This window comes from Neltuma alba, unplaced genomic scaffold (genome assembly GCF_004799145.2).
Source record: "Neltuma alba isolate B1F8T4 unplaced genomic scaffold, ASM479914v2 tig00003988_pilon, whole genome shotgun sequence".
Classification (NCBI taxonomy): domain Eukaryota; kingdom Viridiplantae; phylum Streptophyta; class Magnoliopsida; order Fabales; family Fabaceae; genus Neltuma; species Neltuma alba.
In genome coordinates this window covers 593,616-654,563 of record NW_021633509.1, presented here as the reverse complement: position 1 = coordinate 654,563, position 60,948 = coordinate 593,616, and the positions used below count along the sequence as shown (strand labels likewise).

General features: G+C 34.7%; 5 protein-coding genes across 5 annotated transcripts; all 5 read right to left on the bottom strand.

Moving 5' to 3' along the window:
- Positions 1 to 4,935: 4,935 nt before the first annotated feature.
- LOC114743242 (hydroquinone glucosyltransferase) lies at positions 4,936 to 10,204 on the bottom strand. Its single transcript, XM_028931435.1, has 3 exons — positions 10,193 to 10,204; positions 6,147 to 6,681; positions 4,936 to 6,045 (listed from the first exon to the last, which is right to left on the bottom strand). The coding sequence occupies exons 2-3, from the start codon at positions 6,667 to 6,669 to the stop codon at positions 5,144 to 5,146; spliced, it is 1,425 nt and encodes a 474-aa protein (XP_028787268.1). The 5' UTR covers positions 6,670 to 6,681; positions 10,193 to 10,204; the 3' UTR covers positions 4,936 to 5,143.
- On the bottom strand, positions 9,569 to 11,212 carry LOC114743293 (uncharacterized). Its single transcript, XM_028931495.1, has 3 exons — positions 11,081 to 11,212; positions 10,862 to 10,976; positions 9,569 to 10,111 (listed from the first exon to the last, which is right to left on the bottom strand). The coding sequence occupies exons 1-3, from the start codon at positions 11,210 to 11,212 to the stop codon at positions 9,924 to 9,926; spliced, it is 435 nt and encodes a 144-aa protein (XP_028787328.1). The 3' UTR covers positions 9,569 to 9,923.
- Positions 11,213 to 19,643: 8,431 nt separating this feature from the next.
- Positions 19,644 to 21,769, bottom strand: LOC114743292 (protein ACCELERATED CELL DEATH 6-like). The gene is made up of 3 exons (XM_028931494.1): positions 20,776 to 21,769; positions 20,159 to 20,700; positions 19,644 to 20,036 (listed from the first exon to the last, which is right to left on the bottom strand). Exons 1-3 carry the CDS (start codon positions 21,767 to 21,769, stop codon positions 19,644 to 19,646), a joined length of 1,929 nt encoding a protein of 642 aa, XP_028787327.1.
- A 7,595-nt stretch (positions 21,770 to 29,364) lies between these two features.
- Positions 29,365 to 31,623, bottom strand: LOC114743291 (protein ACCELERATED CELL DEATH 6-like). The gene is made up of 3 exons (XM_028931493.1): positions 30,795 to 31,623; positions 30,179 to 30,717; positions 29,365 to 30,051 (listed from the first exon to the last, which is right to left on the bottom strand). The coding sequence occupies exons 1-3, from the start codon at positions 31,621 to 31,623 to the stop codon at positions 29,365 to 29,367; spliced, it is 2,055 nt and encodes a 684-aa protein (XP_028787326.1).
- Positions 31,624 to 42,443: 10,820 nt separating this feature from the next.
- LOC114743290 (protein ACCELERATED CELL DEATH 6-like) lies at positions 42,444 to 44,676 on the bottom strand. Its single transcript, XM_028931492.1, has 4 exons — positions 43,749 to 44,676; positions 43,135 to 43,673; positions 42,577 to 43,011; positions 42,444 to 42,491 (listed from the first exon to the last, which is right to left on the bottom strand). The coding sequence occupies exons 1-4, from the start codon at positions 44,674 to 44,676 to the stop codon at positions 42,444 to 42,446; spliced, it is 1,950 nt and encodes a 649-aa protein (XP_028787325.1).
- Positions 44,677 to 60,948: the final 16,272 nt, after the last annotated feature.

Sequence of the window (60,948 nt, the reverse complement as noted above, 5' to 3'; positions counted from 1 at the left end):
CAGACCACGTGAGCAAGGATCGTGGGAACTTCACAGAATTTCGTCGGTTACCAGCAAGAAGCAGATGGCTTTATGTTGGGAACAACGCGAGAGTAGAAGTCAAAGGGATCGGTACTTGTGAGCTGACCCTGCATGGAGGAAAGACCCTAGTCCTGCAAAATGTCCTCTACGCTCCGGAAATCCGACGAAATCTTGTGTCTGTTATTTCCTTAGTTAGATTTCATTTCAATGTCTTTTTTCATGATTTCACAGTAGACATTTCGTATGGGACCAATTTTTCAGTTTCTGGTTATGTTTCGGATGGTTTCTTTGTTTTAGAAAATTTCAATGATAATTTTTCTAGTTCTTGCTATGCGCTTTCTTCCGATGTCAATTACGATATATGGCACGCTAGATTAGGACATATTGGTCAAGAACGCATGACCAAACTGGCAAAAGAGGGTTTGCTAGGAAACGTGTCCAAAAAGGAAATGTCTCTGTGTGAACATTGCCTTGCTGGCAAGAGCACAAGGAAGCCTTTCGGAAAGGCAACCAGGGCTAACCATCCTCTTGAGTTGGTACACTCTGATATTTGCGGACCAATGAGTGTTAGGGCACGTCATGGAGCATGGTATTTTATTACCTTCATCGATGATTCTTCCCGATATGGCTATACTTACCTGATTTCCCACAAATCTGAGGCATTAGAGTGCTTTAGAAAATATCTCAATCTAGTGGAAAATCAGCTAGGTTCAAGAATCAAAGCCTTAAGAACTGACCGAGGCCGAGAATACCTCTCTGATCAGTTCAAGGAGCTCTGTGAAGAAAGGGGTATTGTTAGGCAACTAACAATCCCTGGCACTCCTCAACAGAACGGAGTTGCTGAAAGGAGAAATAGAACTCTCCTCGATATGGTTAGATCAATGATGGCACAAGCTGAGCTTCCAACCTCATATTGGGGAGATGCTCTTTTAACTGCCACATTCATACTTAACCGAGTGCCTTCTAAATCAGTCACCACAACCCCTTATGAATCATGGACAAACCGCAAACCGGATCTAAGCATCCTAAGACCATGGGGGTCAGCGGCCTATATTCGTGATTCTTCCCATAAATATGACAAGCTAGAACCAAGGGGCAAAAAGTGTATCTTCATAAGATACTCTGAGAACTCTAAGGGGTATGTCTTCATTGGTGAAAATGATGACGGCTCAGTGACTGAGATAGAGTCAAGGGACGCAACATTCATAGAAACCGAATATCCTAGCAGAGGGAGTATTGATCGAACAAGCCGTCTTTATGAGGATGATGGCAATGAGGTACAACAAAGTGTTCCTCAGTCTACTGATCCGAGTGGGAGGGTTGAACCATTTTCACAACAAGGTTTAACCCAGTCACAGGAAGTAAGTCCTACAACAACCCCACTTAGGAGAAGTAACAGAGAAAAACTCCTAAGAGACGCTTCTCAATTGAAGGAGCAACCTTCATCGTTAGTCCAGAACACGATGAAGAAGACCCCGTAAGTGTTAAAGAAGCACTAACAGGACCTGCTAAGGAAAAATGGCAGAAGGCCTTACAAGAGGAAATGGATTCCATGGAATCCAACCAAGTATGGGAATTAGTTGATCTACCACCTGGCCGAAAGGCAATTGGGAGCAAGTGGGTTCTCAAGTACAAACGTAAGGCTGATGGATCAATTGATAAACCCAAAGCAAGGTTAGTTGCCAAAGGGTATACACAACGGGAAGGAGTGGATTACGCAGACACCTTCTCACCCGTTGTATGTTTCAACTCGATACGACTGATACTGGCTTTAGTAGCAAGTTTAGACTTAGAGTTACATCAGATGGATGTAAAAACCGCTTTCTTGAATGGAGAACTAGATGAGGAAATCTATATGGAACAGCCTGAGGGCTTCATACAGAAAGGGAACGAACAAAAGGTTTGTAAACTCTTGAGATCCATTTATGGACTCAAGCAATCATCTAGACAGTGGTACTTAAGGTTCCACAAAGCCATAAGCTCCTATGACTTTGAAATGATCGAGGAAGATCACTGTGTTTATATCAAGTGGTTTGGAGACAACTTTGTCATTCTATCCCTCTATGTTGATGACATACTACTGGCTGGTACCAATCTTAAACTAATCAAGATGATCAAAGAGTGGTTATCCTTGAACTTCGAGATGAAAAACATGGGCGAAGCAGAATATATCTTAGGCGTTAAGATAAGAAGAGATCGTTCTAGAAAATTGCTGTCATTGTCACAAAAGGCATACATAGCAAAGATTCTTGAGCGTTTCAATATGAGAGACTGCAAGCCTATGGATACCCCTGTGGTTAAGGGACATAACCTAAGTGAGGAAATGCGCCCTACAAAACAATGCGATATAGAACGCATGAAGAGAGTCCCATACTCAAGTGCCGTTGGCAGCCTAATGTACGCCATGTTGTGTACCAGGCCAGACATATGCTTCGCAGTCGGACTTGTGAGTCGATTCCAATCCAATCCAGGAGTCAAACACTGGGAAGCTGTAAAGAGGATTATGAGATATCTAAAAGGAACCATGGACTATGAGCTATGCTATCAAGGAAATGGCCTTCGTGCGGAGGGTTATTCCGATGCTGATTGGGCAGGAGACCTGGACGAGCGACACTCGACGTCAGGCTATGCTTTCCTACTGAATAACGGAGCAATCTCCTGGAGCAGCAAGAAACAAACGTGTGTGTCTCTTTCATCCATGGAAGCAGAATATGTAGCCTGTTCTGCAGCTGTCCAAGAAGCTGTGTGGCTCAAAAGATTCTTAGTACGATTGGGAATCCATGGTGGGAGTGAGGGACCAACTCTGATTCACTGCGATAGTCAAGCAGCAATCGCCTATGCAAAGGACCCTAAGTACCACAATCGTACTAAGCATATAGACATAAAGTATCACTTTGTAAGGGATATGATCGCTAAGAAACAAGTGACAGTTCAATACTTGTCCACTCATAAGATGTTGGCAGATCCCCTAACCAAGCCTATAGCTAGAGATCCTTTCGTTAAGCATGTAAAGGCCTTGGGCATGCGTAGAGCATGATGTATTGAACTCCTTTTTCTTTTTGATCCTTTTTGTTCAAATACGCAGGCACAAGGCATGTTGTACTGAACCTTTTCCTCTTACTTAGTAATTCAATGCATTTTATCCAGTTCAAAGAAATTTTTCTTGTATATTTGTGTATTTATACATGCATAGGCACAAGGTATGCAATACAATTATGTCATACAGGTCACAAGGTTGGCTCACTCACACGAGCAACCGCCTCGCTATGTTCTCATGGGATATAGAAGGTTAGACAGCAGATGATCACCATGAGATGGTAGAGAAGAATCACTGCACAAATGTCACCTCAGCTAGACTGAGATGAGACCCATAAAAGTTTGGGCCGAATCATGGATAATGTGTCATCCATGAGACCTGTAGCCAGACAAGGAACTCTTTACTAGTGAGACGTCATATATAGTTGTGATGAAAGAGCTCCTGGTTCAAATGTTGGAGTACATTTGGAACTTAAGTCTGTACGGTGCTATTAAAACCAAAAGCGACATACTCCACTTAGTGGATTGAGCACCGTAACATGGAATTCATACTGCATGAGCTCACTCAAATCCGCAACAAGGGACGTAGATGGAAGATCCCTGATCCATTACGATGTGAGTCCCAGAAAGGAAATAAACCTTTCATAATGCCCTTAAGACTTAGACAACATCACAAGGTTTTGGTTTAGTGGCAGCTACTCTAGCCTAAACCCCATGGTCAAGAATGATACGATCTAACGGGTCAAGACTGAGAAAGCGACTATGCCAAATCTAAATGATGAATAGTCAGAAGGAAGGTTTATCCTGAAATACACATCTACGTTGGTGTCTGTGACATGTCCCTTGCAGGTTGAACAGAACAACTAAGCAAGTGTGGATACCATACGTATGAAAAAGGCAATCTGAGTAAACAAAACAACTCGAGAGGGATTAGATATGCCACAAGTAAAGTGTATGGATAAAACTAGGGCATTTGAGGCAACAAGCATACAATTTGCAGGTATACCAAGGGTGTTCTTGTGTGCTGGTCCTGCATAAAGGATTCCTAGTGCACAGGCGCCCGAATCGATGACGTCATGCCCACGCGGTCACGGCAGACACCCAGTATGAAGCAATGAAAGATTTAGCTATCGCACGATGGACAGCCCATCAAGTGCGAGTGGGAGATGTTAGATTTTTGGGCTTGGATCCGCCCTTGATGGGCCGGATTATTTGACCCGGTATAAAGAGAATATATCAGTCAAATATCCAAGCAATATCATGATATGTTTGACTTGGTCAAACATCCTGAATCATATCCAATCGGTTACGATATAAATCTAATTAATTTATATTGTATAGATTAAATATATATTAAGTATATATATTTAGAATTAATTAAGATTGATTCTGGATTTGAATTCAAAATATCATGATATTATGAGATAAGGATATATTATATCTTATCTCAGATTTTATCTGATGGGCTCAGTGGATATTTTTATGCTACCCAAAATATCCCTGACAAAAGCTATAAATAGAGGCTTCCCCCCATCAGTTTAAATCACTCCAGTAGTAGAGCTTTCCTACTATCTCTCTCTCTCTCTTAATTTTCTTTCTTGCAAAAGTGGTGCTCTGCTGTGCACTTAAAAGCTCAGACTTTTATAGTCTAGCTTAAGCGTGAGCTAAGGAGATCCGACCGACCCGACCCGAGATCCGACCCGGTATGTTTTCGATCCATTCTCCAATTTTTCTTACAATATTAATAAAATATAAATAAATAAATTTAAACTGTTAAAATTTAATTTGGACAGTTTATACCCATAGTATAAAAAAATTTCGTTTATAAAATATTTTAATAATAGCTATATAAAATATTGCACGTCAACCATCCATTGTTTTTATCTAAAGGTGGATAGGAGATTTTGACAAGAAAAGAAGAAAGAAAATTACATTGGTCCAATATAATGTAATGTAGCCGCATCGGAAGGTAGTCAGCATTTTAAGTCCACTATGCAGATGGCTCATTTATATAACGGACCCATTATTGACGCCGACAAAATGATCATACAAAAAAAAGATGCCAAATAACTGAATTAAACATATTCTACTTGCTACTCAAATTTGTCCATTCTTGTGCTAAAATAGACATGGTTCTCGTAGATGAACCATCTTCACTTAGAGCTTTCGCAGCAGCATCTTTAAACACTTGAATTTTTCTTTGAAGTTCTCTGCCTTCATCACCTTCCATTAATATTTTCACAACTCTATCAACTTCATCTCTCATTACAGTCCCATTCTTATTCTCATCACCCTTTGGCCTCACTGCAACCTTAAATTGCTCAGTTAGCATCACTGCGTTCATCTTCTGCTCTGCAAATAATGGCCATACAATCATTGGTTTCCCATGGACGATGGCCTCAAGTGTTGAGTTCCAACCACAATGAGTTAAGAATCCACCAGTAGATTCATGCTTGAGAACTTCCACTTGTGGGGCCCATGATGGGACCACAAAGCCTTGACCTCTGGTTCTCTCTAGAAACCCTTCGGGCAAGAAGTCAAGGGGGTCCTCCTTTTGTGCACTCAAATAAGCCGAATTGGCCACTCCACTGGGAGCCCTCAGGACCCACAAGAACTTGTGGCCACTCATCTGTAACCCAAAGGCTAGCTCATCAAGCTGCTCTTGTGATAATGTTCCGCCGCTCCCAAAAGAGACGTATAGAACTGAGTTTCGTGGCTGATTTCCCAACCATGTTAAACACTCTAAATTGGACTCATTTATGCTTATCGATCTTACCTGTATAATAGGCCCCACATGATAAACCAAAGGATGGTTATAACTTTCCTGTAGAGCTATTGTTACCTCTCGTTCCAGATCTATGAAGCTGTTCACTAAGATACCGTCTGGTAAAAGAAGTTTTTTGCATGCATGAAGAATTGTTTTGTAGCCTCCACTCGATCTTTCTTGAAATGGGTCTGGGAGATCCTTGCCTTGAAAGCTTATACAACCTGCAGAGATTTTTAGATGTTAATACAATATTCAATTCAGCTTGAAATATTTCCACATATGCAGAGCAGAGTGAGAATTCAACATAAATTTATTTTGCAACCTGGAAGTTTCAGTGGTTGTGACAACTCTCGAAACCCAGCAGGAAACATCTCGTGATCCTCATCAAGCTCTGGAAAATGGAGGCACAAAGATAGTGAAGTTGTTGCTGAAGGAAATAAAAGATATGACTTGAGTTTGAGTTCTTTTGCGATGTCTATTGCATCCATTGAGAAGAAATCAACAACCGTAGCCACAAGGTGATGAGTTGGAGAACTGAATGAGGTCAAAGAATGACGAAGAGAAGAAAGAGAGAGCGTGACAGTGTTGTAAACTTGTGTTGCTGGGTCTTCATCTTTGAGGTCTTCCAAGTTGATTTGTGGAAGAATAGTGAAGTCTATCTGTGGTGGGAGAGATTCCAAGATGGAAATCGTAGTTGGAGAAGGAGGGCCAAGCGTAGGGATGAAGAAGATGAAGTGGAAGTGAGGTTGACGAAAGATGAGTCGTTTTGAGAATTCAATAAGTGGAAGGAGATGGCTAAAGCCTGGAGCTGGAATCATGGCTATGCAGGGACTCTTTCTCTCCATGTAAGACTGATAGCGGGGGAGCTTGGAGACTTGCTAGCAACTAGACCACACTCTTTTCCTAATGATGGATGGATTTCTTTTGATGGCTTTTTATAGGATCTATTTAGCTTTCCTTTTGTTCCCATTTATAAATAATTTTAAAAAGAATAATTTTTCTTCGTGGTAATATTGATGTCGATGATGCATATTGTAACATTTGGACTTTTTGAATAAAAACTAAATGCATAATTAACAGTTTGTTGAGGGATAAACAAAATATTAACCTCAGAAGATAAATTAAAATTTAAAGTAATTTACTAATTATAGAATTTTAAAGGGATAAAAGTGATTTCAAAATGAAAAAATGACAAGAAAAGAAGGTGAAAATTTCTAAATAACAAATAAGGAATGCCAACAAAAATTTATTGTTATTTGCAAATTCACCTAAGTGATTAATGCTGAAAAGATTTTCTCTAGCAATACTTTTGCCGCTCCATATGAATAATGTTCTTAACATCATCACCTGTGTCGTTGAAGGGGTGGTGACAGTCGCGTGCTTCTGAAACCTTGAATTGCAGTTTATATATTCTTTAATTTGAGACTAAAGGTGGGAATATGTGCTGGCTCAACCCTACAACACCAGCCTTGTAGGGTCGATGGGCTTAAAAGGGTCGATTCTATAAGGTCGAAATTTTAAAAATATCTCAATTTGTTAAGTCGAACTCTTAGGCTGATGGGTTTAAGGCCGACTAGCGGGTTTTCAGCCCGTTTAAGAAAAAATACTATTTTTTTATCATTTTCATATTTTTTATCCAAAAAAACCAATGAAATTATTAATAAAAGATATAAATATGAATAAAATTAAGTCACAAATATAAAATATCATCATATTTAAATATTCATCAGTATCCAAGAATATTTAAAACGAATTACCAACAAAGACAAGAACATATAAACGTTCCATCAATAATACAAATGTGTAATAGACAAACACTATCATTAATTTTTTGAAACTTCATCATCACTATAATCAACTGCTCTTCTTTATAAGTATACTTTTCTTTCGTAGCAAAAATATCCAGTTTTTTTTCTTTATAAGAATTTCACTTTTAAATTTTACAATCTAACTGTTATTTTAATTTAGTTTGAGAAGCGTTATTGTTAAAAACTCATAAATTTCTTATTCAAATTATAGAATTACAAGTTATATAAATATAAAAATACTCTCTTATAAAATATATATAATTTTAAAATATCAACATATATAATATAAGTCAAATTATTATTAAAATCCAAATTAATCCATTTTTTAAAATTTGATTGGACAAAATATTGTCTAAAACTAAATAAATCAAACTATTCTTTGAAATTTAATTTTAAAATGATAATAATAACTAAATATTTAAAATATCATTAATAATATGAAAAATTAATAAAATCATAATTATATAAAAAAATTAAAAATAAAAAAAATTATAAAATAGTCTAAAATAACCTATTTAAGCTCTCAGCCTGACAAGGTCAATCTTTTTGTCTCCTGTTTGAAGAGGAAAATTTCAACCCCAACTCTCTTCATTTTTGAGCCGGCTCTAGGTGTGACACCTGTTGAAAGTTTTATACATAGAAGAAGGGACAAAATATATGGGACCCACATAAAGTATTGATAAGTTGTGTCAGTCATAAGTATCTTTCGTTCTCTTGCATCAAGATTTTTTGGGTCTTTCCTTTGCCTTTCGTTTCTAAAGATATTTTTATCCTTAAAATATGTCATGAAGAGCGATTGATCTCTTTTAAGTACAAAAATAAGCTATGTTCTTGAATGTGCCCTAACCCACTCTTAACATATTTTGAAAGTTAGATTGAATCTCTTTCTTTCATACAGACTCTTTTTTACCATAGTAGTGTGTTGTGAAATTTTATAATCATCATTCGTTTTCTATTTAACCATGATATTCTTCGAACACTGAGTTTTCTTTTTGTTTTTTTAAGCTTAAAGTCTTTATTACTCGGGAGAAGGGAGGAGTTGGATGTGGATGGAGAGAGGTATTAAGATTTTTTTTTGGTGGAGTGCAGTGTATTGAACCTATCCAATCAGTCAACAAGATAATTGAAGACATGAGCAAGACGTGTTAAAAATTGAAACCTACTCCATGCTGGGGCCACCAATGACGTGAAGGCTTGAAATCTGTATGCCAAGTAATGGCCAAGCAATAAGCTGCGAGACGAGTTAGTAAAAAGATATTTTGGGTCTGTGCGGGGAAGTTTCCAAACTCAATGCTTAGTTGCTTTGATGAAGGAAATGAGGAAGACTAGAGCAGCATAACAGCAATTTGAAAGATAGCTTATGTGCTGAGAGATAGTTTTTGAAGAGCTCTTTGTTTATGAGAAGTACTCAACAAATAAAACAACGTAGAATTTCATAAACTCATCAAATAATGGCCAAGATTTCCTCGCATGGATAAAGCTAGGAGAAATCACCATTTTAGTCGCAAGTTGACATCAAACCTCGTAATGTTTTCCAAGATCATGACTTTCTTCCAAAAATGCATGATTTTGGATCTGTCTAACCGTGTGTTGAGAATCAAAGCATGCATAGGGCCAATGGCCTATTATAACAAATAATTCCTGCACTCATATAAGCAACTCTCCTCCACGTAGAAATAATTGAGCACTGTCATTTTTGACAAATTTACATGTGGGCCAATCAGAAATTCTGCAATACGGAGAGAAAACAATTAAAAGTTAAACAGTATATCCTTTAGTAACTCTGTGAGGTAACATTGCAATATTTTCAAATCCATTGTCACTGGCGAACGTTGTCCTCATGGCCTAGGTTCTAATGCTTGAAGCTGGTCTCCAGGTTCCAAGTTCATTTGCTGGAATCTTTTTTTCCCCCCAATAAAAAAAAGTCAATTCTCACTTGAGTAAAAAGTCTTGTTCCAATGGGTTTCCTCAAGCATGATGGCATTCAAGTCTGGAGTTAGTTCTGCAAAACCTTATCTGGTAGAAAAAATACAAATACAAATCCAAGGAGGGGTAATCCTATTTCGGCTTACAGCAGCACAGAATAGACAAATTACACATTTGCAACAACGCAGGGATCAATCAACAAAGTTTATGCTTAACTCACTGTGAACAAACTGGGGAAATGCCTCCTCCTTCGATATTTTGAATTCCTCGTCTGACTATGAGGAAGATTTTATCCGCAGACATGAAGTGTGGTTCCAGTCCCAATCTATGCTTCCTAACTATCATGTTTTGCTGGCTTCAATGGTTTAAGCACTCGGGTGGATATAACCAATGCCGGTTTGACCAGAACGAGTAAGCACTTCAAACCCTCCAGCAGTAAAAGATTGATCTTCCTTGAAAATGGGTCGTTTAAGCTCTACATATGCGCAATAGTCTACTTCATATACTATGGCATTCTTTAAGAAAGCAGCAAGAGCCACTCCAACTCCTTCCCCTGCAAAGAGCACAAATAATTTACAATTCCAATTGGAACTCTTCCCAAAAAAAAAAGGAAGCTTATCTAGATGACTGATTTGCAAGTTCCAACTCCCCCCCCCCCCCCCAAAAAACAGTTACGATCTATCCCTAGTTAACTTGGTCAGTAATCAGTTTACCTCCCAGCAGCAGAAGTGTATTTAGGCCCCTATGTTATATATATATATATATATTTTGTCAAAAGGCCCCTATGTTATATTTAAACACCCTCTGGTATTCGGCTCTAACAGATATAATCGTGTGCATGACAAAGTGAAGAACAGTTAGATTGTCAAAAGGATATTCACTTATACATTGAATAGTGTCAGTCTTCTGAAGCCATGTAGGTGATATTTGGAAACACAGTATGAGCATAGTCCTAGTTTTAGTCTCACAACATTATAAATTGTTTGCAATAGACTTCTAACGCTCAAACTATTAATTTCTATTTAAGAATCACAAGAGTAATTTCCTCAAAACCTCGGTGTAATTAAATAATAACATAGATTAGAAGAGGGTTCAATGGCACACAAATTTAAAGCATAAGTGGCAAACCAATTTAGTGCCAAATTAAATGGGAGAGCAAACTATAATCCACCCTTTTTGTTTTATTAAAATCTTCATTCCCATTGTAAACTCTGTCATGCAAGGGGAAAGGTAAGAAGAAATTTGTTCATCATCAAAAGGTGCCTTTGCCATAAGTTGAACATAAAAGAAATTAGAACCTTACCATGTGTGACAAGCAGCAAGTTCTCGGTATGATAATTATCTGCAAGGTCCTTAATCACTTGCTCATATCTAGCTCTTGCACCCAAAACTGGCCCTTCCCATTTGCGCAACTGGTGCTTATCAGGCAAAAATTCCATCAGTCACAATTAAAATCTGTAATTGCATAAACAAGTAGCAGCCAAAAAATTGAGTTGAAAAATATCTAGTCCTCAAGCCGTACCTCTTTATACATCTTTTTTGCATTCTTATCCACTGTTCCAGCTGGGAGAATTGCTTCACGCTCTGCGATATCAAAACCCCAATTACCATCCTTAGGAGCCAGTGCAGGACTGATAGCTTCTCTGCTTATCATCTCACATAATCCAAGTTCAACAGCGACCCAAAGTTGGTTAAGACCAATAAGAGAGATAACTTTAGCACCTTATTGTTACCAGAAATTATTACTCGCATCATAAGTATATAAAATAAACACACTCTCAATTCTAAATATTAATCAAACCCATGTTCTATGACGTATCCAAGCACATTTAACCAAGAAGCCAAGTCTGAAATGTTACCTGACTATGTACAAGTATTTCGCGCGCGCGCGCACATATAAATTATAGTAATTTATTAGAATGCAACAACCAATCAGAGGTAAATCTGTGCGTGAGCACTATTCTAATCAGCATCTGGATTTTCTTCATCTAAGTAATCATCTAGCAGTGACTGCAAGAACCATGCTGGAAAACCTGTGGCCAGGAAGTTCAGGGCATTATGGTGAACTGAAATTTACACTCGTGTTGTAGGTAGAAGAAACAGAAATCTCTGTAGTGCCATAGATGGCACTAGGGTCACTTCATCATAAATTCATCACTCAGTGAACATTCTCTTTAAAGAGCATCGTTTATGAAGAAAAAGTGAGCTAGAAGTCAAGGATGTCATCCTTGCTTAATCCACAACGTGGAGGAAAAAGGCTAAAGGTTCATTGAACCTCTTTTCCGAACTAGTAAATATATAATTGCAATGCCATTTTCAGATTAAAAACTCATAAATCAGAATATAGCATAGCTTAAGTCCCAACAGATAATTTGTAAATTACTTTTAACACATGCGAGACCAAAGGAAAACTGTCAACAACAAAGGACTAAGAACTACCATGATAATACCCGTAAGCCAACAAACCCGCAGTACATCTACTGTAGTTTAAGTTCATTATATTTTAGACGTGTTTGCTCTCAAATTTCAGAAAACTAAGACTAATTCTGAAACTTCTTTTGTTAAGTAAATTCGGCTTATCTTATAACCCTAGAGTTAGATTTTAAGCATAGTAAAATCCTCAGAACTCTGTTCTAGCAAAAGCCATTACCTTTTTGTTACTGCTGCTTCTGGAAACATGGTCAGAAATGCTTCTAGTTGTAAATCCTATTTCAATATGCAGAGAGAAGATTCCTTAACAAAATTACAACAAAAGGACCATTGGAGATATCTGTTTATTGCAACATCTAATGGCAATGGAAACGTGTTATTTTTTTGCAGCACTTTTTAAGGTTAGCAAAGAAGTATTAACACTGACATAGGTCATTGAACAGAATATAAACAACACTACGTAACAAGACATCAAGCACGTATTTAGCTTTTCTTTATTTAATGAGTCAATTAACTTTAAGGAAGATTTCACCTAGCTAGCCAATAGTTAAAAAGATCTATTCTAATATGAACGCATATTAAATGCCATTCCTGAAACTTTAAGGTTATGTTTCGTGTCTTCGAAAGAATTTTAAGGGAATGGAATGAAAAGGAATATAAAAAAATAGGGTCCGGTTTGCATGAAAAAGGGAGGTGAACATTTATTTTAACGATGTTTGGTATAATAAAAACGGAAGAGGATTGGAAATAAACAAATGGAAAAAGACAGAAATGTTTTTCAATTGGGACCCATAGAAGAATGACAGAATCAACGGTGGAAATGTACATAGCAATAGGGTTCAAAGCCGTGAATATTTAGAACAGTGTTTGATCTGCCAAAAGTGACAAGCCTTTTTGTTTTGTGATTAGACCATCCGATGAATAAAACCCACCTGAGACTGCGAAACCAGCTGAAAATGTCATTGTGGCTATGAGTATGGCCACAAGTGTGTTGGTTGCTTCCTTCCTTCACATTCCATTCTTTATTGGTGGATGTTATGCTTTGTTTGGCTAGCATATTTGCCTTTAGGGGCACGCCAGCATTATCTAAAGTTATGTCTGCTAGAGCTAGTACTACCTCTATCGGTTCTTAATATAAAAGTTAGTTGATAGTTAAATTTAATCCTAAATATAAAACTTTAATCCACTTTGTCTCCTAACTTTTTTCAAAATATTCCAATTGACTGTAAGAAATTCCCACCAAGGATAATTACAATCATCCAATGCACATGATTGATTAGGATAGTTTAGGGATAACAACACACATTTATGACAAGTAACCAGTTTAACTAATTTTCTTAATATTCTAATATAAAAGCTAGATAAATAATTTGGAGAATTTATAAAAATTAATTAAATTAGTTATTTATCACAAATGTGCGTTGATCTCTTTAAGCTATCCTGTTTAATCCTGTGTATTGGGACCACCTTTTGGTGCTAATCCCCTACAAAGACAAAGAAACTTTTGAATCAAAACTTTTTAGAAAATTGACGAGAAGAAGACATAGATGCTTATAAATCATACCTCTTGTCATGTCATTGCAATTCTACGTTGCATCCGAACAACATCTCAAGCTGTTAAATCTTGGTTATTGACTAGGTTGACATTGATCATTTTGTTTTGTGATAGAAGGAGTAGAGTCCAAAGACACAATTCTCCTGAAGCCAAATGTAAGGAAGTATCTCCATTTAAATTTACATCTCTATCATTTACAGTATCATGATGAATCTTGGGGTGCTTCAACCGATATTTTATCACATCAATTCATCCCTTCATTGCTGCAATGTGAAGACTGTTCAGACCTTTATTATTCGACCAACGTCCAGCATTAGGCCGCTCTATTTCAAGCAAGTTTTTGACCACTTTAACACTTCCCTTTTTGCAACCGGGATGAATTGGAAGATTGCCATCTGAGTTTTGTTGAAAAGAAATCATGGCAGAAGTTTCTAACATTATACAAACTCCTTCCATGTAACTGAAGTATGTTGCATAATGAAGAGGAGTATTATTGTTCTTCTCATCTCTTTGATACAATAACTCTTCCTTTGTATCAACGATCATCTTCAATAGGTCTTCACACCAAAAAAAAAAAGGAAAGGAAAAAACAAACATATATTAGGCAAAAAGTAAAACAAATACAAAATTAATTACCACCTCAATCTTTAGTATAACACTCAGTTGGCTAATTTAAAAAAATTCAGAATGCTAAAAAATTACTTAATTATATTATACATTACATGTCCACTTTAAAATACTTATATATATATATATATATATATCCTTAGATTATATATCAATTTATAAGTTGGGCAAATTAGTTTAGAGAACAACGATGAATATAATACTCTTCTGGTCCTTAATGTAGGATCAAATTGATGAGTTGATGTTGATTTCATATGTAAGACCTATTTCACATATTTATCAATTTTATCCAAATTAATCCTATTGATATTCCCCTAACGATAATTAAGTAGGAGAGAGAGGAGTGAATTAAGGAAAGATGCTTTAGATGTTTTAAAAAAAATATCACATTAACTAATTTAACTAACATCCTTAATCTACTCAAATTAGTTAATTAGGTCTTATATAAAGGATTCGAGGAGTACTTTAAACCAATTTATTAAGTTTCATAATCTCCTCAAATTAGTCAACTAGTTCTTATATTAAGGAGAGAATATAATATTTCAGGAGTACGCTTACTTTTATTTCATTATGACATTGCAGCATAAAGTGGGGAGCCGCCACCTGAAACAGCCTTCCCTGAGGGGATTGGAATTTGACTCAAGAGAAGATGAACAACATTCTTAGCGCTTGTTAGGACTGCTAAATACATTGGCGATTTACAACCATAATAATAGTTCCAAGTCCAATAAGAGGCCAGACCACTTTGCTTATGTTCAGCTAAAAAGGAATGAACCACAGAATAATCCTTTCTCAAAACAGCTCCGTGCAAAGCTGTACTCCCATAATTGCTGCATCACATTAATTATAAGCTCCACTTTGTCCATAGGTTCAGCCTCCTCTTCAGATGTCTTGAAATGCCTATCCAAGTCCAGAATTTTCCTAACCGCGACAAGATTCTTAGCTCTTGCAGCAACATGAAGCGGAGAATCACCATTGATATTTGTCTGTTACAAAAGCTTAGGATAGTGAAAAGCAATAGGCCATACAACTTGTTCACTCCCATGTTGGGCTGCACCGTGAAGCAACGAATCACCTGTGGGAGTGACAAGATTGAAAATGGCGGCCAAGTCAACCTTAATTTTTGTACATACTTGTTCTAGTACGTAAACAAATCTATCTGCATCTGCATTTTCATCAGAAGCCACCTCGTACAACTCATTACATAATGTGCACCATGTTGTCACAAAATGGCATATCATCTGCCAGTTCACGCATCTTTTCGTTGCCACGAAATCGTGCATCATCAACTGATGAGCTGGACTTCATTTTCATATGCTTTTGGAACTCCTTTTCCATCCCCTCACTTGTCATATGTTCATCTAGCTCCTCCAAAATACGTGTAGACTTTTTCTTGGGCTTCATCTCGTCATCATGAAAAATTAATATATCAGTGCAACCCAAATCAGCCATTAATGCAACTAGCTAGCAGCGTCAATTATCAAATGCAATTCAGAACGATAACTCGTCATTGATTTTCTTGTTCAACTTAGTTTCAGCATTAGGTAAACCTTTATGCTATATATGCATTAAACAGTTCTAGTCAGTGTTAACTATCTAGATAAGACAAATGATGGTTTGTTAGATGGTAAGCTTAGAGATTAGAATATTGTGTGGTCAATATGAATTTATTTAGTTATCTTATGAATTCACGTTTTGAAGACAATATTCTGTCATTTGCACTAAGAAAATGATTTTTTGACCCGTTCATGTCCTTGAATTGTTTATCAATGAACCGAATATTCAATATTATTGTTTTTTTACTGAAGATCTACAAATGAAAGCATTCAATTAACAGCAAAAATAAAGAAAGATATTTCTTTGTGTGTTGCAGTTTGTGTGCATCATTCTCGCTATATATTTATCTGCATTGATCAGCTTTTTTATTTAGGCATTTAGTCATCGTTACAATTCCTATTTCCCCTTCTATTCACACTTGTTTTTACGAATAGACAGTAATAAAAATACCCTTTTCGACTTCTTTTTTTCATGTTCGTTCTTTGCAGAACCGTCAAAAACATTAAGTCTTCTAAATAAATTTGGTTAAATTTTTTCATGGCAGATTATATCTGAGGGGAGAAAGGAAGAAGAAAATTTTAATGAATTCGATTTAAAAAATTAAAAAGATAGAGTTAAGAATTTTAATTAATTTTTTTACTGTTTTATCTCACATATTTTCTTTACCAAAATTTATAACCCCATTTCTCCAATTTTTCAAATCAAACTCATTAAAAAAAATTTCCCTTCCTCTCAATTTTCCTCATATCAAACATGGGGTTAGAATTATGATTTCCATGTCAATTATATATATTCCTTGTGAAGTTGATGTGAAAATTACACAGGTTATAAGAAAATATTGAATTTTTTTAGGAAATAAAAAATGAAATTTTCATCACTTGATCTTGGGGAATTGAGATGAAAATTATTTATGTTATCATGATTTGGTCATTAAACAATAAACACACTTACTTTCCCAATCTAATCAATATGATACTTTTCATCGACGACTACATGCTATCAGTCTTTCCTTTATTCTTAATTTCACGTCAATACGAACATGGAAGACCAACCCATTCATAATTTAAACAAAATTGTCACAAATAATTTATAATACTAACCATCAATAAAATATTATAACACGTATTAGAGCTCGTTACTTTGAAAGCTTAACTAAACAATTTTTTTTTTTTTTAATTTTGTGTCTAGATTATTCATCCAATGGTTTTAAAGTCAATATATATTCTACGTCATACGAGAGAAGACACATCATATATTAAGAAATTATTAGCTACAGCTGGCGGCCACACTACGTTGGTTTAAAACTCAATTGACAAAAATAATAAAACATTTTACTATGTCATTTGGTCCTAATCCAATTTCCCAATTTTCTTTGACTGAACCAAACTTAGAAATGGAAAATATCATCCTAATATTCTCTAATTTGAATAAAGTTTCTCACAAAGCAGTTTAATCCATTTGTGTTATTTCTGCCGTTTGACTAAAGAAGATGAAATGTATAGGCAATCCACTGTTTTAAGTTTTGTAAGTATCTCTGAAGCTTAAAGCACAGCTTCTTCCTCAAATGTGAGCCAATGAACTGAATTTCTGGATTAATCAGATGTAGAATACATGGGATTTTTTACTGTGTACAGTTAGTGCTCTTCTTAGCCTTTGTTCTTGTCATTAATCTCATCACCGCAACATGTAATGTCAGTAGGGTAACAGAATTGTTGTGGCTGGAACTCGTATGGATTTTTGGTTTGTGTGCAAGAGTTAAGGGCCGATCATTTATTGATAGTGAAACCTTTCGTTTGATGGGTAAGGAGCGTGCACTTGTCATCTGCAATCATGGCTCACCATTCTGGTTGCCTTGGAATCACTCTAGCTGTGATGGGAGGGGGAAAAAAAAAAGGGGAAAAATGCTGCGATGGTCTCGTTCACCAATTATGGGTCTTCTACAAGTTGGGTTTTGGCATCAAGTGCGACGGTGGAATTGGGATTTGAAGGACAGCTGCAGCAAGTTTGGGTTTTAATGTCCATTATTTTTTTTTCTCCTTCCAGTCTTAGCAACTTGTGATTAAAAAAAAAATCGAAAGCCTTACCCCACATATATGTTTTAATTTCCACTTTTGTGCAGATCCTTGAGGACAAGGATCTTTTGTTGGGGGGAGTATATTGATATGTGGTAAATTGGTAAAAGTATTAGTGAGGGCAATAAGGTAAATAGGAAATGGGCGGTGAACTAGTGGTCTATAAATAGGATGCTGGATATTGTGTTGAGTTTCGATTGAATACATATCTTTACTGTTTACTCTCTGCTCTCTCTGTTTACCTCTAACACACCCAAGTTCATACTGTCGCAATTTTACTTGGTTTGACTGTGTCCAACAAAAATATTACCACTGCAACTGCAGAATTGGCCAGCTATCGATGGCAGTTGACAACAAGCGCTGGGTTGCACAATATAGAAGGCTGCCCTTAAGCCTCCAACAATTAACTGTCATGATAGATAACATGATTTTATATATATATATATATATATATATATATTGATATCAGATGCATAACCAGAAAAGCACAGAAGCCCGCCCTTTCATCTGTTTCGATATCTCATGGAATGAAATAAGAGGATCTAATAGCATTCTTAGTTTTAAAGCACTTTGAACTTTTGAATTAGCCAGTGATTGTATTTTAAGCCATATGGTTTCCGAACCTCAGGTATGAACATCCTGAAAATGTGAATGGGTTCTTCCGATTACGGTGCACGCCCCTCCATCTAGGACTTCTGGGACAAGAAGTGAGAAACCTGTCTCTCTGAATCCCTTGTGGGTGCATAATTAAAGGCATAAACAAATGTTTGATTCACTCTGAGCTGTGTACAATTGGTGCTGAAATTCAGGATTATAGGAGTACGATATTTTTATTTTCTGTTCTATTTCTAATTTGGCTTTTGTAGTTGGATGTCTGTTATGATTCGACTGGTACTTCATTTTGATTATGTTGTGAATCAACATGGATATGATGGTTCCGGCTCATTTATTTTGCTTTATACTTGGATCAAGGCTGAACAGGGTGGACATGAATAAAACAAATTAAACTAGGATTCCACCTAGAACTTTCTAAGTGTTCTCTCTTTTTCTTTTAAATTAATTGTTTAATATAATTAAACACAGATGCATATACAAATATGTTAATGCCAAACTTGAATTTGGGATCTCATCCAAGTATGGGGAGTGGTGTTGTGACTAGGGCCGCTAACCTTTTAACCTTTTTACCGTGCTCTTGTCTATTATTACTAGTAACAAAATCTGGTTCGCTTTATTTGAACCTAGTTCAAGAAAAATTGAACCAAATATACAATAGTAACTATTTACCAAAAACGAATGTTAAAACAACAGTACTTTATTCTCCAACTCGGTGACAATGTTAAAACAAGATGTTTTTATTCATACACATAAAATTACTCTCAGATTACATGAACTAGTTGACATAATACACAAATCACACCCAAGAATCACATAATTTTAGATGAACATCATGATACTAAAAGCACGGGCAACGATGACAATTAACATTTGTAACTGGATCTTGGAAACTATTGGCTGCAACCTCATCATTGATATCGCTTTGCAAATGCTCGCTTCATCATTTGATTTGATTTTTGGCATCATCTTGATCGACTTGGCTGACTTTGCTGACAAAATCGCTATACCAAGTATCATGGCATCCATAGCCTAAAACAAGAATGATCCTAGTAAACAAGCCTATGATCGGACGAAGCACGGGACGACGACTATCAAGTCGAAGCCATCCTAGACAACCAACAAATATCATTACGAAAATGGAGATGAATCCAATCACACTTATGGCGTGTGCAACTGTACTGTTATTGCTCACCATCAAGTGTATAGCAGCCAGAAACGCAACGGCATTGCTATAATGGCCACAAAAATAACAGAGCATGCTTATATGCTCGTGTTGCAGTACGATGATCTCCAATTGGGACCCACAGAAGAATGATAGAACCAATAATGGAGCTATACATAGCAATAGTGTTAAAAGCCATGAATATCTTGAATAGGGTTTGATCGGCCAAAAGTGCCATGCCCTTTTGTTTTGGGATTGGGCAATCCGATGAGTAAAAACCACCTGGTACTGTGAAACCAGCTGCAAAAGTCATTGTAGCTATGAGTATGGCTACAAGTATGAGTGTGTTGGCTGCATCCTTTACATTCCATTCTTTATTGATGGATGTTGTTCGTGGCATGCTCAGCATATTTGCCTTCACGTCCACACCAGCATTATATAAAATTACATTTGCTAGAAGCTGCAAAGTAGTCAAATCAAACAGGTTTGCATGTTGATTCTATTACTAAGAAAAGAAGTCTTTAGAATCAAAACCTTTTAGAAAGTTAATAAAAAGAAGACATAGATGCTTGTCAATCTTACCTCTTGACGTGTCTCAGGAATCCTATGTTGTGTCCAAACAACATCTCGAGCTGTCAAATCATTGTTATTGACTAGGTTCACATCGATCCTTTGGTCTTGTGATAGAAGGAGTAGAGTCCACAGACGCAATTCTCTTGAAGCCAAATGTAAGGGAGTATCTCCATTTACATCTCTCTCATTTATAGTGTCATGATGAATTTTGGGGTGTTTCACTAGATTTTTTACCCCGTGAGTTCGTCCCTTCATTGCTGCAATGTGAAGAATGTTTTGACCTTTATGATCCAAGAAAAGTCCAGCATTATTAGACCAATCCATTTCAAGCAGCTTTTTGACCACTTCAACATTGCCCTCTTTGCAGGCGAGGTGAATTGGAAGGTTGCCATCTGAGTTTCGTTGAAAAGCAATCATGGGAGAAGTTTCTAACATCATACAAACTCCTTCCATGTAAGTAGAGTATGCTGCATAATGAAAGGGAGTGTTGTTGTTCTCATCTCTTTGATACAGTAGCTCTATTCTTGTATCAGCAATCTTTTTCAATAGACCTTCACGTATAAAACAAAATATATTAGGGAAAAGTGAAACAAACATGAAGTTAATTATTTCAAGAGTATGCTTACCTTTAGTTCGTTCTGATATTGCAGCATGAAGTTGAGAGTCCCCATTTGACATGGTTTTGCCTGAGGGGATTGGAATTAACCTCAAGAGAAGATAAAGAATATCCTCGTCCCTTATCAGAACTGCTAAATACATTGGCGATTTACAACTAAAATCATAGTTCCAAGTCCAGTAAGTGACCAGATCACTTCGCTTCTGTGCAACTAAAAGGAAAAGAACCACAGAATAATCCTTGCTCAAAACAGCTTCGTGCAAAGCTGTCCTCCCATCATTGTTGCGTAACATGATAAACTCCATTTTATCCATAGATTCCACCTCCTCAGATGTCATGAAATGTTTATCCAAGTCGAGAATGTTCTTAATCGCGAGAAGATTCTTAGCTCTGGCAGCAACATGAAGTGGAGTATTACCTTTCATATTTGTCTGGCACAAAAGCTTAGGATAGTGAAAAGCATTAAGACATAAAACCTGTTCACTCCCATGTTGGGCTGCAACATGAAGCAACGAATCACCTGTGGGAGTGACATGATTGAAAATGGCGGCCACATCAACTTTATTTTCTGCACAACCTTGCTCCAGTATATAAACAAATCTATCTGCATCTGCATTTTTATCAGAAGCCGCCTCGTACAACTCATAACACATAATATGTACCCTGTTTTCATGAAATGGCATATCATTAGTCGATGAACAGAACTGCTTTTCCATCAGTTCATGCATCTTTTCGTTGCCACAAAATTGAAAACCATCAACTGATGAACTTTCCAGCATTTTGATCAGATTACGCATCTTTTTGCGGCAAACAAATGCCATATCATCGCGGAAATGCATTTCTATCAGCTCACTCATCACTTTGCCGCTAAATGCCCTGGACTGCCGCTTTGTTTCTCTGCTCATGTTCTCTTCCTCCTGCTCCGAATTATCTCGCATATTTTCATTGGGGTTCGCTTCAGTAGCCACATCTAAGGTTATTTCAATAGAGTCCGAATCGGCCATTGCAACTAGCTAGCACTTCAATCAAAGCCAACCCAAAACGATAGAAGTTTAATAATTAGAAGTTGAGGTGAAATGGGAGTGGAGAGAGATTAAAGTTCTTTGATAATAATCATTAAAAAAAATGTTTAATAATTAAATACTCCCTTCGTTCTTATCTTTAAGGTCTCAACATTAAGTACGTTTTTATCAATTTTATCTCTAAAAAATTTTCTAATCTCTCTGTTCATTTTTTTTAATTTTTCTATCATTTATCTCATTACTGATTTTTTTCTCTTATTTAAAAATAGATTTAATTTTACTGTTTTTAATTAATTTTAACAAATTTTTAAAATCATGTAATTTAGTTATTAAAGTCCAAAGGAATAAAATAGAAAAGACGAAGGAAAGAAAATCGGAGTGCGGCGAACCGGGGGAACATAACAACGGTCAAGGAACGCAGAAAGTGCGGCAGAAGAAAGTCGCCCAATATCCTTACCAAAAGGACAGCGTTCTCGAAGTCTGAGAAAGTAGTAAAATGGGTCAAAAGAAGAGCGAACAAAGGGGCGGCGGGGAAGAAAAAGAGACATACGAGAAAGAAGCGAGTGTAAAGGAAGACAAGAATAAACCTAGCAGAAGTCCTAATGGGCCTAGTCTGCAAGGGCCAAATGTTGAAATAAGTGGCAGTGGAAAAACTGGTGTACGTGGGCCGAAAAAGGACCAAAGGCCCAAAATTTTTTCTCTTATTCTGGAAAAACAAAAATAAATTATTAAATTATGCCAAAAAAGCTTACTAAAAAAGCTTACTAGAAAACCTTCATTTTGTCAGTTCATTTAAAATTGCACTTGCTAAGATGGATTTTAGAAGCAATACCCTGATAAATAATTTTCATGGTGCAGTATCCCAAATAATTAATGTTATTTTTTTATAGCATTTGGCTCAAAAAGCTATTTAAGGATTTAATTATTAATACAACATAGATACATGTAGCTAACTCCATGTGATAAGATAATACTATTGTTGTAGGGCTAAAATAAAAACTTATTAACAGAAAATGAAAGGATCAAAACCCTAGGAGATGATAGTGTCGTTTAAGCAGCCGAACTAACAAGAGACACTGAGAATAATGGTTTCCACTTTCCAGTGCCAGCAGTAATATTTAAAGAAATAGAAACATGGATCATTAAGAAGAAGAAGAAGAAAGCAAGAAAATACAGAGCTTATTTCTATTCAACACCAAATCCAGCAAAAAGAAGCTTCCATTTCTTCAAAAACGACGAGAGAGAGAGAGAGGACTTACGAACCTGGAAGTAGTCTCTTCTCAGAAAATGGCCTATTATGTTAGATGAAAAGTCTGGAATCTAAGTCGCAGGGACTAATTTCCTTAACCCTGTAGGTAGGTAGAGAGAGAGAGTGTGAGTGTGGATCTTTAATTTGTTGGAGAATACTGAGGACGACCCCGTGTGGCTCCTGGTCATTATTATATAGATCCATCTGGTAGAGATAATGAATACTAAATTATTTTCGAGTGGGGAGCCCCAGATAAAGAATATTTAAAGAACTTTTCTTTTCTTGAAGGAGGAGAAATATAAAAAAAAGGGGGGGGAGAAAAGAAAAGAGAACATGCATGTTTTTTAATTTGATTCGGCAAATCATGTTTGAGATGGGAAAAAAAAGAAACATAATGAGGTTAAATTTGTTTCCATATGAATGTTTAAATAACGAAATGAAAAGAGAACATGCATGTTGGAAATGAAATGAAATTCTTAATTTGATTCAGCAAATCATGTTTGAGATGTAAAAAAAAGAAACATAATGAGGTTATTACCAAAAAAAAATAACGAAATGAAATTTTTACAATAAGAAAAAGAAAAATGAAACTCCTGGTTTGAAAATAATCTTCCACGAGTTCAAAAATATTAGCTTCTCTTTTGCTTGATGAGTGTAGTTCGAATTGATATTGAGGAAGAGAATGAAAAAGAAGGTGAATGAAAAATATTTCAGTTTGTCATTTGGAGCTCGATGAAGTAATAACAATAAGATAAAATGTGATTAGTTATCAAGGTTTTAAATTCTTTTAATGAAATAAAAAATTTATTTAAATTTAGCATTTGGAGTTTGTAGCTAATTCAACTCAAGATTTTTAAACTTGTATACAAATAAAAATTGTATAGGAGCCTAGCTGATTCCAGCCTTCCGGGGGGGAAAAAGGGGGAGGCGTAGCTAATTATTGTTGTATTATTAGTACGAAGGTATTCTTTTTTTTTTTTTAATACTCCAACTAATCTTTAATATAGGAGTTATAAGAAATGTTGGATTCTATTCTAAATATAAAATTTTAATTCCCTCTATCATTTATATTCATGAATTTTTTTCTGAAACTATTTATATTGATTACGCATATTAAAAACAGTTTTAACATGAACTATTTTTACTTCTGTGATATGGTAATAAAAATCATGTATGGTTTGTTACCAATTTTGCTGAAGCAAACGTTATAATAACCAATCCTGAACAAGTTCATGTTACAGACGGGTGGGACTCTAGCTTTCTTTCATGAGGAGAGAGCTAGGAGATGGCTTGAGGTTAGTCTACAAACTGCGGAGCTTTAAGCTTACTATGTTGTGGTTGATGCTTGAGATTTTTCAAACACTATTATATTTGCTTATGCAGGTCTCAATAACAATCGAAACTTCAGAAACTGTAAATCGGAGATTTGTCCACCCTTCTGGAAAGCATTCCCCCACAATCACAAAGGTTTTTACTTTTTGGCCTATGGAGTGCTAACAGCTTTAATTTAGTTGATGAACTGCACATTTTTAATTTCTCATGCTTGATGCCGCTAACGCAACAGTCTTGAGAATTTCATTATTTTCTTGGAGGAAGGTCAGATTTTGTAGATAGCTCTTTCTTTTTTTTGGTTAAGAATAATTGGCATTTTTTTGAAGCCTCTTCATGTTGCCTTGGCTGAAAGATTCGTTCATTTAGTAGGGGTTTTCCGCTTTTCCCCACATCGTGGTGAAAGTTCATCTAGTGTCTTTGTTGCCTTTGCAATAGAAACGTTAATTTAGTAGTTTTTTTTCTACTTCTTGTTTTCTTCTTGCTTTTTTCCCCCTTAAAAATGAAATTTCATTTAGTGTCCTGTGTCAAGTCTTTGTGAAAAATTGAAGATGAGAGCTGACTCACGATATCACCATTAAGTTCTTTCTAGGAGCATATGCTAATGATGTTGGCTTCTGATACATTTGTTCTCACTTGTTTTTCTTAGGTCCAGAGTGACCATTATGAAGTTGTTGCAGATTTGGTGCTGACAAGTTTTCTTTTCTCTATCCCCGTCAATAGTCCAATGTCATTCTCCACTCCTCGTGTGCCAGTGCAATGGGTTCTTAGTTTTGAATTTTATGCCACTCCAAAGAATTTGGATTGGACCAAGTATGCATTTCGACCTTGCCTTTTTTTTCTTTTTTTTTTGGTTAAGCCCTAAAACACAATTTTCCATTCCTTTATGCATCTGGTTTCTACATGCACTAGTCTCTACGGCTGGACCCATTTTTATCAATCAGTCTAGGCATTGTGTTCATGTGATGTTGAACCATCAATTTTCACATCTTTATGTAATGTTGAGCCTTCATGTTTTAAATTGTAGTTGGCAGCACGCCCGGCACCCTTGTGATTAGGGCTTCTGGTGCCAGCGCATGCCAACTTTGCCAGTGCAATATTCATTGGAGACTATAAAAGGACATATCCCACACCCAACGATTTAAACTGCTACTAAAACTCAACCATTTTCTATATATATGTAGACGACATGAGGTATTTCTCACTTTCTCATGTTCCTCACAAATTCACAAATAATAAAATGGCACAATCCACATGCAAAGAGTATGGAAAGTTGTCAAGTCTCTGTGCTTCTGTGCTACATAAATTGTTCAAAGAGAAAAGAAGGATAATAATGATGGGAAAACGAGACTTGATGTGAGAGAGAACAAAAATACAGAACAGTGGTTGGAGTTGCTGCCTACTGAAGGGAGGACATAATCAGAAGGATGGAAAGGAATAATAAGGGATGAAATACAAGAAGGAAAAATTAGAGAAAATTACACACAAGTCCCATAGAAGACAATTAATTTAGAAAAATTCCCTTGAAATTCTCAAATATTTCCTAAGCCCCCAGGAACCTGTGTGTAATAAATTGTAATTATAATATTACCTATTTATTCCCATTAATTTACAACCTCAATAGTGGTTAAGGAGAAGCGGTTAACAATCTCGACAATACCCCTGACAACTCATCTATAGAGTTGTCAGGGGTACTGCCGAGGTTGTTAACCGCTTCTCCTCGAGTTATCAACAGTTACTGTTGAGTTTGTCAATAAATTGCATTGGATTCAAATTAATGAGGGTAAATAGGTAATATCACAATTACAATTTATTACACATAGGTCATTGGGGACTTAGGAAACATTTGGGGATTTCGAGGGACTTTTTTTGAATTAATCCTCTTCTATGGGACCTGTGTATAATTTTTCCATATAAGAAAGTCAGTTTTTTTTGGGGGGGGGTGTGGTTGGTGTTGTGACAAAGGGCTGGCTGAATGAATGGAGAAAAATATTTTTGAACCCTATAAAAATACCGAGAAACACCTAAGTTCATACTGTCACAATTTTACTTGGTTTGACTCTGTCAAACAAAAATGTTAACACTGCAACTGTAGAATTGGCCAGCTGTCTATGGCAGTTGACAACAAACGTTTGTTTGCACATGTAGAAGGCTGCCCTTAAGCCCTCAACAATTAACTGTGTGATGATAGATAACATATGATTATATATATTGATATCATGATGCATGGCCAGGAAAACACAGAAGCCTGCCCTTTCATCTGTTTCGATATCTCATGGAATGAAATAAGAGGGTTTAATAGCATTCTTAGTTTTAAAGCACTTTGAACTTTTGAATTAGCCATTGATTGTATTTTAAGCCATATGCTTTCTGAACCACAGGTATGAACATCCTCTTCTGATTGAGGGAAGAGAAAAATGTGAATGGGTTCTTCCGATTACAGTGCACGCACCTCCATCTAGGACTTCTGGGACAAGAACTGAGAAACCTGTCTCTCTGGATCCCTTGTGGGTGCATAATTAAAGGTATAAACAAATGTTTGATTCACTCTGAGCTATGTACAGTGGTGCTGAAATTCAAGATTATAAGAGTACAATATTTTTATTTTCTGTTCTATTTCTAATTTGCCTTTTGTAGTTGGATGATTGTTATGATTCCATTGGTACTTGATTTTGATTATGCTGTGAATCAAGATGGATATGATAGTCTCAGCTCATTTATTTTGCTTTACACATGGATCAAGGCTGAACACGGTGGACATGAATAAAACAAACTAGAATTCCAGCTAAAACTTTCTAAGTGTTCTCTCTGTTTTTTTATTAATTGTTTAATATAATTAAACACAAATACATATACAAATATGTCAACGTCAAACTTGAATTCGGGATCTCATCTAAGTATGGGGAGCGGTGTTGTGACTAGGGCAGCTAACCTTTAACCTTCTTACCGTGCTCTTGTCTATTATTACTATTATTACCAGCAACAAAATCTGATTCTCTTTATTTGAATCTAATTCAAGAAAAATTGGAGCAAATATACAATAGTAACTACTCCTCCAATCCTTAATATAGGACCCAATTTTTGAATTGGTTTTGATCTTAAATATAAGACCCATTTCTCATATTTATCAGTTTTTTCTAAATTATCCCCATAGATACTTCCTCAACCATAATCAAGTAGAAAAAGAAAAGGGGTATTAAGAAAGATAATTATGGTGTTTTAGAAAAAATGTATCACTTTTCTTATAATTAACTAACTTACCTAGCTTCCTTAATCTAATCAAATTAGTTAAATGGGTCTTATATTAAAGACTGGAAGAGTATTTATCAAAAACGAAAAGATGTAATAGTAAGCATACTAATAAATCCAGTAAAACAATCTTTTTCATCAAATGTTTGATACCGTAACAAAAAATGATGGATATTGTAATTTTCTCTTCTATCATTTCAACTTGATCGTTTTCATTACATAATTTGTCATAGAATTTGCAAATAAGATCCCTTTGCCTATGCAATGTAATGGAATGCAATGCTATGCAATGCAATGTTAATTACCATAAATTTGTTTGGTTTGTTTCTAAGAAGGGGTTAATTTTTGTATTTAATTAAACAGACACAAAAATAGAAAGACCAAAGTAGCCCTATCTAAAAACAATTCCTTAGCCCCTCCTCTTTCCTGATCAGTAGATCAAGGAACATTTTTGCAGAAAATTTCCCTCTGTCCTCATTAGCAGACCAATGAACAAAATGTAAAACGAGTGAATGAAATTGGAAAGCAACTTTCATCATGAAAGGATGATCAAGGAGACCAATCTTTGCCCAAGAAAAAAAAGACATTGGAGGCTCTCAACAACTCTTCCAATCCTGTTCCTGAAAATCTAATTAATCTGGCTCTTCACAAATAGAGAGGTGTGATTCAGAAATCTAGTCCCACATGACAAAACATGGAGTTAGAGATGGGGCAAGGACGTGGCGGCTAGGTATGATGGCGACGACGGCATTCATGATGGTCAAGTCTTCGCGGGCAATGGGGGTGTGGTGCAATGAGCGGCGAATTGTAAGAGGGGGAGGAATGAAGGAGATGACTGAAACAAATGAGACTGAGTGCAAACCAGACTTTTTCGTACATATAATGGATGGTAATGGGTATTCATGTGGGGGAGGTATGAATGAGGATTACCAAAATTTTGGTAATAAGCATTACCATGGGAAATGATATTACCATGCTAATGACCAACCAAACATCCCTCTCCTGGTAATACAATACTGATTACCATTGCAGACCTGTAATGGGGTTAAACCAAACAGGCTCTAAGTTTTTTTTTTCTAATCCAATTTTGTTACTCCTCTGGTCCTTAATACAAGACTCATTTAGCTAATTTGATTAGATTAAGAAAGTTAGGTAAGTTAGTTAATTATAAGAAATGCGATACATTTTTCCTAAAATACCATAATCTTCTTCTTAATACCCCCTTTTCCCTCTTCTCTACTTGATTTTGGTTGAGGGATATAGGGATAATTTAGAGAGAATTGATAAATATGATAAATGGGTCTTATATTTATGACTAAAACCAACTTAAGAATTGGGTCCTATATTAAGGACAGGAGGAGTATCATCATAACGTGATTGAACAAAAAGAAAATTTGTGTATTTTTTCTCAATTGTTTTCCCCCTTATTTTATTTGTTCCTCTCAATTTTAATTGCCGCTTTACTGAAAAGCGAAATATTTAATTGGAAAGAAGGAACAACGGTACTTTATTCTCCAACTTGCTGACAAATGTTAAAACAAGATATTTTTATTCATACACATAAAATCACTCTCAGATTACATGAACTAGTTGACATATAATACATAAATCGCACGCAAGAATCACATAATTTTAGATGAACATCGTGAAACTAAAAGCACGAGCAACAATGACGATTAACATTTGCGACTGGATCTTGGAAAATGTTGGCTGCAACCTCATCATTGGTATCGATTTGCAAATGCTAGCTTCATTTGATTTGATTTTTGGCATCATCTTGATCGACTTGGTTGGCTTTGCCTACTAAATCACTGAACCAAGGATCACAGCATCCATAGATTAAAACAACAATGATCCTAAGAAATAAGCCTACGATTTGCTTAAGTACGGGACGGCGACTTCCAAGTGGAATGAATCCTAAAATACGAATAAACATCATTAAGAAAATGGAAATGAATCCAATGACACTGATAACGTCCGCAACAATAGTGTTATTGCTCACAATCAAACGTATAGCAGCCAGAAATGCAACGGGCATTGCTATAAGGGCCACATAAACAAAGAACTTAGCTTGGATGTATGCTAGTGTTGCAAAACGAAGATCTCCACCTGGGACCCACAGAAGAATGATAGAGCCAATGGTGGAGCTATACATAGCAACAGTGTTAAAAGCCATGAATATCTTGAATAGTGTTTGATCAGCCAAAAGTGCCATACCCTTTTGTTTTGGGATTGGGCCATCCGCTGAGTAAAACCCACCTGGTACAGTGAAACCAGCTGCAAATGTCACTGTCGCTGTGAGTATGGCCACAAGTATGAGTGTGTTGGCTGCATCCTTTACATTCCATTCTTTATTGATGGATCTTGTGAGTGGCACGCTCAGCATATTTGCCTTCAAGTCCACACCAGCATTATATAAAATTAGACGTGCTAGAAACTGCAAGGTAGTCAAATCAAACAGGCTTACATGTTATATTCTATTATTAAGAAAAGAAGCGTCTGGAATAAAAAGCTTTAAGAAAGTTAATTAATAAAAAGAAGACATAGATGCTTGTCAATCTTACCTCTTGACGTGTCTCTGGAATCCTACATTGCGTCTGAACAACATCTCGAGCTGTTAAGCCTTTGTTATTGACTAGATTCACATCGATCCTTTTGTCCTGTGATAGAAGGAGTAGACTCCAAAGACGCAATTCTCTTGAAGCCAAATGTAAGGGAGTATCTCCGTTTACATCTCTCTCATTGATAGTGTCATGATGAATGTTGGGATGCTTCAGTAGATATTTTATCACGCGAGTCCGTCCCTTCATTGCTGCAATGTGAAGAATGTTCTGACCTTTATTATTCAACCAAAGTCCATCATTAGGCCACTCTATTTCAAGCAACTTTTTGACCACTTTAACATTGAACTTTTCGCAAGCGAGGTGAATTGGGAGATTGCCATCTGAGTTTCGTTGAAAAGCAATCATGGGAGATGTTTCTAACATTATACAAACTCCTTCCATGTAACCAGAGTAGGCTGCATAATGAAGGGGAGTGTTGTTGTTCTCATCTCTTTGATACAGTAACTCTTTTCTCGTATCAACAATCTTTTTCAATAGATCTTCACACATAAAACAAAACATATTAGGAAAAGGTGAAACAAACATGAACTTAATTATTTCACTATAGTATGCTTACCTTTGGTTCGTTCTAATATTGCAGCATGAAGTGGAGAGTCGCCATTTGACATGGCTTTGCCTGAGGGGATTGGAATTAACCTCAAGAGAAGATAAAGAATATTCTCATCCCTCATCAGAACTGCTAAATGCATTGGCGATTTACAATCATAATAATAGTTCCAGGTCCAATAGGTGGCCAGATCACTTTGCTTATGTGCAACTAAAAGGGAAAGAACCACAGAATAATCCTTACTCAAAACAGCTTCATGCAAAGCTGTCCTCCCATAATTGTTGCGTAACATAATAAACTCCGTTCTATCCACAGAGTCAACCCAGTGGGATGTCATGAAATGTTTTTCCATGTCCAGAATGTTCTTAATTGCCAAAAGATTCTTCGCTCTTGCAGCAACGTGAAGCGGAGTATCACCTTTCATATTTGTCCTGTACAAAAGCTTAGGATAGTGAAAAGCAATAAGACATAAAACTTGTTCACTTCCATGTTCAGCTGCAACATGAAGTAACGAGTCACCTGTGGGAGTGACATGATTGAAAATAGTGGCCAAGTCAACATGATTTTTCTCACATATTTGCTCTAGTACATGAACAAATCCATCCGCATCTTCATTTTCATCACGAGCCGCCTGGTACAACTCATAATACATAATATGTACCATGTGGCCACAAAATGGCATATCAGCAACCGATGAACCAAACTGCTTTTCCATCAGTTCACGCATCTTTTCATTGCCACAAGATTGTACATCATCAACTGATGAACTGCCCAGCTTATTCATCACATTAGGAATCTTGTTGCTGCGAAGAAATGCCATATCATCACGTAATTGCATTTCCGTGAGCTCACTCGTCACTTTGCTGCTAAATGCACTGGACTGCGGATTTGTTGCAGCCTAATGGAGTAATATTGGAAGCAAGACAAAATAAAGGAACAAGAAGAGAGCATAGTGACGGAGGCACAGACAGAATATTGTATAATGCTTCTTGTATATTTGTGTACAGTAACCAACGCTATATATAGAGGACATTGTCCATTACAAATGAAACACGTGTAAAGGTAAGACTCAGATACAGATGAGCATTTCTATCTACTTGACATTGTGGGTTTGCTTTTGGGCCTTGATGGATGGGCTTCAATACTCCCCCGCGAGTCAAGCTGGGCTGGAAGCACAGTGAGACTCGAACGCAGAGTAGCAAAGCGCGAGGCGGGCAAAGGCTTGGTTAGAATATCTGCAATTTGATCTTTGGAAGAAATGTGTAAAACATGAATAAGACCAGCAGCAAGTCTTTCACGAACAAAGTGATAGTCAAGAGAGATGTGTTTTGCCTTAGAGTGAAAAACAGGGTTGGCAACGAGATAGGTAGCACCCAAATTGTCACAGTACAGAAATGGTGCTTCAGGGAGATAGATGTGAAGTTCATGGAGTAGGTGTTGTAGCCAGATAACCTCACTGGTTCCTGTGGCAATGGCCTTGTATTCAGCTTCGGTGCTTGAGCGAGCAACGGTTGGTTGTTTTTTTGAACTCCAGGCAATGAGATTTGGGCCAAGGTAGATGGCAAAGGCCCCTGTTGACCGAGAGTCATCCGGGTTGCCGCCCCAGTCAGCATCAGAGAAAACAGAGAGAGTAATAGAATTGGAGGGCTTGATATGAAGGGCAAGGTGAGATGTTCCTCTAAGGTACCGTAAAATGCGTTTCACAGCAGTCCAGTGGTGTTCTTTAGGATCATGCATATATTGACACACACGGTTGACGGCAAAAGTAATATCGGGGCGGGTAAAGCTGAGGTATTGAAGACTTCCAACAATGCTTCTATAGTGGCTGGGGTCAGGAAAATTAGGTCCAAGGGAGGCAGTGAGGGTGGAACCAGATGCCATAGGAGTGGAGACAGGGCGAGCTTTAGACATGTTTGCTTTTTCAAGTAGATCCAGTATGTATTTTCGCTGGGAAAGAATGAGACTAGATGAGGATGAGATGACCTCAACTCCCAGAAAATAGTATAGTGGACCAAGATTTTTAACAGGGAAGGAGAGACTCAGTGCAGCAATCAGGGCTTGTACAGCAGAAATGGATGAACCGGTAATAATGATATCATCAACATAGATTAGAACATAAATGGTGCATTTGGAGGTATGGCATATAAACAAGGACGAATCAGATTGAGAGGAAGAGAAACCGAGTTCGGTGAGTCGGGTACTCAGTCGAGCATACCAGGCACGGGGTGCTTGCTTGAGTCCGTATATGGCCTTGCGCAGTTTGCAAACATGGTTTGGGTAGGTAGGATGAACAAACCCAGGAGGCTGTTGCATATAGACGTCTTCGGTGAGAAATCCATGAAGGAAGGCATTCTGAATATCAACTTGATGGATGGGCCAGCCCTTGGAGACGGCAATGGCAAGGATGAGGCGAACAGTGACCGGTTTAACAACTGGAGAGAAAGTGTCAACAAAATCAACGCCAGGCTGTTGATGAAACCCTTTTGCAACGAGTCTTGCTTTGAATCGGTCAAGAGAGCCATCAGCAAAGTGTTTGGTCCGAAATACCCATTTGCAACCAACAATGTTCATTGAAGGGGAGGAAGGTACTAGATCCCATGTGTGGGTGGAGAGAAGAGCTTGATATTCGGCCTGTAAAGCTTGTCGCCATGCTGGTATTCTGATGGCCTGAGAAACAGAGGAAGGTACAGGAGGTGCGGATAACGAGGCGCAGTGAGCTCGTGGAGGTATATGAGAGATAAAGTCAGGAGGGAGGGGCTTGGGTTTGAAGATGTTCGCTTTGGCTCTTGTGAGCATAGGATGGGATGGCTGGGCAGGTGGCGGTGTAAAGGCTGAGGGGGCAGTAGAAGACGGCGATGGTACAGAGGAGATAGAAGGAGACGAAGAAGGTAGAGGAGACGAAGAAGGAGTAGGGTTTGGTGAAAGGGTGGGGCCTTGGTGTGGTGAGAGGACGAGACTAGTGGTACTGGGCCTAGCGGAAGATGGATTGGGCTGGAAAGGAAGAGGAATAGTAGGTTGAGTTGAACTGGAGAGCAGCGTAGAATTGGGCTCACCAGTGACCAGCTGGCCATGAAAGGGAAAAATATTTTCATCAAAGATAACATCTCTGGACGTGTATATTCGGCCTGTAGGAAGATGTAAACAAAGATAGCCCAAATGATTGGGAGCATAGCCAAGAAATACGCATAGATGAGATCGGGGAGCCAGCTTATGAGGTGCATATGGTCTTAAATTGGGCCAGCAACCTGCACCAAAAACTCTTAAAAATCGGTAATCAGGCTTCTGTTTGTAAAGGACTTGAAATGGACTTTTGTTATTTAATACCGGGCTTGGCAGTCGATTAAGTAGAAAGGAGGAAGTGGAGAACGCAAAGGTCCAGTAAGCTTGGGGAATGGAAGCGTGATGCATTAGAGCAAGACCAGTTTCAACTATGGTGCGATGTCGCCTTTCAACTGTGCCATTCTGAGTGTGTGTGTGAGGACAGGTGATTCTGTGAATGATGCCAAGGGAAATGAGATCTTTGTGAAGGGAGCGAAATTCACCCCCCCAGTCCGATTGAAAGGAACGGATTTTGGATTGAAAAAACGTTTCAACCATGGACCGAAACTGATGAAATACAGTACGCAATTCATTTTTTGTTCGAAGGGGATATAGCCAGATATAACGAGAGTAATCATCAACAAAAGATGCATAATATCTAAAACCATTTACAGACACAAGAGGGGATGGACCCCATACATCACAAAAGACTAATTGAAAGGGAAACTTGGAACGGTGAGGAGAGGGAGGAGAGGGAAGACGATGACTTTTTGCTGTTCGACACGCAGGACATTGATGATGTTGAATATGAGAACCGGTAACTGGGAGGTTATTGGAGTGGAGAACTTGTTGAACAACACGGAAGGCAGGATGACCAAGTCGGTGGTGCCAGTGAAGAGGAGTGGTACGAACGCCAAGGTGAGCTTGAGGAGAAAGATGGTACAGTCGTCTAAGACTCGGTCCTTGAAGAAGAGGTGTTCCTGTTTCCTCGTCCTTCACACAGAAATAGCCAGAGTGAAATTCAAAGAAAACATTGTTATCATGACAGAATTGATAGACCGACAACAAGTTTTTAGAGACGCTAGGAACATGTAAGAGGTTAGAGAGATGATATTTGCCAGTAGGAGTTTTAAGAATGCCAGAGCCTTGATGATGAATGGCCATTGGTGAGCCATTGCTCACAACGACGGAGTCATTGCCACGATAAGGTGCTGATTCCAGATTGAGCTGGGACAAGTCGTTGGTCAGGTGATGAGTGGCACCAGTGTCTGGATACCAGAGAGAGCTGTCCATGTTGGAATATTCTGAGTAGTGGGCCGCAAGGGACGGACGTGGTGGAGCCTGCAGAGCATTGTTATTTCTTTGCGCACAGGTGAGGGCGGTGTGACCATAACTGTCACAGAGCTGGCAGGGCACCTCTTCGTCAGGTTGGAAAGCAGAAAAAGGGGAGCGAAAAGCTGGGTAGCGTCCTCTTCCCTGAAAAGAACGGTTGGGACCACTTCCTCTGTAGTAACCACTACGCGTACGACCTCTTCCAAAGAAGTGGGGACCACGTCCAAAATTGGTGAAACCGCGTCCAGAACCAACCGAGCGTCCTGCTCTGCCTCCTCGAAACGTGCTCGGGAACCTGTTGACAGCATTGGCAGCAAATTCAGTAGGTAGTGAAACAGAGTGTTGCTGGTTAAGGCGTTCTTCAAAGGTTAGGAGATGACTCAGGATTCCTTCAGTGGTGAGTAAGGCACGCTGAGTAGCTAGCACTGTGACTATAATGTCAAAGTCAGGTCCGAGACCGGCTAGCAGATAAGTAACAAAATCTTCATCAGCGACTGGTTTTCCTGCTGCAGCTAAGGAGTCTGCCAATATAGTGGCTCGTTTGTAGTATTCATTAATGGTTTCTCCTCCTTTTTTTAGATTGGTAATTTGTTGGTGGAGGTAAACCAGGCGAGCTTGAGTTTGCTGTGAAAAGGATGTTTCTAAAGCCAACCACATAGCACGTGAGGTTCTATGTTTGATAAACTGGGGTATGATTTTTTCTGAGAGAGAGGCAAGAAGAATGGAAAGTACGAGTTGGTCTTGTTGGAACCAGGATTTTGTTACTTCAATCAAAGGCAATCCAAAAGATAAATCTCGTACTTGATCACCCGATTCAACTTAACTTCAGCGTTAGGTAAACCTTTGCGCTTTATAGACATTAAACAATTCAAGTGAATGCAACTATACAACTTTCAGCTTATTCACTCAAAACGTTGAAGACAATATTGTCTTTATTTCTCATACTAATCCGATATAGGAATATTCGTCGAAACTTCAGTCCCCACACCTCCCCTCCGGTCACCGAAACCCACATGAAAGTTGCATTCATTAAGGACCTGTTTGGTCCAAGGAAAATGGAGAAGGAAGAAGAAAGCAAATTTTAATGAGCTCAATGCGTTAAAAGCTTTTAATTAAATTCTTTTTTATATCTTACATCTTCTCTTTATCAAAATTTCAGCTCTATTTTTTAATTTTTTAAATTCAACTTATTAAAATTTTTTCTCAACTCCAATTTTCTTTTACCAAAAATATTGGGCACTAGACGGCTCGACCCGCCCTTCGGGGCAATGACCTGAAAGTTGCAGTTACCGAGTCAACGTTTAGACACTTATCTGCCAACTCTCAGTAAATGGAACGCATGTGCTTCAATTTGTTTTGATTGGATGTCGGTGTTGTTTCTTTCTTTCTTTCTTTTCATCGTCAAGTGAAAATTACTTGGCTAATTAATGACCATTAGATCAGAATTTTTAAATCTTGACCAACAAAATCCTTGTCCTTAGTTTCTATTGCCTAGTTTTGGCCACACAAAAAAGTTTCTATTGCCTAGGAGCGTGCTTCTTGGCCATGATTTACCTGTCATTTTCCCTTTGATATTGGCTTCATATTATTTTGAACACGTTCTAGAGCCCTATGAAATGCACAAGAAAAATCTATTACTCTCTCCGTCCACCTTTTACAGCCTTTCACTAAATCACGTTAAACAAAAAAGTTCGTTAAAATTAATTAAAAATAATAAATATTTAAAAATTAAAATTTTTTTCCTATAAAATAACATTATTTATAAAGGAGAGAGCATAAAAAATAGAATAAAAAATTATTATAATAAAAAAATTATAAAAGAGAGAATTTGTGATGGAGAGAGATTATGTTAAAATATAATCTTCAAAACATTTATTATCTAGAAAATATATTTGGGAAAATAAAAAATAAATGTAAATAAGTCTTTAATGAAGGCAAAATGGGAAATTTGTTACAAAAAAATTTAAAATAATTTGCAAATATTACATATATTTAAAAACAAAAAATGAATGGTGGTTGTTGGTTATATAAAAGGATGGAGGGATTACAACACTCGGCCTTTCTTGAAAAATAAGGATTAAACACGCAATTAAGTTTGGATTAAGGATTAAACACGCAATTAAGGTTGGATCAAGGGTCAAATAAAAATATAAAATACTACTTCTAATTTTTAATATAAGATCTAGTTGATTTGTTTGAGAAGATTATGGAAGTTAATAAATTATCTTAAAGTATTTATATTTATTTTTTTCAAAACTAATTTGTCACTCTCATAAATTGATATATAATTTAATGATACATGTAGATAATTTAGAGATATCATGTAATATATAATATAATTAAGTAATTTAGTATTTTTTTAATTTTTTTAAATTAATCAAGTGGGTCTTGTATTAAAGACTAATAGATAGTAGTAAACAAACCTATACACTATCGGATTACATCCCTCTTGAGTTAGGGCAAAGCGTGATTTTCAAAAACTATAAGGAAGCGTAATTTTAAAAAATATGCATAACATTTTAGAAAAATCCCGGTAGAATAAGAAAAACAGAGACTAATGGCTCGGCCCAAATAAATGAGAAAAAAATTAACTCAAAAATTTTAAATAATCATTAGAATTTTGGTTAATTAAAAAATAGTTAGTCAAACTCAATTACAAAAAATATAAGGAGGATTCAAAAAATTTGGGAAAAGAAGAAAAATTATTTTGAAATTAATATGATAAGAATATTTTCATGCCATAGAAATGGAAATATAAGGACGACTTAGAAAATTGGAAAAGATAAGAATATTTTCATGCAATAGAAATGGAAAATTTAGCTAACTGAATATTTTATATGGTTTTAACCAAAAATAGGGCTTTTTTTTTTTAAATAAAGAAAAATATTTAGAGATCAAATTTCAGGTTATAAAAAAAAAAAGTTGGCTAGTCACTTCCTAATAAATGTGAGTTCTTTATAGTTTCACATTGATCATACGGCCAAATAATCTGCAAAACGCATTCGGAGAAGATTAATCAGATATTAATTGAAGAGTAAAAGTTAATTCAAATAAGTTGTTGTTGTTGTGATCAATGCAACGATACAGATAAGACGCATGTGGTCTGGTAAGAGAGTGGAATATTGTGTGTTCCGTCACTATGCATTATTATGGTCATCTTGTGAAGTCACTTTCTTAATAGCATTCCATAAGTCTTTGTCTTTTGACCGTAAGAATATTGTAGCAGACGATATTAATTAAAACCCGCTTGTTCTTTTCTCTTTCTTTAGTTTCCTTCATTTTTTTACTTAGTGCCAATAATTGGCTTTAAGGCCTTCACGGCTTTTGTATATCTTGTTCATGTTATGACTTTCTTTTATGTAGGGTGTTATGACAACGTTATGTTTTAGTTTATACTTCCTCCGGTTCTAATTATAAGAACTATTTGACTAATTTGAAAAGATTAAGAAAATAAGTTAAATTAGTTATTTGTAATAAATAGGTGTTGTATTTTTTAAAATATCCTTGCTACTCAATTGTGTTGGTTAGAATTACCATTATTGAAAGGACTATCTTAAAAAAAAATACATAAATATGAGAGACAAGGTGGATTAGGGTGTTATAATTAAGACCAAAATAAAAATCAAACAAGGTGTTGTATTAAAGACCGGAAATAGTATTTAAATATTAATATGATGACAAAAATATTTAAAACCATTAATTAAAATCTTCGATGCGTTTAATGATAGCTATATGTGTTAAATGTAAATTTAAATTTATAAGAAATGGTATATAAAAGGATCAGATTAGAACACTCGCTCAAAAAGTTGAATACAATATTGTCTTTATTTCTCGTACTAATCCGATATAGGAATATTCGTCGAAACTTCAGTCCCCACAACTCCGCTCCGGTCACCAAAACCCGCATGAAAGTGGCATTCATTAGGGACCTGTGTGGTACAAGGAAAATAGAAAAGGAGAAAAAGAGAGAAATTTTAATGAGCTCAACAGAATTAAAAGCTTTTAATTAAATATTTTTTCTCTTTTTTCTTACATCTTTTTTTTTATCAAAATTTCCGAGCTCCACTTTTTAATTTTTTAAATTTAACTTATTAAAATTTTTTCTCCACTTCAATTTTCTTGTGCCAAAAATATTGAGTAATAGACAACTCGACCCACCCTTGGGGTCAGCGACCTGAAAGTTGCATTCACCGAGTCAAGGTCCAGACACTTATCTGACAACTCTCAACCCATAAAATGGAATGCATGGGCTTTACTTTGCTTTGATTGGATGAAAGTGTTTGTTTTTTCTCTCTCTCTTTTCTTCTCCTCCGGGCCAAAAATTAGTAAGGGAAAGAATGAATGGTCGGCTTTTTTCGTCAAGTGAAAATTACTTGGCTAATTAGTGACCATTAGATCACAATCTTTTAAATCTTGACCAACGAAATCCTTGTCCTTAGTTTCTATTGGCTAAGAGTGTGCTTCTCGCCCTTGATTTACCCGGCATTTTCCCTTTAATATTGGCTTCATATTATTTTGAACACGTTCTGGGGTCTCACACGATGCAGAAGAAAAATCTATTAGTCCCCTCCGTCCCCCTTTTGCAACCTTTCACTAAATCACATAAATAAAAAAAAGTATGTTGAAATTAGTTAAAAATAATAAATATGTAAAAGTTAAAAAAATTTTCCTATAAAAAAACATTATTTATGAGGGAGAGAGCATGAAAAATAGAATAAAACATTATTATAATAAAAAGAATTATAAAAGAGAGAATGTGTGATGGAGAAAGATTATATTAAAATATAATCTTAAAAATATTTATTATCCAGAAAATATATTTTAACAAATAAAAATAAACGTACGGCAAAATAAGAAATTTGTTAAAAAAATTAAAATAATTTGCAAATATTACATTTATTTAAGAACAAAGAATGAATTGTGGTTGCTGCTTATATAAAAAGATGGAAGGGTTACAACAACGGGCCTTTATTGAAAAATGAGGATTAAACACGAGATTAAAGTCAGATTAAGGATTAAACATGCAATTAAGGTTGGATCAGGGGTCAAATAAAAATATAAAATACTACCTCTGATTTTTAATATAAAATCTAGTTGATTTATTTGAAGAGATTATGAAAGTTAATAAATTATCTTAAAGTATTTATATTTATTGTTTGTTCAAACTAATTTGTCACTCTTGTAAATTGATCTGTAATTTAATGATACCGTAATTATTTTTGAGATACAATGTACTATATACTATAATTAAGTAATTTTTTAATTTTCTCAGATTAATTAAGTAGTTTTTATATTAAGGACGAGTTAGGGCAAAGTGTGATTTTCAAAAAATACAAGGAAGGGTAATTTTAAAAAATATGCATAACATTTTAGAAAAATCTTCGCATATGAAGAAAAACAGAGACTAATGGCTCGGACCAAATAAGTGAGAGAAATTACCTTAAATTTTTTTTAAATAATTACTAGAATTTTGGTTATTTAAAGAATAGTTTGTTAGACTCAATTACAAAAAATATAAGGAGGATTCAAAAGATTGGAAAAGATAAGAAAAATTATTTTGAAATTAATATGTTAACAATATTTTCATGCCATAGAAATGGAAATATAAGGAGGGCTTAGAAAATTGGAAAAGATAAGAATATATTCATGCTATAGAAATGATAACTATATGTGATAAATGTAAATTTAAATTTATAAGAAATGGTATCAGATGGGAACACTCACTCAAAAAGCTGAATACAATATTGTCTTTATTTCTCATACTAATCCAATATAGGAATATTCGTCGAAACTTCAGTCCCCACACCTCCGCTCCGGTCACCAAAACCCGCATGAGAGTTGCATTCATTAGGGACCTGTGTGGTACAAGGAAAATAGAGGAGGAGAAAGAGAGAGAATTTTAATGAGCTCAACAGAATTAAAAGCTTTTAATTAATTTTTTTTCTCTTTTTTCTTATATCTTTTTTTAATCAAAATTTCATAGCTCCACATTTTAATTTTTTAAATTTAACTCATTAAAAATTTTTCTCCACCTCAATTTTCTTGTACCAAAAATATTGGATAAAAGATGACTCGACCCACCCTTCTGCCCGGCGACCTCAAAGTTGCATTTATCGAGTCAATGTCCTTTGTCCGGACACTTGTCTGCCAACTCTCAATCCATAAAATGAAACGAATGTGCTTTAATTTGTTTTGATTGGATGAAAGTGTTGTTTGTTTCTTTCCTTTCTTCTCCTCTGGGCCAAAAATTAGAAAGAGGAAGAATGAATGGTTGGCTTTTTTCGATGGCCAATAGATCACCATTTATAAATCTTGACCCACGCAATCTTTGTCCTTAGTTTCTATTGGTCAAGAGTGTGCTTCTTGGCGATGATTTACAAGTCATTCGCCCTTTAATAATGGCTCCACAACTTTTTGAACATTTTATGGGGTCTTACTCAATGCACAAGAAAAACCTATTTCCCCTCCCCCCGCGCCCCCCTCTTACAACCATCGAAGTAAATCATACGGATCAAAAAAATTAGTTAAAATTTGATGGATATGATGATCCTAGCTCATTTATTTTGCTTTATACTTGGACCAAGGCTGAACACGGTAGACATGAATAAAACAAACTAGAGTTCCAGCTAAAACTTTCTATGTGTTCTCTCTGTTTTTTTTATTAATTGTTTAATATAATTAAACACATGCATATACAAATATTTCAACACCAAACTTGAATTCGGGATCTCATCTAAGTATGGGGAGTGTTGTTGTGACCAGGGCAGCTAACCTTTAACCTTCTCACCATGCTCTTGTCTATTGTCACTATTATTACTAATAACAAAATCTGATTCTCTTTATTTGAACCTAGTTCAAGAAAAATTGGAGCAAATATACAATAGTAACTATTTACCAAAAACGAATGTTAAAACAACAGTACTTTATTCTCCAACTCGGTGACAATGTTAAAACAAGATATTTTTATTCATACACATAAAATTACTCTCAGATTACATGAACTAGTTGACATATAATACATAAATCACGCCCAAGAATCACATAATTTTAGATGAACATCATGATACTAAAAGCACCGGCAACAATGACGATTAACATTTGTAACTGGATCTTGGAAACTATTGGCTGCAACCTCATCATTGATATCGCTTTGCAAATGCTAGCTTCATCATTTGATTTGATTTTTGGCATCATCTTGATCGACTTGGTTGTCTTCTCCCTCATAAATGCTATGCCAAACATCCTGGCTTCCATAGACTAAAACAACAATGATCCAAAGAAATAAGCCTACGATTTGCTTAGGTACGGAACGGCAACGTCCAAGTGCCATGAATACTAAAATACAAAGAAACATCATTAAGAAAATGGAAATGAATCCAATGACACTGATAACGTCCGCAACAATAGTGTTATTGCTCACAATCAAGCGTATAGCAGCCAGAAATGCAACGGGCATTGCTGTAAGGGCCACATAAACAAATAACCTAGCATAGACATATACTAATGTTGCAAGACGACGATCTCCAATTGGGACCCATAGAAGAATGATAGAGCCAATGGTGGAGCTGTACAAAGCAATAGTGTTAAAAGCCATGAAGATCTTGAATAGTGTTTGATCCGCCAAAAGTGCCATTCCCCTTTGTTTTGGGATTGGGCTATCCGCTGAGTAAAGCCCACCTGGCACTGTAAAACCAGCTGCGAAAGTCACTGTGGCTATGAGTATGGCCACAAGTATGAGCGTGTTGGCTGCATCCTTCACATTCCATTCTTTATTGATGGATCTTGTATGTGGCACGCTCAGCATATTTGCCTTCAGGTCCACACCAGCACGATATAAAAGTACACGTGCCAGATACTGCAAGGTAATCAAATCAAACAGGCTTACATGTTATATTCTATTATTAAGCAAAGAAGTGTCTGGAATCAAAAGCTTTTAGAAAGTTAATAAAAAGAAGACATAGATGCTTGTCAATCTTACCTCTTGACGTGTCTCTGGAATCTTACGTTGCATCCAAACAACATCTAGAGCTGTTAAACCTCTGTTATTGACTAAGTTCACATCGATTCTTTTGTCTCGTAATAGAAAGAGTAGAGTACAGAGATGCAATTCTCTTGAAGCCAAATGTAAGGGAGTATCTCCATTAACATCTCTCTCATTGATAGCGTCGTGATGAATCTTGGGGTGCTTCAGTAGATACATTATCACGTGAATATTTCCCTTCATTACTGCAATGTGAAGAATGTTTTGACCTTTATTATTCAACCAAAGTCCAGCATTAGGCCACTCTATTTCAAGCAACTTTTTGACCACTTTAACATTGCGCTTTTTACAGGCGAGGTGAATTGGAAGATTGCCATCTGAGTTTCGTTGAAAGGCAATCATGGGAGATGTTTCTATCATTATACAAACTCCTTCCATGTAACCAGAGTAGGCTGCATAATGAAGGGGAGTGTTGTTGTTCTCATCTCTTTGATACAGTAGCTCGTTTCTTGTATCAACAATATTTTTCAATAAATCTTCACACAATAAGCAAAATATATTAGGAAAAAATGAAACAAACATGAACTTAATTATTTCAGTAGTATACTTACCTTTGGTTCGTTCTGATATTGCAGCATGAAGTGGAGAGTCGCCATTTGACATGGCTTTGCCTGAGGGGATTGGAACTAACCTCAAGAGAAGATAAAGAATATCCTCATCCCTCATCAGAACTGCTAAATGCATTGGCGATTTACAACCATAATAATAGTTCCAGGTCCAGTAGGTGGCCAGATCACTTCGCTTATGTGCAACTAAAAGGGAAAGAACCACAGAATAATCCTTGCTCACAACAGCTTCATGCAAAGCTGTCCTCCCATAATTGTTGCGTAACATAATAAACTCCGTTCTATCCATAGAGTCAACCCAGTGGGATGTCATGAAATGTTTTTCCATGTCAAGAATGTTCTTAATTGCCAAAAGATTCTTCACTCTTGCAGCAACGTGAAGCGGAGTATCACCTTTCATATTTGTCCTGTACAAAAGCTTAGGATAGTGAACAGCAACAAGACATAAAACTTGTTCACTTCCATGTTCAGCTGCAACATGAAGCAACGAGTCACCTGTGGGAGTGGCATGATTGAAAATAGTGGCCAAGTCAACATGATTTTTCTCACACATTTGCTCTAGTACATGAACAAATCCATCCGCATCTTCATTTTCATCACGAGCCGCCTGGTACAGCTCATAATACATAATATGCACCATGTTGCCACAAAATGGCATATCAGCAACCGATGAACCAAACTGCTTTTCCATCAGTTCACGCATCTTTTCATTGCCACAAGATTGTACATCATCAACTGATGAACTGCCCAGCTTATTCATCAGATTAGGAATCTTGTTGCTGCGAAGAAATGCCATATCATCACGTAATTGCATTTCCGTGAGCTCACTCGTCACTTTGCTGCTAAATGCACTGGACTGCGGATTTGTTGCAGCCACATCTAACCTTATTTCCACAGAGCCCGAATCGGCCATTGCAACTAGCTAGCACTTCAATCAAAGGCAATCCAAAAGACAAATCTCGTACTTGATCACCCGATTCAACTTAACTTCAGCGTTAGGGAAACCTTTGCGCTTTATAGACATTAAACAATTCAAGTGAATGCAACTATACAACTTTCAGCTTATTCACTCAAAACGTTGAAGACAATATTGTCTTTATTTCTCTTACTAATCCGATATAGGAATATTCGTCGAAACTTCAGTCCCCCACCTCCGCTTCGGTCACTGAAACCCACATGAAAGTTGCATTCATTAAGGACCTGTTTGGTCCAAGGAAAATGGAGAAGGAAGAAGAAAGAAAATTTTAATGAGCTCAATGCGTTAAAAGCTTTTAATTAAATTTTTTTCTTTTATCCTAGATCTTTTTTTTATCAAAATTTCAGAGCTCCACTTTTTAACTTTTTAAATTTAACTTATTAAAATTTTTTCTCCCCTTCAGTTTTCTTGTACCAAAAATATTGGGTACTACACGACTCGACCCACCTTTCGGGGCAGCGACCTGAAAGTTGCATTCACCGAGTCAATGTCTGGACACTTACCTGTGAACTCTCAGTCCATAAATGGAACGCATGTGTTTTAATTTGTTTTGATTGGATGAAAGTGTTGTTTCTTTCTTTCTTTCTTTTCTTCTCCTCCGGGCCAAAAATCAGTAACAGGAAGAATGAGTGGTTGGCTTTTTTTTGGGTAAGAGAATGAGTGGTTGGCTTTTTCCGTCAAGTGAAAATTACTTGGCTAATTAATGACCATTAGATCACAATCTTTAAATCTTGACCAACGAAGTCCTTGTCCTTTGGTTTCTATAGGCTAAGAGCGTGCTTCTTGGCCATGATTTACCCTCTGCCCTTAATCTTGGCTCCGTACTATTTTGAGCGCGTTCCTTACTCAATGCACAATAAAAATGTGTTACTCCCCCTGTTCGCCTTTTACAACCTTTCACTAAATCACATGAGTAAAAAAGTTCGTTAAAATTAATGAAAAATAATAAACGTATAAATTTTTTTTAAAAAATTCCTATAAAATGACATTATTTATAAAGGAAAAAGCATAAAAAAGAGAATAAAAAATTATTATAATAAAAAGAATTATAAAAAAGAGAATGTGTAATGGAGAGAGAGATTATATAAAAATATAACCTTCAAAAAATTTATTATCCAGAAAATATATTTTGAAAATTAAAAAATAAATGTAAGGCAAAATAGAAAATTTGTTACAAAACATTTAAAATAATTTGCAAATAGTACATATATTTAAAAACAAAAAATGAATGGTGGTTGTTGGTTATATAAAAAGACAGAGGGATTACAACATCCGGCCTGTCTTGAAAAATAAGGATTAAACACGCAATTAAGGTTGGATCAAGGGTCAAATAAAAATATAAAATACTACTTCTGATTTTTAATATAAGATCTAGTTGATTTGTTTGAGAAGATTATGGAAGTTAATAAATTATCTTAAAGTATTTATATTTATTTTTTCAAAACTAATTTGTCACTATCATAAATTGATATATAATTTAATGATACACATAAGTATTTTAGAAATATCATGTAATATATACAATAATTAAATAATTTAATAATTTTTTAAATTTTCTTAAATTAATCAAGTGGTTCTTATATTAAAGACCAATAGATAATAGTAAACAAACCTATACACTATCAAATTACATCCGTCTCGAGTTAGGGCACAGCGTGATTTTAAAACATTATAAGGAAGGGTAATTTTAAAAAATATGCATAACATTTTTAGAAAAATCCCCGTAGACTAAGAAAAACAGAGACTAATGGCTCGGACCAAATAAATGAGAACAATTACCTCAAAAAATTTTAAACAATTATTAGAATTTTGGCTAACTAAAGAATTGTTAGTCAAACTCAATCACAAAAAATATAAGGAGGATTCAAAAAATTGGGAAAAATAAGAAAAATTATTTTGAAATTAATAAGATAAGAATATTTTCATGCCATCGAAATGAAAATATAAGGAGAAACGGAAGTTTTCACTAAGTGAATATTTTATATGGTTTTACCCAAAAATAGAGCTATTTTTGGGGAAAAAATAAATTAAAATATTTAGAGATCAAATTTCAGGTTGGGAAAAAAAAAGTTGGCTAGTCGCTTCCTAATAAATATGAGTTCTTTATAGTTTCACATTGATCATAAGGCCAAATAATCTCCAAAACGCATTTGGAGAGGATTAATCAGATATTAATTGAAAAGTTAATTAAAATAAGTTGTTGTGAAGGGCAATGCATGAGTTTCTAAAAGTACAAAGGTGGCATGATCTTATGCATGGAGGAAAGGAAGAAGAAATTGTGGCCATTATACGGAAGTCATTAAATTAATCATTTTCGAAAGGAGGTGCGTCATACCTTATTATAGGATCACTTATCTAAGTTGTTTGGCTATTCCACATGATTGTACATCATCAACTGATGAACTGGACAACATTTCCATCAGATTAGGCATCTTGTTACTGTGAAGAAATGCCATATCATAACGTAATTGCATTTCCATTAGCTCACTTGTCACCTTGCTGCTAAATGCACTGGACTGCCGATTAGTTTCTCTGCTCCTGTTCTCCTCCTCTTGCTGCAAACTATCTCCCATGTTTTTGTTGGGGTTCACTTCAGCAGCCACATCTAACCTTTTCATCAGAGCCCGAATCGGCCATTGCAACTAGCTAGCACTTCAATCAAGGGCAATACAAAACGATAAATCTCATACTTGATCACCCGATTCAACTTAACTTCAGCATTAGGGAAACCTTTGCGCTTTATCTGCATAAAACAATTCATGTGATCAATGCAGCTATACAGATAAGATACATGTGGTCTGCTAAGAGAGTGGAATATTGTGTGTTCCATCACTATGAATTATTTTGGTCATCTTATGAAGTCACTTTCTTAATAGCATTCCATGAGTATCTGTCTTTTGACCGTACGAATATTTTAGCAGACTATATTAATTAAAACCCGCTTGTTCTTTCCTCTTTCTTTCTTTCATTTTTTATTTACCGAGTGCTAATAATTGACGTTAAGACGACTTTCATGGCTTTTGTATGTCTTGTTCATGTTATGCTTTCTTTTATGTAGGGTGTTATCACAACGTTATGTTTTAATTAGTTTATATTTAAATATTAATATGATGGAAAAATATTTAAAACCATTAATTAAAATCTTCGATACATTTAATGATAACTATATGTGATAAATGTAAATTTAAATTTATAAGAAATGGGGTATAAAAGGATCAGATTATTAGAAGACTCACTCAAAAAGTTGAATACAATATTGTCTTTATCTCTCATACTAATCCGATATAGGAATATTCGTCGAAACTCCAGTCCCCACACCTCCCCTCCAGTCACCAAAACTCACATGAAAGTTGTATTCATTAGGGACCTGTGTGGTACAAGGAAAATAGAGAAGGGAAAAAGGAGAGAATTTTAATGGGCTCAACAGAGTTAAAAGCTTTTAATTAAATTTTTTTTTATATCTTACATCTTCTCTTTATCAAAATTTCATAGCTCTATTTTTTAATTTTTTAAATTCAACTTATTAAAACTTTTTCTCCACTCCAATTTTCTTGTACCAAAAACATTGGGTACTACACGACTCGACCCGCCCTTGGGGGCAACGACCTGAAAGTTGCAGTTACCGAGTCAACATCCAGACACTTATCTGCCAACTCTCAGTGAATGGAACGCATATGCTTCAATTTGTTTTGATTGGATGAAAGTGTTGTTTCTTTCTTTCTTTCTTTTTATCATCAAGTGAAAATTACTTGGCTAATTAATGAGCATTAGATCACAATTTTTAAATCTTGGCCAACAAAGTCCTTGTCCTTAGTTTCTATTGCCTAAGAGTGTGCTTCTTGGCCATGATTTACCCGTCATTCTCCCTTTAATATTGGCTTCATATTATTTTGAACGCGTTCTAGAGCCTTACGAAATGCACAAGAAAAATCTATTGCTCCCGCCGTCCACCTTTTACAGCCTTTCACTGAATCACGTTAAATAAAAAAGTTTGTTAAAATTAATTAAAAATAATAAATATGTAAAAATTAAAATTTTTTCCTATAAAATAACATATATATAAAGGAGAGAGCATAAAAAATAGAATAAAAAATTTATAAAAGAGAGAATGTGTGATGGAGAAAGATTATATTAAAATATAATCTTCAAAACATTTATTATCTAGAAAATATATTTGGGAAAATAAAAAATAAATGTAAACAAGTCTTTGATGAAGGCAAAATGGGAAATTTGTTAAAAAAAAAATTAAAATAATTTGCAAATATTACATATATTTAAAAAAAAAAATGAATGGTGGTTGTTGCTTATATAAAAGGATGGAGGGACTACAACACTCGGCCTTTCTTAAAAATAAGGATTAAACACGCAATTAAGGTTGGATTAAGGATTAAACACGCAATTAAGGTTGAATCAAGGGTCAAATAAAAATATAAAATATTCTGATTTTTAATATAAGATCTGGTTTATTTATTTGAGAATATTATGGAAGTTAATAAATTATCTTAAAGTATTTACATTTATTTTTTTAAAAACTAATTTGTCACTCTTATAAATTGATATATAATTTAATGATACATGTAGATATTTTAAAGATATCATATAATATATGCTATAATTAAGTAATTTAGTATTTTTTTAATTTTTTTTTCAAATTAATCAAGTAGGTCTTGTATTAAAGACTAATAGATAGTAGTAAACAAACCTGTACACTATCGGATTGCATCCCTCTTGAGTTAGGGCAAAGCGTGATTTTCAAAAACTATAAGGAAGGGTAATTTTAAAAAATATGCATAACATTTTAGAAAAATCCTGGTAGAATAAGAAAAACAGAGACTAATGGCTCGGGCCAAATAAATGAGAAAAATTACGTCAAAAAATTTTAAATAATTATTAGAATTTTGGTTAATTAAAAAATTGTTAGTCAAACTCAATTACAAAAAATATAAGGAGGATTCAAAAAATTTGGGAAAATAAGAAAAATTATTTTGAAATTAATATGACAAGAATATTTTCATGCCATAGAAATGGAAATATAAGGACGACTTAGAAAATTGGAAAAGATAAGAATATTTTCATGCAATAGAAATGGAAATTTTAGCTAATTGAATATTTTATATGGTTTTACCCAAAAATAAGGCTTTTTTCTAAAATAAAGTAAAATATTTAGAGATCAAATTTCAGGTTGAAAAAAAAAAGTTGGCTAGTCACTTCCTAATAAATGTGAGTTCTTTATAGCTTCACATTGATCATACGGCCAAATAATCTGCAAAACGCATTCGGAGAAGATTAATCAGATATTAATTGAAGAGTAATTAAAATAAGTTGTTGTTGTGATCAATGCAACTATACGTGGTCTGGTGAGAGAATGAAATATTGTGTGTTCCGCACTACCAAAAAAACATATTTTTAGCGACGGAATTTAGTAACGGAATTTTTTATTTAGCCACGGAATTAGCGACGGAATGGAAATTCCGTCACTAATTAGCGACGGAATGTTCCATTGCTAATTAGTGAAAGAAAAATTAGCGACGGAATAACCTGTTTTTTTTTTAACTAAAAAATGCCACGTGGCACCTCTACCAATTGCCACGTCATCACTGGGGACTATCTTCACATGTTGCTGTCACCTCACATCTGCCTGCCACATGTACTGCCACCTCCCCTCTGCCTGCCACATGTCGCCAACACATAATTCCTTCCTCAAAGTGACTTCTCTATGACTTGAACCTAGGACCTTCTTTGTACGCATGTGTGGCTTTACCAGTTGAACTACAATAAACCTGTTAATTTATTATGTAAAATTAAATATATATATATATATATTTATATAATATTATTCTACACAAACAATTATATATACATATATCTTATTAAAAAAATAAAAATATATTATATGATAATTTTAATCATAACTATTTTAATGAAAAAATAATTTTTAAATATTTGTTTTACTATTTGTTTTATAATTTTTTATTTTTAAAAAAATATTTTTAATATAATTTTAATTTCTAACGACACTAATTTTGAATTTTAAATCATAAATAATTTTTTTACAAATATTTTATAAATTTATTTTTAATTAACATTGATCAGATATACATTTAATTATATATGTATTATATTATATTATATTGTATCATCTATATGTGTTTTATATATTTGAAGAAAATCATTTACAATTAGTCAAAAAATCTTGTTATTCCAAAAATAACTACTATAGTAAAATCTAATAAATTATTCTATATAAAAGATTAAATGATTTGAATAGATTATGATAAACAGTATTCTCCTACTTGTATATATATCCTATATAATTTATTTTCTTAAAATTCTTTGCATATACCATTTCTTTTTGTATTGAAGACCAAAATCAATCTATATCATGAGTATTAATTATATCATGATTAAATTTTATTTTTTGATGATTGAAATTCAAAATTTACTTCAATATTAGTTTGCATTCATATAAATTCATTTTTTGGTTTTAAATTTCTATCATATATTATATATTGCAATATATTTTACATATGGTAAAATTATTTCTTTCTTATATCAGTTTGTATAAGAAAGTTATTAATATTCTTATTATTTTTTTAATTATTATTAATAATCAAGAGGAATTTATTTTAACAAAATATAAACAAGTTTTCTAAGAAATTGTCTTTCTATTTTCAGTGTATACATAATGATGACATGAATGACGACGACATCTTCATTAACACCAACTCCACAAATATATCAATTTATTTTATAATTAAAAATGTTTTTAAATCATTATATTCTTAATTATTATTATATAAATTTTTGTAAGATTATAATATAAAATAACAAAATTTAAAATTAGTGACAGATTAGTGATGGAATAGAATTAGCGACGGAAATTTCCGACAAAAAAAATTCCGTCACTAATTCTGTTGCTAAATATTTATTGACGGATTAGCGACGGAATTTAGTGACAGACAGAAATTCCATCGCTAATTAGCAACGGAAAAATTCTGTCACTAATCCGTCAAGAAAATTAGCGACGGAATTTTTGTCGCAGTTCTGTCGGAAATTAGCGACGGTTGTTTCCGTCGCAAATTCCGTCGGAAATTAGCAACTTTTCCTTCGCAAATTCCGTCGCTAAACAGCTGTTTTTTTGTAGTGCCGTCACTATGGATTATTTTGGTCATCTTATGAAGTCACTTTCTTAATAGCATTACAAAAGCATCTATCTTTTGACCGTAAGAATATTTTAGCAGACGATATTAATTAAAACCCGCTTGTTGTTTTCTCTTTCTTTCTTTCATTTTTTTTACTTAGTGCCAATAATTGGCGTTAAGGCCTTCATGGCTTTTGTATATCTTGTTCATGTTATGGCTTTCTTTTATGTAGGGTGTTATGACAACGTTATGTTTTAGTTTATATTTAAATATTAATATGATGAAAAAAATATTTAAAACCATTAATTAAAATCTTCGATTGCTATATATGTTAAATGTAAATTTAAATTTATAAGAAATGGTATATAAAAGGATCAGATTAGAACACTCACTCAAAAAGGTCAATACAATATTGTCTTTGTTTCTCATACTAATCCGATATAGGAATATTCGTCAAAACTTCAGTCCCCACGCCTCTGCTCAGGTCACCAAAACCCACATGAAAGTTGTATTCATTAGGGCCCTGTGTGGTACAAGGAAAATAGAGGAGGAGATAATGAGAGAATTTTAATGACCTCAACAGAATTAAAAGCTTTTAATTAATTTTTTTCTCTTTTTTCTTACATCTTTTTTTTATCAAAATTTCAGAGCTCCACTTTTTAACTTTTTAAATTTAACTTATTAAAATTTTTTCTCCCCTTCAGTTTTCTTGTACCAAAAATATTGGGTACTACACGACTCGACCCACCTTTCGGGGCAGCGACCTGAAAGTTGCATTCACCGAGTCAAGGTCCAGACACTTATCTACAAACTGTCAGTCCATAAAATGGAATGCATGGGCTTTACTTTGTTTTGATTGGATGAAAGTGTTGTTTTTTTCCTTTCTTGTCTTCTCCACCGGGCCGAAAATTGGTAAGAGAAGAATGAAAGGTTGACTTTTTTCGTCAAGTGAAAATTACTTGGCTAATTAGTGACCTTTAGATCACAATCTTCTAATCTTGACCAACGAAATCCTTGTCCTTAGTTTCTATTGGCTAAGAGTGTGCCTCTTGGCCATGATTTACCCGCCATTCTCCCTTTAATATTGGCTTCATACTATTTTGAACACGTTCTGGGGTCTTACTCGATGCACAAGAAAAATCTATTAGTCCCTCCGTTTGCAACCTTTCACTAAACCACATGAATAAAAGGAAAACTTGCAAATAAAGACTCCCTAATATGTAAAATTATTATTTGAGATCTTGAATTTGGAAAATAGCAAATAAGGACCGGGTTTTACTTTTACAAATATGAAATGTGGGTGAAATATCTAAAATATCCCTAAGTCAAATTGTGATTTGGTCTATTGAAATTGTCATTTGTTAAAGTGAACTTATTATTTTCCATAGTCAACTCGTCATTTGGGTACCCTCAGTCAAGTTGTGATTTGGTCTACTGAAATTGTTATTCGTTAAAGTAAATTTGTCATTTTCTATAGTCAACTTGTCATTTGGCTAAAGGGCATTTCAGACATTTCACCATGATTTCATATTTGTAAAAGTGGGACCGGATCCTTATTTGCTATTTTTCAAATTCAGAGTTCCAAATCACAATTTTACATGTTGGGAGGTATTTATTGACAATTTTTCTTAAATAAAAAAAGTATGTTAAAATTAGTTTAAAATAAGAAATATGTAAAAATTAAAAAAAAATTCCTATTAAAAAACATTATTTACAAGGGAGAGAGCATAAAAAATAGAATAAAAAATTATTATAATAAAAAGAATTATAAAAGAGAGAATGTGTGATGGAGAGAGATTTTATTAAAATATAATCTTCAAAATATTTATTATCCAGAAAATATATTTCAACAAATAAAAATAAATGTACGGCAAAATAGGAAATTTGTTGCAAAAAAATTAAATAATTTGCAAATATTACATATATTTAAGAACAAAGAATGAATGGTGGTTGCTGCTTATATAAAAGGATGGAAGGACTACAACATCCGGCCTTTATTGAAAAATGAGGATTAAACACACGATTAAAGTCGGATTGAGGATTAAACATGCAATTAAGGTTGGATCGGGGGGCAAATAAAAATATAAAATACTACCTCCGATTTTTAATATAAAATCTAGTTAATTTATTTGAGGAGATTATGAAAGTTAATAAATTATCTTAAAGTATTTATATGTATTGTTTTTCCAAACTAATTTGTCACTCTTGTAAATTGATATATAATTTAATGATACACGTAAGTATTTTAAAGATATAATGTACTATATATTATAATTAAGTAATTCTTTAATTTTCTCAAATTGATCAAGTAACAAACCTGTATACTATTGGATTACATCCTTCTCGAGTTAGGGCATAGCGTGATTTTCAAAAATTGCAAGGAAGGGTAATTTTAAAAAATATGCATAACATTTTAGAAAAATCCCCGCAGACAAAATAAAACAGAGACTAATGACTAGTACCAAATAAGTGAGAAAAATTACCTTAAAAAATTTTGAATAATTATTAGAATTTTGATTATTTAAAGAATAGTTAGTCAAACTCAATTACAAAAAATATAAGGAGGATTCAAAAAATTGGAAAAGATAAGAAAAATTATTTTGAAATTAATATGTTAACAATATTTTCATGCCATAGAAATGGAAATATAAGGAGGACTCAGAAAATTGGAAAAGATAAGAATATTTTCATGCCATAGAAATGATAACTATATGTGATAAATGTAAATTTAAATTTATAAGAAATGGTATATAAAATGATCAGATGGGGACGCTCGCTCAAGAAGTTGAATCCCACATTGTCTTTATTTGTCGTACTGATCCAATATAGGAAGATTCGTCGGAAACTTCAGTCCCCACACCCAATGTTTTAAAAGCCGGACCGGAAGTCGAACCAGAAAGATCAACGGGTCATGGTTCAATCGGTTGGATCGGTCGAACCGTTCAGTCAGACCGGTGACACAATAATTAATTTAAAACAATATTATATACATATAATTAGTATATATGAAAAATATCAAATTATTAAATAATTTAGAAATGCATCTAAATAATCTAAAATTATAATGAAATCATTGAAAATGGACTAAAACCTTATATATTTAAATTTATGTATGTTTAAAATATTTAATGATATTACAAATTATCAATTCATTCAAATCAAAATATTTTTTTAAAAGACAGACCAAATATCGAAACAAAAAGATTAGCGACTCACAATTTTAACACCACAATATATGAAATTTTCAATGAAATAATACTATATGGTTATAAATAGTTTAAAAATATATTAGGATATTTAAGGGATCAATTTTTTTATTTTTCTTCTATTTTTTTTAAATTTTTTAGTATTTTTTCAGTTAGACTAAAAAACCGTCCGGTTTTCTGAAAACCGTTCCGGTTCCTGGTCCAACTCTAGTTTTTAGCTTAATAACGGCTCAACTCCGGTCTAATCCGACTCAACTATGTGAACGGTTTTTTGATCCAAACTAAGCCGTTAACGAGTCCGGGTGACGGTTCAACCGGTCCGACTGTAACATCCTGAGTTTTATCGGGTTTTAATAGCCTCTTTTGGTTGATTTTGAGGATAGATTAGCAATTTAATCTTGATCTTGGTGTTTGGGTTGAATTTGAGGTATGTTGGAGGAATAGGTGAACGTACCCCTCTCAGGGTATGTTCGCCGCGGTGCACTGGGAGTTTCAGAGGGGAGTGTCTTCTTGGGAAGGTTTGACCGCGGCGAAGTCTTGGGGACGCCGCGGCGAAGTTGTTCAGGTGAGTGAGGCTTCCCTTTCGGGAAGGTTTCGCCGTGGCGAAGTTTTTCTGGGCGAGCGAGAGTTTCCTCTCGGGAAGCTTTCGCCGCGGCGAAGTTGGGTTTTTAGGCGAGTAATCCCTCTCGGGATTAGTTCGCCGCGGCGAAAGGTCGCGAATCTATATAGTCGTGGGAGGGTTCAGCGTGCGAAAATAAGAAAATCTGAAGGAGGAGAGAGGAGCTCTGCTAGGGTTTCGAACTTTTGGCTTGGAGGGGGCATTTCTAAGGATCCATTACCTCAAGTAAGTGATTTTAACCTCTAATCTTCTTTCTTTCTTGGAATTTCTTGGAATTTCTGAGGATTTTTGGTGGAACCCTAAGATTTTCTAGGTTGTGATGGAATTGAGGTTTTTGACCGATTGTTTTGAGTTTAATTGATTGCATTGGGTTAGTTTAAGTATTTAATCGGTGTAGTTTCCTTGGATTTAAAGAATCTTGAATTTTTGGAGTTAGGGTTTATGGAAATAGGTGATTTGGGATTGAGAATGACAATGTAGAGGTTGATTCTGAGTTTTGTGATTTGGGTTATGTTAGGGAGGGTTAAATTGGATGTTTAATCGGTGTAGATTTGTTGTTGGAACCTTAATTGCTCAAATGGGATGTTTGGGGGTAGAATTCCTATAGTGGGTCTTTGAGGTTATGAATTTTAATTGATGTTTGGAAAGGAATTAAGGTTTTAATGGATTGGTATGACTTTGGAGTGTTGCCTTGATATTTATACCCTTTGAGTTGGGTAGAGTTGGTGGGAGATAGGAATTTTGTGTCCCCAAATGTTGTTTTGGCCACATTATTAGTTGAAAACTAATATATGATGGTTGTGTGTTTGTGTGCTTGTGTAGACCGGTTGTGAGTCGTGGTGGTGCACGGGACCACATTGTCGGTTTGTTATTCCTTGCTCAGGCGAGAGGTAACCACTTTCCAATCCTTAGTACTTGCTTCTGTGGTATTGTGAGTAGATTTATGTTTTGTGCTCTAAGTAGTAATTATGTTCAAACTATATGTTGTATATATATAAAAAGGGAAAACCGTCTTGTGGGGTTTTTGATTGATGATGAATGAAATCTTGAAATTTGTGAAGGATATGCCACTGAATGAAGTTACTTATGAGATGTTCAATTACTATTTGATTATGATTTGAGCATGATGCATGATTTGGGAATTGGTGAGAGTTTTTGATAGTTACTACCACGTGATAAGGCCTCCATTAATGCATGATGGTTGGCTTAGTACGTCCCCCATAGTGAGGGATAGGCCTTTTGGCTCCCTACGTCCCCCAGAGTGAGGGATAGGCCTTTTATGGCTCCTTACGTCCCCCATAGTGAGGGATAGGCCGGCTTCGGCTCCTGAAAATCCCCAAAGTGAGGGATTTGGTTAAGGGGATTTGCATCGTTTCACTCGCATGATTTATTGTGGCTATCTTGTTATTATATTACTTGTGAACTGCCCCACTTGACAACTCACGAGCACCTATTTAGTAGTACCTAATATTGGAAAGGTTGGTTACTGAGACTTTGTCTCACCCCGTGGTTTATAATGTTTTCAGGTGAAGGTTCCGGGCGTGGGCCATCGGGAAGAGACGCAGAGGCTTGAGCTTGGTTAGCTTTAGGCCTCTAGCATTTGTATATGTATGACTAGTATATATTGCCACAGTTAGGACTACTTTTTGATATATTTGATTACCCGGCCTTGTTGTAAACTGGAGAGAATGTATCTCCTTATTTTGGTTGGCCGGAGGCCACTGCTAGTGTTTTATGAACTCTGGATTATTTGGTTGGGAATCATCTAGATGGGCTGATGTGATGTTTGTTGTTACCCGGGCCGGAGGCTCGGAGGCCCAGTAGATGTACATGAATGATTTTCAGTTGCATGCAACGGTTTAAATGTGAATTCAAAATTATGCAAATTTCTTCCTACTATGGTAGTTCATTTAACAGATTTTCCTTTTCTACCATAGTAGTGACTTTGTGATGAGTTCTAACGTTTTTAAGGTAAAGGTCCGGTCCGGTTCGGTTCTTTAATCATTGCCCACACCTCCCCTCCGGTCACCAAAACCCACATGAAAGTTGCATTAATCAGGTACTTGTGTGGTATAAGGAAAATAGAGAAGGAAAAAAAAACAGAGAGAAATTTTAATGAGCTGAGTTAAAAGCCTTTAATTAAATCTTTTTTTTCTTTTTTCTTGCATTTTTTTTATCAAAATTTCATAGCTCCACTTTTTAATGTTCTAAATTTAACTCATGAAAATTTTTTCTCTACTTCAATTTTCTTGTACAAAAAATATTGGATAATAGACGACTCGGTCCATCCCTCGGGCCAGCGACCTGAAAGCTGCATCATCGAGTCAATGTCCTGACGCGTGTCCGCCAACTCTCAATGCTTGTGCTTTAATTTGTTTTGATTGGATGAAAGTGTTGTTTGTTTCTTTCTTTTCTTCTCCTCCGGGCCAAAAATTAATAAGAGGAAGAATCAGTGGTTGGCTTTTTTCGATGGCCATTAGATCACTATCTATAAATCTTCATCCACGCAATCCCTGTCCTTTGTTTCTATTGGTTAAGAGTGTGCTTCTTGGCCGTGATTTACAAGTCGTTGGCCCTTTAATACTGGCTCCATATTTGTTTGAACACGGACAAAAAAATTAGTTAAAAATAATAAATAAGTAAAAATTAAAAGTTTTTTCTTTCAAATATCATTAGTTATCGGGAAGAAAGTATAAGGAAGAAAATAAAAAATTATTATAATAAAAAGAATCATAAAAGAGAGAGAATGTGTGATGGAGAAAGATTATACTATTAAAATATAATCTTCAAAATATTTGTTATCTAGAAAATGGTTTTGGAAAATAAAAAAAATAAATGTATTAACTATTAAAATAAGTCTTTAATAAGGACAAAATAAAAAAGTTACTACAAAAATCTAAGATAGTTTGCGAATGTTAATTATATTAAGGAATAAAGAGGAAATGATGGTTGTTGCTTATATAAAAAAACGGAGAAATTATAACCTCCAGCCTTTCTTGAGAAATAAGGACTAAACACGCATGTAAGGTTGGATCAATGGTCAAATAAAAATATAAAATACTACCTTCAATATGTAATATAAAATACTTGTGTATATCATTAAATTATATTAAATAATTTAATAACTTTCTTAATTTTTCTAAATTAGTTAAGTAAGTCTTAGTAAACAAACCGATGCAATATTGGATTACTTCCGTTTTGAGTTGGGGCAAATCGTGATTTTCGAAAGTTATGAATAAGGAAGAGTAATTTTGAAAAATATGCATGACATTATAGAAAAATCCCCGTATATTAAGAAAAACAGAGACTAATGGCTGGGACCATATTTAAGACTTAATTAAGGCATAGATAAGAAAAATTGCCTCAAAATTTTTTAAATAATTATTAGAATTTTAGTTAATTAAAGGATTAGGCAAACTCAATTGCAAAAAATATAAGGACTCATAAAATTATAAAGATAAGAAAAATTATTTTGAAATTAATGTGAATTTATGAGAATACTTTCATGCTATAGAAATGGAAATTTTAGCTAAGTGAATATTTTATATGGTTTTACCCAAAAATAGGGAGATTTTTGAAAAATAAAGCAATATATTTGGAGATATCAAATTTCAGGTTGAAAAAAAAAAAGGCCTTTCACTTACTAATAAATGAGTTGTTTATCGTTTCACAGTGATCATATGGCCAAATAATCTCCAAAATGAATTTGTAAGTTAGCTAAAAATGAGCTGTTGTGAAGAAGCACAATCCATAAGTTTCTAAAAGTGCAAATGGGGCATGATCTTACGCATGGAGGAAAGGGAGGAGAAAGGGAGAATTAGAAAGAAGAGCCAATAACAAGTGATATTTATAAGAGAGGACTATAAAAATTAAAATTATTTTAAAAGACCAAATATTTAAATATGAATTTAAAAATACCATATTGTCCCTATTCAAACTTCCTACATTTTCTCCTATATTTTCTCATATATTTTATTTTTAAAATAAATATGAATTAATAACCAAAATAAACCTAATTTCTCTTAAAGTTTACATTTACAACCTGTGTAAAAATCAAGTGAAAAAATATGCAACAATATTTCAGTCAAGTAAAAATTAAAATTTTATTTTCTTTATAAAAATAAAATTTTATTTTTAAAATATCACAAATTTTAATTGAAAAGAAAAGTTGTATAATTTTTAGATTATTATATAATTTGTTATATACACATTTTAAAAAATTCAAAGAAAATTTCTATAATTTATTTTGTATTTTATAAAAATTTATATAAGATTTAGAAATAAAAAATTTATGTAATGTTAAGGAATTTAAAGAATTCAGATAATGTATTATAATTTTATGCAAAACTTGTAACCACAATTATCTTTATGAGAGAATACTCAATTGTAATAAAAAAATATTGTCAATACAAAATTTCAATAAATCCCATAATAAATAACAATATAAACAAGTAAAAAGAAGGTTTTTACTTTTTTTGTGTGGAGAATGATGTTTTTTAATATCTTAATCTAATAATTACTAAAATATTAGGTAAAAAATTTAACAAATTTAAAATTAGTTTATTTTTAAAAAAAATTATTTTTTAGAGATATATTCCTTTGTTGTAATTCTTTTAAGTGAAGTACAAATCCTTTTATGTTTGTTAATTTTTTTTACATTTTATATTTTATTTATATTAATATATCATATAATTAGCTGGCTTTTGTTAAATGATTTTGAGGAGGGGTCCTATAAAATTATAATGGATTGTTTGAATTCTTTAAATTTTTTATCATTACATGAATTTTTTATTTTTAAATGTGATATAAATTTCTTATAAAATAAAAAATAAATTCTACAATTTTTTTGAATCTTTAAAATTGTGTATATAATATATTACATAATAATCAAAATTTTAATAAAATTATATAACTTTTATTTTCAATTAAAATCAATGTCGGTTTCAAAAATAAAACTTTAATCTTTACATCACTGAAGAATGTTTGCATACTTTTTTAATTGATTTTTACACAAGTTGTAAATTTTCAGATAAATCAGGTTTAATTTAGTGAAATTTTTTAATTCATATTAGTTTAAAAATAAAATGTAAGGGAGAATATAGAAGAAAATGTAGGAGGTTTAGATATAGACAGTAAGATTTTTTTAAATTTATATTTGAATATTTGATCCTTTTAAATAATTTTAATTTTTATGATCCTCTCCCATAAATATCATTCCCTGTTGGTCCCTCTGTAGTTCTCC

Coding starts and splice junctions, on each gene's coding strand:
- LOC114743290 (XM_028931492.1), bottom strand. CDS start 44,676: ATGGCCGATTCGGGCTCTGTGGAAATAAGGTTAGATGTGGCTGCAACA. Junction 43,674..43,748: donor AATATCAGAACGAACCAAAG/GTAAGTATACTA, acceptor TATTGTGTGAAG/ATTTATTGAAAAATATTGTT. Junction 42,492..42,576: donor TGGCTGCTATACGCTTGATT/GTGAGCAATAAC, acceptor TTTGTATTTTAG/TATTCATGGCACTTGGACGT.
- LOC114743242 (XM_028931435.1), bottom strand. CDS start 6,669: ATGGAGAGAAAGAGTCCCTGCATAGCCATGATTCCAGCTCCAGGCTTT. Junction 6,046..6,146: donor ACAACCACTGAAACTTCCAG/GTTGCAAAATAA, acceptor AAATCTCTGCAG/GTTGTATAAGCTTTCAAGGC.
- LOC114743291 (XM_028931493.1), bottom strand. CDS start 31,623: ATGCAATTACGTGATGATATGGCATTTCTTCGCAGCAACAAGATTCCT. Junction 30,718..30,794: donor AATATTAGAACGAACCAAAG/GTAAGCATACTA, acceptor TTATGTGTGAAG/ATCTATTGAAAAAGATTGTT. Junction 30,052..30,178: donor TTCCAGAGACACGTCAAGAG/GTAAGATTGACA, acceptor ACTACCTTGCAG/TTTCTAGCACGTCTAATTTT.
- LOC114743293 (XM_028931495.1), bottom strand. CDS start 11,212: ATGATAAGCAGAGAAGCTATCAGTCCTGCACTGGCTCCTAAGGATGGT. Junction 10,977..11,080: donor CAAAAAAGATGTATAAAGAG/GTACGGCTTGAG, acceptor TTGCCTGATAAG/CACCAGTTGCGCAAATGGGA. Junction 10,112..10,861: donor CTTGCTGCTTGTCACACATG/GTAAGGTTCTAA, acceptor TGCTCTTTGCAG/GGGAAGGAGTTGGAGTGGCT.
- LOC114743292 (XM_028931494.1), bottom strand. CDS start 21,769: ATGGCCGATTCGGACTCTATTGAAATAACCTTAGATGTGGCTACTGAA. Junction 20,701..20,775: donor AATATCAGAACGAACTAAAG/GTAAGCATACTC, acceptor TTATACGTGAAG/GTCTATTGAAAAAGATTGCT. Junction 20,037..20,158: donor TTCCTGAGACACGTCAAGAG/GTAAGATTGACA, acceptor ACTACTTTGCAG/CTTCTAGCAAATGTAATTTT.